At 41.8% G+C, this 72,089-nt stretch overlaps 1 protein-coding gene across 2 annotated transcripts; it reads left to right on the forward strand.

Annotated features, from left to right (window-relative positions):
• Positions 1-20,998: 20,998 nt before the first annotated feature.
• INSIG2 (insulin induced gene 2) lies at positions 20,999-26,294 on the forward strand (the record flags this gene model as incomplete). Of its 2 annotated transcripts, XM_079539281.1 has the most annotated exons (5): positions 20,999-21,242; positions 23,070-23,194; positions 25,178-25,344; positions 25,689-25,788; positions 26,253-26,294. In XM_079539281.1, 5 exons carry the CDS (start codon positions 20,999-21,001, stop codon positions 26,292-26,294), a joined length of 678 nt encoding a protein of 225 aa, XP_079395407.1. The 2 variants fall into 2 exon arrangements, with proteins under 2 accessions (XP_079395407.1, XP_079395408.1); XM_079539282.1 differs by lacking the exon at positions 23,070-23,194 and having other exon boundaries at positions 20,999-21,091.
• Between the last annotated feature and the right edge of the window lie 45,795 nt (positions 26,295-72,089).

Consider the following 72,089-nt stretch of genomic DNA (forward strand, 5'->3'; position numbering starts at 1 on the left):
CTTGTGGAAAACGCCCATAAGGTCTTTAAGACTATAATAAGAATACATATAAAGAAAGCATGAAAGACTAAAGTAGTGCCCCAGGAGGCTGTACTGAAGCAGCCATGGAACAGCCACCACAGAATTGGCTCTATTCAATTTTCAGGAACACAGTTTCAAGCGAGGACCAATTCCCATTGCAAGATGGTCCCATTCAACACCATGGCCCTGTTGCACATGGGATTATGTAGCTGCTCTAGCAGTTGGCACATGTTGCAGTTCATCAGTAGTTACTATTTTATTTTATTCTATTTGCACTCTTCAGATAAAGAAATCCCAGCGTGCAAATAGCTGCCCGTCTGTCTAGAGCGTGTAAGAATTAATGGACTGATTTCAGAGCACATACTGCAGAAGGCTGTGGCACACTCCACTTTGCACTGAAAAAGCAAGCAGCACTAGTTAGAGATGCAGTCCTTGTGCACATCTTTTCTAGCAGAAGCTCAGCACAAGCATTTAACAGCAATCTGGTCTAAAGCCACGTGCATATTAATTAAAGCTAATTTGGCTAATGGCTCCTTAGTAGGAATTGGGTGCAGAATACACTGCTCCCTCACTTCCACCAGCTGCAGACACATGTGATACATCTAGATTTACTCTCAGAAGGAAAACACACCACTTTTGACAGAGTTTAACAGGCAAAAGGAAAATCAGATGCCCAAAATGGGTGTTCATGTCCCAAATCTCTTTAGCACAGTGCCTAACTTGGAGCACCTTCTGCCTACTCTGCTCAGCAAGGAGCAGGACTGCTGTCTCTGACTGGTTCCTTGCACTGATCAGACTCTGCAAACAATGCAATTATTTCAGAGAAGAAAGTAGTGAGCCCAGCTTTTGCTGCTTCCACTTATTACTGGGGAACATCAAGCTGCACAGCCATTTTCCTGCAGCCATCTTTAAAAAAGGCAATGATCTCCATGTGCTGCTAACCTAATGAGGGCTGTGTGTGACAGAGTCATAGGTATATTTTCTCAGTAGCCTAATGAGGAAAGTGACAGACAGTGAAACAGTTCACACTTGAGTAATTTTCTAGTCATCAGCAACTGCAGTGCTTGTGGTAGCAGAAGCCAGAGAAGGGACACAGATATACAATAAATACGCACTGGCTCCATTGGCCAGAATAAGTTATCACTAGGATAGAGGTCTTGGGGCAAAATCCCTTAGGAAATTTAAACAAAAAGAGTCAATTTAAGGCATCTCTAGCAGTGCATTCAATTAAAATTAAATTTTAAAAGTAGGATCAGCTGCTGGGCTGTTAGGCCACCTGCCCAAAGGAGGAAAAAAATTAGAGATGTAACGAACCTTTACTCCTGATGTCTGCAAGCTGCTAACAAATGGCTGCATTGACCCGCTTTGCACAAGCACCCATTCAGCATAAAGCCAGTTCTCCTTCTTTACCTCCTACCCAAGAAAAGTGAAAACTAGCTGCAGATAGCTCATTATCCACCTTCACAGCAACTTTGCATGAAAAATGCTGCCCTTACATTTTTTAACATGCTGCCACCTTCTTCCAGAGAAATCAGTGTTTCTTGAGGGAACATGGCTATAATCTCAGCCTTGGTCCTTCTATTGGTGTAGACCCAAGAGTTGATGCCACAGCTGTGGAAAGCAACTCAATTCTCTAGTGTTCCTGCATCCCATCTCCTCTCAACTCCACCACAGAAGTGGGAAGGAGACACAGACAGGGAAGGTTTTCTACAATGAGAGTGGTGAAGCACTGGCATAGGTTGCCTAGAGAGGTGATGGATGCCCCATTCATACAGACATTCAAGGTCAGGCTGGAGGGGGCTCTGAGTATCTTGACTGAGATGTGGATGTCCCTGTTCACTGCAGTGGGGTTGGACCAGATGCCTTTAGGGATCCCTTTCAACTCAAACGATTCTGTGATTCTATGATAACCAGCATGTGTGTGAGGGACAGTTTCCATTAGTTTCCAAGGAGGAATGCCTTCAAGGTGAGCTGATGATATGCCCTGGAGGGGCAGCTATTAGACACAGCAAAGCTCATGCTGCTTTGCCAGGTATTCAGGCAGCAGTGACCTCCCTGCCTGCTCTACCACAGCTCTGAAGCGTTCCACTAAGCTGCTCTGTAGGAGCTGGATGGTGCCCAAATGCCAGCTCTTGCTGCACCAGTGGCACCTTCAGTACCTTTGCTCAATGCTGCTGACAGGGCAAATATGTGGGCTATGGGGTGGATCACAATTTCTCACGGTGATCACACAGGCAATAGATGAGCCCTTGCACAATTAAACCCTATCCTGCAAAAGCAGCCTGTAAGCCCTGCACAGATCTGGCATTGCAATCTGTTCTCTTGAAGGCAGAGCTCCTGACAGAGCTTTTGCCAGGTGTTCATTAGGGAATTTTGACACTTCTGCCCCTGTTGCAGTCTGATGGGGATGTGAAGGGCTCATTGGAGCCAGCTGCAGCTCAATGGGCTCTCAATGGGCTTAACTTGCAGCTGGGTAAGCCAGTACATGCTAGATATTTCTACTAGACAGAAGGGAACAAGTTGCTCATCTCTCTCTGACCTTCTCTGGGGCTCAGATTCAGTCCCTTTAGAATATTTCAAGGATCCAGAAAAAGAAACTGACTTTTATGGGCATAGCACAAACATGAAACTACTTTGAATAGCTAACTCTCCACGTGGAACTGCTTGTGTGCAATAAAGATGGCAGGGCTTCCCAGTATAAATAATCATTCACTTTTTGAAATCATAAATCATTCACTTCTTGAATTATTTGGGTGTCAGGGGACAAACTGTTAAATCTATATTTAGCATCTAGCTTCAAGTTCTGCCTGATTTTCAGAAGTGCTGCACTTTTCAGCTGGGAAACCTCATACATCAGAACCCTCAAATAAAGTGCTTCATCTTGGATTTATGTGCTTACACTCAAAAAACTCTACCAGCACTTAAGGGTTATCTGCAAAAGAAGACAAAAATTAGTTACAAACTGCACTGAGAGTTTTAAGTATATATATGCATAAGGTGGAAGGTATGACATTTGGAAATGTATTTTTTGCTAATTTTTCAAAAAGGCACTTCTTGTAAAATTCTGCCTGGTTTATGGCAGCTGTGCTGGAAGGCAGCAGCTCTGTGTCCAGCACATGGGGCCACAGGTGAACATGGAATTGGCCAAAAAAGCACCAGTCCAGCTAGCTGGGAAGCATCAATGGGATCTTATACAAAGAAAAAGATTTGAAAAAATATAGTATTTAGATTAACATTCATTGTATCTTGTAACTTACTTGGATTGATCCTATCTGAGAGTTCACACATCCGAGGAAAGAAATGTTAATGCTAAAGATGCAGACCTGTGACACGGTGCGACAGATAACTTCTGCTCCTTCACCAAAATAATGCAGCAGCTGCTTGCAAAAAGGACCCACGTGCTGAATCTGTAAATACGCTCTACCTCTTTTTATGCTGCTGCTGTAATTAATCTAAGAACCTTTAAAATTCCTATCTGATAGTTAGACTTGTTATAGCAACGTATTTAATTCCAGAGCTACATCTTTCAACAGATACTTTTACTTCATTCAAATTACTAATCGTTTAGATTCTCTCTGAAAGTCTTTCCTCCCTTGCTCCCCATGCATGCTTAACCTAATTAACTATAAATGAGAAAAAATGCTATTCACATAAAAAGAAAATGTTAACCTATAAATTATCCAATGCTCCCTCCCGAGGCTGGCAACGCCTCTTGTAGAAAAGCTCAGATGTTGGTGCAGTATTCTTGGCTTGTTCTCCAGTTTCTGCCACCCAAAATCATTTTATGCAACACATTACTTTGCCATTTTGTACATCTGGCAACATTTGCTGATACTAAGTCCTCTCCGGTGTTTTCAAGATTACACGAAGGAGGATTTCCAGGATGATTAATTGGAGAGATAAAATCATTCCTTTACATTTCAAGGAACATTTGCAGAAGACTAATGGTCATTTATGGAAATATGGCCTCTTTATACCCATTAATGTCTTCCAGTGCTCCCTGTAGATCACACAATTAACCACCCATTTGTGTTTCCTTGCTGCTGTCATTCCAAGTCCTCTCGGTCGTCATCAGCACTGAAAAACCTTCTGTTCCTCCCTAGCCAGACCAGAGCCCATTCAGGCCTGTAGGACTGAGCCACCTACACGTCAGATTCCTCGCTCTATAGATTTCTCCTCAATATCCACTTTTTTTTACATAGCTTTTCAAATGCACTCAGCCAAATTTCATCTTGAAAACCTCTTCCAATCCTTTATTTTTAATTCTTTTGTGATTTTATTCATCTTACTTTGTACACATACCTACCAGCCATCTTGGGGTGGGGATTCTGCACACAACAGCGCTGTACTGGGTTGGAAAAACTGACCATACAAAACAGCAGCAACAAATATTAATTGCTTTGTTCCCCATCTTAAAAGGAGGGAGGAATTCAGAACAAGGTCTTAAAGGAAGTCCGAATTTCTTCCATGCTTATGCATTCCATTCAACTACCTCTGTTCTTCTGGGCACAACTTGGTCTCCTTCTTACATCTGTGAAACAAAGCCAAATCCATTTTAGGACGTACATATGTGGTGGACAAAAACGATGCTGCACTTTACAGATCATCTCAGAGAAATGCAAAATGTTTGTGGTTCATCAGTGAGGTGCTCACATAGATTCTGATCCACAGCTTGATCCACCCAGCTCAAATGTCAAAATGTTATTATTATTATTTGCTGTTTTTCAGGGGTAAAGACATCCAGAATAGATACATCCCAGAATATTAAGAAATGAAAAGAAATGTAGAAATGAGGGCAACACAGATAAAAACAAGGAGTAAATCCTATATCAAACACAGTAAATTAAAGAAGAGACAAGCTGCTTATCTGCCCCTTCTGAATTCTCTGAAATTTTCCTCATTTTGATGCTGCTTGGTCACGAGCTGAGAGGAGCTGGGCCTCCAACAGTGAGCAGGCAGCCTCAGACTGCAGTAGGAAATAGAAGCATAATTTACTTGCCATACTTGAGCACAGTAAAAAGAAATGGAGAGAGAAAAACTCAGGAAAAAAAACTATTGGCATTCAGCTTTGGCTTTCTAGATAACGAAATCATTGAGACATGGATTTAGTGAATGTGTGTGTTTTATATGGTTCAGGAAACACTGCTGTTACACAAGTTAGCTGAATTAATTATTAGTCTACAAGTCTTCTAGAATGTCCTTCTTAAAGGTGTACATAAAGTTGATGAGGACATACTGTTATCCAATCTTATTTCAGCATTGCCTAAGGATGATTTACAGAACTTCAGCAGAAAATGCAAAAGCCATCCTACATACTTTCATTCTGACTTACATTAATTGCTCTCGTGGACACTGGCTTCATCGGTGGGTTTGCAGGAATACAGCCACTAAGAATTTTAGTTAATTGGGGCTAATTATTGTTAACAGTCTTTAGAGTCACATTCACAAGGGGTGGCAGGAATGAGGGAGAGGAAATATAACTCAGCCCACTCATACCTCTGTACGCACACCTAAGTGAGCAGGGTTAATGAGAGTACCAGCGAGATGCCCAAGCACACAAGAATAGATTAGTTACGTAAATAGAAGCCATTTTTCATGTTTCACTCTGTAGAGTAGTTTTACCCTGGCCCATTTTAGAAGTGAAATGAATGTGTCACAGAAAAAGCCAGGAGCTTGACCAGGGCTCTGCAGCAATACTGTGCCAACACAGAGCTCAGGAGTAATGCCTTTCCAATCCACATCGAACTTTATCAGAATAAAATCCTGCATGATTGTTTATTGTTATCATTATTGCTGCATAATAGCTACCATCATCTCCGGCACCAGAAATTTTAGACTGAACTGTGTCACAGCTGCACAATTTAATTTGAATTAATCAACCCCTAACCCCTGATTAGCAGAACATGGCAAGAAGGAAATAGCTGAAAATAAGCAAACCTCTGTCAGGAGCAAGAATATTACTTACAAGGCTAACATCTTGCCTGAATTGACAGCAAACAAGCTTCAGTAAGCAGCAATGGAAAAAAGGAGAAAGTCTATTAGCAGACACCTAGGTGAACATTGTTTTTCAACCCTTGAAACCCAAGCTCTTGTTTAAGACTGTAGCTTTTTTTTTTTTGCACCAGAACAACAAAAACAACAAAAAAATAAAATGGAAAGGCAGGACTATTAAGCAATGATAAAGGTTGAGTCATAAGCTAAAGTCATGTTATAGATTTACCTACCAACAAGAAGCCAGCAGGGTTCGGGTTGGAGGTTAATGAAAGACATCCAAAGGTCATCCAGTGATTATGTGCGAGCATGAGTTTAATAGGGCACGGGGACGACAGACACTGACAGAAGATTTATACCAGAGGTGATGACACTGCTAGGAATACTGCTGATAAAAAGAGCCCCAATATCGGACGGAGCAGGATGATGAATGGCACACATGTCTACTCACACTTCTCATTATAAGCTCCTTCACTCATGGTGGCACTTAGCAGCATTTATTTACTGTGCTTTGAAGGTACCGAGCAGAAGCACAGTATATCTAATACTTTAAATGTAGGCTTGCCATATAAAAATGAAACAAGAGATAAGATTAGACCACTGAATAATTGCCCAGCTTTCCTGCAGAGATTATATTCACTAGTGCTAACATTATTTTTTCCCTAATGTTCTAGCGTACGAACAGCTCAAGTGAATTAATTTTCTGAGGCAGAAGGTCAAAGGAAAATAACTGATAAGCGTTGTGCTTGCTATAGAATATCACTTTACAATATTCTTTCTTCCTCATTTGTCAGATAGAGAATAAGAGATAATATAATAAAGGTATATAAACATATTTTTTGTCACGCCATATTTAGTTTTAGTGGTCCCAAGTGCTATTTTTCCTTGTAGATTCTGGTAGGAAGAGGATCAGAGAAGTCAGACAAAAATGTCAAATAAAAAAAAAAAAAAATAGAAGAATAAACTTTAGAACCCAAACCGAGGAAAACTAAGACCTGATGAATAACATGCACTGCACCAAGAAACTCCTTTTCAGACTTATATATTTATCAAACCACTGGAGTGTGAATTCTATGAATAAGTCTTATCATCTTTCAAGCAGCAGGCACAATAAAAATTAGAACTACAGAAAATTGTGGGTATTACAAAAGGTTATTTCTATCAATTCACACCTATCTGTAGATGGGAATGTCACAAAAGAAAGTTCTGCATGTCTTGCCACTTGTAACTTCAAGCAGAGATGGAGCAATACGCCATGACGTCATATTTAACATTTATCTGGACATGCAGCAACATAAATAAATCCCCACTCGACCAAGAGGCGTTGTAAATAGTCTGTAATTTTAGGAGGAGAGATGTAACATTCTGAGCACACGCTACCATCATTCCTCAGGATAGTTCACTTACAGCTACCTTGCGTGTGCTGCTGTTACGACCACTTCCAAGCACAATACATCTGTATTATATCCTTTATCCATCCTGAGATACTTGAATGTCTCTCATGGAATAGGCAAGGGAGGCAGCCAAGAAAATGCACTGTCGTTATTGTTTACAGTTTGTATTGCAAACAGAGGTCATTTGGATAAGCAATGGCTTATTACCACTGCTAAGAGATACACAGCTTGATCCTAGACATGCAGTCATAGCTTTTAGATGTCGTGTTGATGCTTGCACATAGAGAAAAGATGCTGTCTCTCTCTGAGAGCTGCCTCACAGATACAATCTGCTCAAGGTAGAGGCTGATTACAAGGCAGACATCAAGAGTATGAGGGATGAGTTGGCTGGAGCACTGTGTATTTCTACAACAATGTTAAGTCTTCTGCTGTAAAAAACATGAAAACCTTAGCGAACTGCTTGTGGCCAACTCTTCATGGACCAATTTCTGTAATGAATGCCACTGTATCCAACCCAAAGCTTCTCATCACTTTCTGACTCTCTAATTAAGGAATAAAATGTAGGTACTCGGAAAGGGAGCGAGTGCTTTAATTACACTTGAAATTGACTCCTTCTCCATAGAGCATACATCCTCTCACTAATTTATACCATAACCTGAGCCACAAACTGGCCATTTTTAGCCTCGACACTGATTCTCAGTCACCTCTTCCTTCTATGCTCAGTGCAGCAATATATTTTTTCTTAAGGACTCACCCAGTTTTCCAATACTTTTGAAGTGCAGCAAAACGATTGGATGGGGCCCTGGGCAGCGTAGTCTAGCATCAAATGGGGAGGTTGGTGGCCCTGCATGTGGCAGGGGGGTTGGAGATTCATGATCCTTGAGGTTCCTTCCAACCCAGGCCATTCTGTGATTCTGCAATTCACCAAAAACACATTTCATCAACATTTTCTAGCAGCTGGGTTCTAATCTTTGAGATCCTCATACCCACATTCCCCTTTGGAAAGATTATATAATCAGTGTTATCTGATAGGGCTTTTCACTGGGCTGATCACTGAAAAGTAATAGGAATACATCAAAAGAGCCATGCCTCCATTAAAATGCATAGGGATAGGGTACACTCGGATATAGGAAAACCCATGAAGAGGCAAGAGGCAGAATGGCTTCTTTCTCTAAAGCTCTGTAGCCATCAGTGTCACCCTGTCATTCAGCATGTTTTACTGTCCACTTGAGCCAAATGAATACAGTGATCTAATGGCAGCCACAGAGTTTCCCAATAGACAGCACATTTGTTAGTGAGGCAGATGATAAAATGTTCGTAAAGCATCTGAAACATCTCTCTGCCAAATAAGGATGAGATTTCTTATTTATGAAGAGGAAAAATAAAATTTGAGCACTGTATTTATTTAAAAAGCAGCAAAAGGGAAAGGCGGGGCAACTGAAATTCTGCTTAGAGAGCAAATATTAAATGCAGCACTTCTCTGGCATGGCCACAAGAAACCAAGTTTCATCCAAAGATATAAGATGTAAGACCAGTACTGGCTATGAGGTGAGATTACTTCTTCTGAAGCAGCAGAAATGATCGTATGATGAAACATTACTCATTTTGGCCCACATGCTTTTTTCAAGCACATCAAATTAGTACTGAGCTGTCTAATAATACATAGCTAAAATTTAATAACTTGACTAAAACATGACCATTATTCTGTTGCACCAAAAATGGAAATATTGAACTAGGAATCGAGAAACTGTATAAGCAGATTACTCTCAAAAAGACTGATGCATGAAATTCCCCTCTTTTTACACTGTCTTTGGCAGCTGACACACAGCTTTGAATTTATTGGAAAAGGAAGATCTTCACAAGACTCTCAGGAAGAACATTTCAGAAAATGACAGGGAGCAGCTGAGAAGCTGGTGCACTTTTGCATGCTGCTGGTGTTATTTGGAATCCAGCTTCCATCCCGGAGATCCAAATCAAAACTAAATATCAAATAACCTAATCTGATAGAATTAGATCAAATCTCTATAAGAACTGACTACTAATTATATATACGTGCATCTATCTGTGTATCTGTATGGAAAATATTTTAACTTCAACACTTCCAGTGATTTTAATTCGTTTAGCTCTTGAAAAAGCTTTCTTCTGAGAAAAGTCAGAGGAGAAAGTATTGTGACAACATTCATAAATCCACAGCAGGTCTACTAGGTAAGCAGCATGGACACAAGCTCTAATATTTTTCTGCACTTAAAGTACTTGTGTTCACTTTGGGTACATGTGTTTATCTTTATGCAAGTCCTGGCCTGCTCAGAGTACTTCAATTCCTGGGTAATGGAAACACCATCAGAAGCCTGAATCTCATCATCTTTTTTCATAAATGAATCACTGGAGCAAAAAGAAAAGAAAAAAAAATAAAAAAGAGAATAATAAAAACCCACAAGGAGTAATGCAAAAACAAACACAATACTGAGATTTTATTTATGTCTCTCTGTAATGTGAAGGCCAGATTCTTACTGGGGTAAATTTACGAAGGCAGCAGAAATTTGGGTCCAAAATTTGTAGCTTAGGAAAAAAAGCAGTAAGACAAAACTCAGGACATGGTATAAGCCAATTATAGTTCAGTGATCCACATCAGTGATGTAGCTTGATACATATATTTTTCTGAGTTCATATGAAGTCCTACATACTTCAACAGGACCAGCTCTGTACCTGCCTTGTGTGTAAGATTTCTACAAAAATAAATACAAATTAAAAAATCTTCCTCATTAAACCTTCTTAAACGTTTTTCATTAAACCTTTAAGCTAAAACACTGGATCATCCTCACGAAACATTCCACTTTGAGATGTAGAACAGAACATGGCCAGTCCTGTTATCAGCTCCATTTGCTATTACATTCAAATCAAAGTTCAGAAGGTTCATGCCCCAGCTTCTAGTTGCGACATCAAACCATAAACAACACAGCATAATCCCAGCTTTCATCAGAAGAGGACACGTTGGAGCAGAAGCAGATTCCCAGGAAGCCAGGACAGCTCAGCAACTTCTTGCTGACACTAATTGGTGGGTCTCAATAAAGAAAGAATTCTTTTTTTTTTTTTTCCACAAAAGTTATAGCCAAATGGTGAAATAAGAATGAAGGAGGAAAAGGGACTCAATTTTTAAGTCCAGAGAACTCTACAATACAAATTCCAAGTATACTAGTTTGCATTACTACATTCTTCTGCCTTCTTTCTTTCTCCAGTATATGGCTTTCCAGTATTGCCTCTGTGATACTGTGACTCAGAAAAACCCATAGGGCTGAGTCAGACAATTATTAAACTTCTCTTTTTGTAGCTTCAGGGGGACTTACACAGAGTTGCTTGTTAACTACAGCTCCATTTATCCCAGTGTTCCTTACATAATCCTGTTACTGAACACCAGACCTGGTTGTGTGCTAGAAGTGCTCCCAGCTGAGCACAGCACCTTGCTGTGTGCCTGGAGCACAACCTGCCCCTTGCTTCAGGGCCTGGTTATGCTGGTTTGCGGCCAGTACAAGGATTTCTGGATGCTTCAGTGGTAATGTAACTGGGAGGGGCCAAGAGGATGAGCATGGGGTGAGACCTGGGTGTCCTATGGCACAGACCTCTCTCGGCTGGATTCTGATAGCCTGATAGAATTATGGAATTGTTTGACATGGAAGAGGTCCTTAAAGGCCACCTGGTCCAACTCTCCTGCAATGAACAGGGACAACTACAGCTCCATCACTTGCTCAGAGTCCTGTCCAGCTTTATCTTGGGTGTTTCCAGGGACAGGGCATCCATCACATCTTAGGGCAACCTGTGCCAGTATTTTGTAAAAAACTTCCTTATATTCAGTCTAAATCTCCCCATTTTAGTTTGAGACCATTTCCCCTTAACCTATGACAACAGATCCTGCTAGAGTCTGTCCCCTTCCTTCTTACAGCCCCCTTTTAGATACTGAAAGGCCGATCTCAACTCTCCCTGTAGCCTTCTCTTCCCCAGCCTGAACATCCCCAGCTCTCAGCCTGTCCTCATAGTGAGGTGTTCCATCCCTGGGATCATTTCTGTGGCCCTCCTCTGGACATGCTCCAACAGCTCCATGTACCTTCTGTACTGAGGACTCCACCTCTGGACACAGTGCTCCAGGTGAGCTCTCACTGCACAGAGCAGATGGGCAGGATCCTCTCCCTCATCCTGCTGGCCACACTGCTTTCTGGGCTGTGAGGGCACATTCACAGAATCACAGAATGGCCAGGGTTGGAAGGGACCTCAAGGATCATGAATCTCCAACCCCCTGCCATATGCAGGGCCACCAACCTCCCCAGTCAATACCAGACCAGGCTGCCCAGGGCCCCATTCAATCTGGCCTTGAACACCTCTAGGGATGGGGCATCCACAACCTCTCTGGGCAGCCTGTCCCAGCACCTCACCATTTTCATAGTGAAAAACTTCCCCCTAACATCCAACCAAATCTCCCCTCCCTTAATCTAAAACCATTTCCCCTTGTCCTGCTGTTATCTACCCTTTCAAAGAGTTGATTACCCTTCTGTTTGTAGGCTCCCTTTAGGTACTGAAAGGCTGCAATGAGGTCACCCTGCAGCCTTCTTTTTCTCCAGACTGAACAAGATCAGCTCCCTCAGCCTGTCCTCATAGGGGAGGTGCTCCAGTCCCCTGATAATCTTTGTGGCTCTTCTCTGGACCCTCTCCAACAGCTCCCTGTCTTTCTTATACTGGGGGCTCCAGACCTGGACACAGAGCTCCAGATGGGGCCTCACAAGAGCAGGGTAAAGAGGGACAATCACCTCCCTGTCCCTCTTCTGATGGAGTCCAGGATACATTGCTGGCTGATGTCTATCTGCCATTCACCAGTACCCCGAGGTCCTTTTCTGCAGGGCTGTGCTCTGTCCTTTCATCCCCCAGCTAGTATTGCCAGTGCTGGTTGGAAAACGGTGTTTCAGAGCAAGCTCTTGGCTCGCTTATTTTTGCATTTTGCACTCTGTGCTGTCTGAGGGAAAGGTCAAATTTCAGAGGAAGTCAAATTGCCACAAATGGCAATATTTGTTGGAAACAAAAACTTTTGGTATTTGAATTGTCACTGTAGATCTACAGATATCTGTTGGCTAAGAGGAACAGACACTTTCCAAACTGTTCCAAATGTGTCCTTCAGAGCAGTGTCAGTGCCAGCAGTAACTGCTGCCCCATACAGCAATCATACAGCAATCCGAGGCTGGTTGTAACATGAACATTCCTCAGTGCTGACCCAGATAACCTGTGCTGTTAAACAAATTACACAGGATAACATCATTATCTCCTTATTCTGAGGTCTAAAGTTTACATGTCTAAACAAGGTTTGGCATCTTTTCTCTCTGCAACAGGTGATGGAAAGAAGCAGCTTTTCCAGAAGATAATTTTTTTAAACTTAAAATAGACATATCAAATGAGCAGGAGGAGTCACTCAATTTTTCTCTCTATCAGCTGCAGAGGAACTTGCTGCTCTCTCTAGTTTGTAAAGTGTACAGGAGTACACTGGTTCTCGCAATGTATTCATACAGTAAATAGCAAAATAGGGGTGTGTGCTATTGCCCCATCTAGAAAATAGTTAAAATTAGTTGCTGTCACCTTAATGTAGGCATAAATATAAGGTCTGTATCCCTATAAACCAAATGTAAATTGAAATAAGTTCAGTATTATCTGATGCAATCACCACTGCCACTGTTTGCTAATGACAAGTATCACAAGTCATGTGATACTTGGAGTTTTCCAAATGCCATTGCTAGAGTCTATTGCTTTCTTGTGGATCTGACATTCCACAAATGGGATAAGAAAGAGAAAAAGAGAAAGAAAAGAGAAAGGGAAAGGACCTGAATTTCATAGCCATCGAGAAATTGTAAACCACCAAACCAAACATTAAACATATCAGCAGAGAAACCGCTTTCTTTTACCTTCAGTGCCACACACATATAAAATACTTTCAATCTAGTTCACAAAATATTTCAATTTTCTGTGCAGGACTGCTTTCATTCTCAGACATTGCACTTTTCCTGTTTGCATTTCTCATGTTGTTCTTCTTGCCCACTCAGCCATATATTTTTAACTTGATTTGACATGAATTTCCTTCTTGCCCTTTTCCCATATACTAATTCATCTGCACTGACCTTATTTTCACTTTCAGCAAGTGACACACTTCTGACACATGCACACACACCTAGAGCTGGAATCCATATATATTCCTTGCATACCTTCAGTTTCTGCACTGTCTTTGCTACCGACCAGAATTTTTCACTGCAAAAACAACATCCTGATGAAGTTCAGTGTCCCAGTTTTGTTTAGCCTGTCTACTCAATCTAGATGTTGTATGGCACTGTAATAACATGACAGGAAATCTTTAATTTCTAAATCCCCTGGCTGGATGTATTCTAACGTGATGATGGTTACTTTGCATTTTCAATATCTTATTTAAATGCCATAGTCCTACAGCTGTGCGAAGCTCTTTGGCATGTGATGCAATGAGGTTATCTCAGTAAACTTCCAACTGGGCTGGGCTCCATATCGCAGCAACCACGACCATGGTTGGCAGCACGTACTCCCTAGGTATCTATTTTAGCAAGTACTGAATGAGTGGGGAACGTAGATCAGGGTAGAGCCACGCTGGCACAGTGATACAGGAAAACTCATGCTGCACCTTTCAGAAGATAAACAAAGGACTTTAGCCTCTGGCATTGACAGCCCAGCATCTTTTGCAAGAGGCTAAATAAATAAAGCAAACAAAAACATGCCTTTGATATCAGCCCTGGAATTGTGCATCCTGTTGCTAACCCGAGATAAGAGGAAGCCTTTTTCATATGTAAGAATGCACGCGATCTGACAGTTTCACATTACTGCTGTCTCCTTTTTCCTTCCCTCTCTAAAATGCCAACCCTATTGGAAAATCAATCTTATGGAAGTTCTCTGTGTGGTGTGCTCTTGCCAAGACCCCAGACTCGTTCACAGTACACTGCCCCTTTGTGCATAACAAGCCTCCCATATGCTTCAGGACTTGTCAGCCATTGAGTGGTGCCTGTGACCCAGCTGTGTGCTAACGAGGATGGCTACTATGCCTTCTTTTGGAGATAATAAAAGAGACAAGACAGCAGCCTCAGCTGGTGAAATAAAAGGCACTGGTGGAAAATGTGCCCAGTTCTATAATTCTTCATTTCTGAAGGCCTTCCAGAAGCCTTCTGTATGCATGGAGAGCTTCCAAGGAGGCTCTGAAGGAGATCTGTATTTCTGAAGAACATTTTGATAAATAAGAAAATCTGTAATTTATGACTTTATTTTTGCAATAGTAGCTAAAGGGCCCAAGTAACAGCAGTAATCAGTGCCATTGTCTGGAACTCAGAATAAGGAAAGGACAGGTTTTGATGTTATGACACTGCAGTTGTCAGTCATCCTGCACAGCTCACACCCAGGCTTCTTGAAGTGTCTTGTCTAAGGTATGCCAGAAATACGCAGGATTTGTGCTTGCAGAGCTCTACCTATTCTCTGTTTCCCAGCAATTCCCTTTCATTTACTGTCCCACACTCTCAGGTAGGCAGTCTTGTGTTGACTCATGCAACCAGTCCACAAGAGCCCTGACAAAACAAAAGTTTATAGAAGTGGCTCCTAAAGATATGAGAGCAATTCCAATTTTCTACAAATGTGTGGCTGCTCTAGGCTCCTCTGCTTTGTATGAACTTTGCGGTGATTTTCATTGCCAGATTTATCATATCCGCAAAATACTTATTTCCCCAAACTAAATCCAGAATATTCTATACTGTTGTGCTCTGCAGCCAGCACAATGAAACAGCCTTGTGCTGTTTCCAGAAAAAATGCTTTTCCCATGATATTCCATACCAATTCCAGTCGAAGGCAGAGCAAATGACACTTCTCTGCAAGTCATAAGCCTACCTTGTTTGCAAAACTATCTGCTGATGTATCTATTTTGTTAATTTCCTAGTCAGACACTTTCCTTTACTTTCCCCTCACGTTCCTCTCATTTCTGTGCAAACACTGTACCCTCTAGCATTACCAGATGGGTAAAAAGACTAAGCCTTTAGCTAATTTTTAGCTTATATTGGCAATGTCGATAAATTTCTTGGAGTGGCAGTGTTTTACACAATTAATGTTTTTGGTTTTTTTTTTTCCACATTTAATACTTTTCTGCTAATATAGTTAATATTTCTTACATGATCAGCTTACTTTCTATAAGAGCTGTAATTTTATAGGCCTTACTATAGCTAACCTGATCGTATTGACAGACAAATCATCATATGGCTATACATATGTCAAGAGAAGGGAAAAAAAGCCATCATTTGTACTCACCATCCACATATGCCACACTTTTCCTCTCTCTAATGCTCACACTTCATGTCCACCAACTTTCTGCTGTCAGGCTTTCTCACATGGACCTGTAGTTCTGGTCTCCTTTGCTCTGCCTCAAGCAAGTAGCTCAGTAGGAGTTACTGAGAAAAACAAGATTTTGTTTCTGTGCGAAGAAAACCAAAGTTGAACCATCTGAAAGTTCATTCATTGCTCATCTAAACCACAATGGGTTTCTGCTGCTATAAATCTCTTCCTTTCCCATTTTTGTTATGTCTATTACAGATCCTTATGCTCTTCTTCATCTATGTTTTGGTACAGTGTTTCTCAGAACATATCAGCACTGACAAACTACAGTTATCACTACAGATAATGCTGTAGTAAACACAGAAACAAATTTCATCCTATCCAAGCATTAACTCAGGGTTGGAAATGGGAACTGCACTGCACTGCACTGCTGTGAATGAGCCTGGGAATATGGAGAGCTCACCAAAGTGTTTGCAGTGAAACACGAAGGCAAACATTTTCAAGTATATTGTACTAGATATCAGAGGAATGAGAACAGAAAAAGTTCAGAGGGAATAATAATAAACACGATACAGAAATAAATTTAATAATGAAAAAAAAAAAAGCAGCATTATACTCCTATATCTCCCCACATATACAACAAATGATGGTTTTTTGTTGTTATACCTTGTCTGAAGAAAGGTTAAAGCAGATTGTTGCCTGCTTCTGCCTTGCACCTTCCTCCAGAGAGACCACAAATTGGTGATGAAAATGTGGTTTCTGGAGTAATGAGCTGTGTCTCTTTTTGGCTTAATCAATAAAGTTAAGCACATGTGCAACTCTCTGCAGTCAGGTGCTCGAGGCAGCTGGGCTGGGGAGCAGCGTTGGCTGTATTTCATCTTTCACGTTCCTCTCCTGCAGTTTGCCCCGTGCCCATGTCACAGAAAACCCAAGGCCCGCGTCCCTCCGCTTATTTTGGCAACCCATTCCCACAGACACAGCAGCGTTGTGCAGTTTAACCACCGCTGAATTTTGGGTTATTTACTTCTCCCCTTACTCTGCACGCACTTTGCTTTCTACCAGCACGTGTAAAATCTAATTTTACACTTCACGTTTTCGCTAAGGAGAAGCGAAACGGAGGACGAGGGCTGCTTTCCGCGTTCTGTGCATTTTGCCCTGATACGGCAGCAGAGCAGCTGCTGCGCGACTGCGTGGAACCGGCTGCAGCGCAAGACTGACAGCGAGAGGCTGCAGGGAACGCGAGCACCGCGCTGCCCAGCGCCTCAGGGTCCTCCGCCCCGCGGGCCGGCATTCGGAGCGCCCCGGCCCGGCCCGCCCCCGCCGGCGGGAGGCTGCGGAGGCTGCGCGGGGCGGGGACTGGCGCGGGAGGAGAAGATGGCGGAGGCCGAGGTGAGTCCCGGGTCTGCAGCGGCGGTGCCCGCGTCGAGGGGGGCGGCCGGGCCGGCTCACAGCTGAGGCTGGGGCGCGCGGGGCTTGGCGAGGGCGGCCGCTGAGGGAGGGCGCGGCGCGGAGGGGCTCGGGTTGGAGCTGCCGCAGGGAGAGGCCGCCCTGGGAAGAGCCGAGCCCCCAGCCAGGCCTGCTGCCTGCTGCCTGCGGGCTGGGCCTCGTGACGTGCCTCGAGGTGTCAGCGCTGTCCGTGGTGTCCGGGCGGTGGGCTGCCCAGCCCCGTGCCCTGAGCAGTAGGGTTGGTGCTGCCGGGCTCCCTGCCTCTCCTAGGGCATAGGCGGCGGCGGCGGCGGTGGTGTCCCGTTGTTTTGCTACATGCTGCTATACGTCCCTTCTTCCTTGGCTCCTGCTATGCTGAGCTGTTTGTAGTGCATCTTACCGGCGAGAAGCTTTGTTGTGAGCTGACAGAAAGCTCTGGGTGAGCATGCAGAGCACTGGGGAGTATTTGCAGCGCAGATCTTCTTGTTATAAACTAGTTAAGTGACTGAGTGTTTTAAAAAGACAAGGGTGATTTTCTTATTAACTCTGTAAGACAAGATGTTGTGCAGTTGCCCTGCAGACCATACCTGGCTCTCTCAGCTGCTGTGTTTGGTATGCTAAAAAGCTTGGGCTGGGGCCGCATGCCCCCAGAGAGAGTGAAGCAGAGATTTTGTGCACATGCCAGCCTGTAGCTTCCTGCGTGCTTCTGTAGCTTTGAATATTGGTTTTCAAGAGACAAGGGCTCAGAAGTAATGTTGGAATCATAGATGGAGTATTCGATCTGAATGGAAACCCTGTGCAAAACACAGGGCTTGAAAGGAGGCGCACTGGCTCCCAGCCCAGAAGAAGGAGTTGATGTCTTTAGAAATCTTAATTTCCATCAACATTAAAGGAAGCAGCAGTAAATATTTTGATGTGACAGTTTGTGCTTTGCCTGAGAATCATATCCAGCTGTCAGAGGCTGAGAAGAACCCTGACAATGGGTTTGGTCATCAGTTGCTTTTCTCTTCTCCTCGGTTTCTCTGTTTGTGGCATGCCAGAAGCCAGTCAGCAGAGAAAATTTGGAATCTGTAATAAAGTAAATGGAAGCAACATGTGTAGGATGAGAAACCAGGGCAGAAGTCACCACGTCATACTAATTGGAGATCTGGCATTACTTGTTCCAAACGCATTCATTGGCGTTTGCCCACCACAAGTGTTCTTGAGCTGATAGAGTTGTTTGCCTCACAGTAAAAGTCTCACTGGAGTCTACAGTGCATCGAATGGCTTCCTGCTGCAGGGGCTGTACAAAAGGCAGCAATCCATCCTCTGACATAGGGGGGAGAAAAAAAGTAAGATCTGATCAATTTTTGCATAAGTAAAGCATTTTATGCACTGCCACATGGGACAGCTGATGATTCTTAATTAAGTTGGAGACTATTGTACTCAAAGAATTACAAGAAGCAGAGTCTTGTTAGAGGGGGATATCAAGAGATGGTTATAAAATTGGGAAATAATAGCTGCAGGGAAATTATAAATAGATTTCCTCAAAGATTAGGAGTTGAGTGGGTCTTGCTTAATGCTTTGGTTGATGACTTTGCGCAAAGTAGGGCCACAGTATTGGTATTTGCTATGACTTGAAGTTGGGAAATGTTTGCAGGGTCAAAGAGGACGGATATCCTGCAGGAAAAATGGAATGACGTTGAGTGTCAGAGTAATGTGTGTGGGATAAAATTTAATGTGCAAGGTTTGGAGGCTGGTACTAACAAACAGGAGGCTGCCAACAGGAGAACAGAAAGAATTGGGGGTAGTGATGGATCACAGGATGTGAGCTTCTACTTAATGGGAGTGAAAAAAAGCAAAGGTGGTCTGTGTGCTGCAGCAGGACTTGTTTAAGCAGACACAAAAGTGGGAACTTCCTTGTACAAGGCCAAGAGATCCACATTTGGAATTGTATATATCAACTCTGTTCATACAGTATAGACAAAGGAATGTTCAGACTTAGGAAGTGCCAAGAGCTGTTGGGATAATGAAGAAAGTGGAGAGTCAGTTTAGTGTGTTTTCCTAGAAAGAATCAAGATAAGGATGTCTCTGATATCATGTGTTTATAAGACTTCCCCTGAATATTTTGTATATTCCTGCCATCAACTGTGGGCAAAGTCCCTGAGGTGGGGTAAGTTCTCAGCTGAAGGTGTGATTTGTTTGCCATTCCCTGCTTTCTTTCCTGGAGGCTAAATGTATTATCTCGGCTCTGCCGCCATGCCATCCGGAGGAGGGGAAAGCAAAACCTAGAGCACCTCCTTTTTGCTGGAAGGAAGCGTGCTGCAGATGCCAGTCCTGCTGCAGACGTCTCAATGCTTGGCATGAGTCAGGCTGCTGACTCAGAACCAGGCACCTGGTTGCCCTCTTCCCCCTCTGCCTCACCAGGATGTGTTTGTGACTACAATACCATTCAGAAGCAGCCAAGCAGAAGAGATCTTGTGTTTTTTGACAGGACTGCTGCCTCCCCAAACCGTCACTGGGAAGTTGCATGCGATTTGAACACTTTTTCTCTTTTGCTTTGCTTCTTGGAAGGAATAGTGCTGGAGGATGCTGCAGCATGGCCTCAAATCTTTGTTGGAGCTTTCTGTCTTAACCGGCACAGATGTATTTCCCTTGCCTTTTGGCATCAGGTCAGTAAAAGTGCAGGGCAGCCTCTGCACTATCCTTATGGGTCAGCTGGCATGGAAGGGAAGGCTGCAGCTCCTGTTTTCCACTCCTCTGCCATCCACATGGCCATAAGTAAGAGTTAACAGGAGCCGCCACCAGTTGGCAGCTCCAGATTTAAAAACATTGTCAGGGCTTTTTTTTGTTTGTTTGTTTTTTTTTTTAGGTTCCAGGTGGCTAAGCTGTCTATCAGAATTGTTGTTATACATGAGTGTGGCACTGAATCCATGTATAACAAGACTCTTGATTGACAGCATTTTTTTTTTTTTAAAGAGGGGTTGGGATGGGAGCTCTGCCGCTCTCATGGTGCCTGCAGTTGCTCATATAGAAAGCTATCCTAGGCATGGGCAGGTGGAGCTCCTTCTTCCCTTTGCTCTCGGATTCTTTTGTGCCTGTTTACAATTCGGGTATGTAATCATGTACAATACTTTTTAGAAAACATGTGTTGTTTTGGTTTAGTCTGAGGTTACTTCTCCAGTGAGCCAAGTTTCTTGCTCTGTGTGTGGAGTTTCACAAATTGATGCACTGCAGGATTGCTGAAATTTTGACTCCATCCTGAAAAATATCTCAGATCTTACATTCCAATGTAAGAGAGTTTTCTGGCTTCTCTTCAAGAATAGAGATCTGTGAACCCCTGTGGCTGTATCAAAGCTGAGGGTTGTGTTATGTGCTTCTGGATTACATAATCTCCAGTTGTTGTGTAAAGGAGAGAAGCAAAACAAAATTTATTGTTGCTATGAGGCAAGCCTATCTCCCATCTGATATCAATTTTGTTTCTCTTATCACTGTGGTTTTGCTTATCCCATCCCACACTGTTTCTTAGTGGACAGTTGTTTGTAAAAACTTGTTTTCTTCATAAGGTGTTTTTTCTGCTCTCAAAAAACTAATTGCCTTCTTCAGAAAATTCGGTAAAGTATCTGAATTTGTTTAGGAGAAATATATATATATATATATATATATATATATATATATATATATATATATATCTTTATGCTCCTTCTGTCTGTATTTTTCACCCATGTTTTATTATTTTTCAGGGTTTGGGTATCTCCTAATTGAAATCCCAACAACAAGTGAATCTTCCTCAGTGAGCCTGTTGGATGTGTCTGAGAACATAAGAAGTCATGGCGGAAAATGACACCAAGCCAACATTACCAAAAAAGAGTGGTCCATACATTTCATCTGTAACCAGTCATGGGATGAATTTGGTAATTCGTGGTATAGTGCTGTTTTTTATTGGCGTATTTCTCGCATTAGTGTTAAACTTGCTTCAGATCCAGAGGAACGTTACTCTCTTCCCCCCTGATGTGATCACAAGCATCTTCTCCTCAGCTTGGTGGGTTCCACCTTGCTGTGGCACAGCATCGGGTAAGTTCAGTTGTGTACGTATGCCTGGCATGGGGATGAAAGGTTGCATAGGGAGTTATGGTTAGGAAAGACCTCCAGGTGAAAGATGTGGTAGTTAAAAATGTGTCTGCCAGCAACATTTCCATTGCTATCCCAGCCACCTTGAATATTCACAGATAGGCATACATATGTGTCATAAAATTCTTGCTCTATTAACTTGCTACACTGTAATATCATTAGCAGAACATAAACCTTTATTTTTCTGCTAGGTTAGAGTACAGTTTTATTAGATTTTAGTTAAAATGTGCAAGTTTATTATTTTTCTACTCATCTAATTGTTCTCCTTTTGATAGCTTGTTGAAACATTACAACTGAAATAGCATAGAGGAAATTGATTTGAAAGGAAATCCTCCAAATAGCCCTCTGAATCCATCAGTCCAGACAAACATGTCTGGTAAAGTACTGATGTTTGATGGATGGGCAATTCAAAAGGCTTCTCATGTGTTGGTGGTTTTGATGGCAAGACTGGATATTGTTTGTAAAATGCAGTCACCTGCTTGGTATTTGCACTACTTGCTTTTAAACCACCTGATTTAAAGATGGAACTTAATTGATTTTTTTTTTCACAGCTGAAGTGACTCCTGATAAACTTTGATTTGTTTCTTTCATTATCAGACTTTTTTTTTCCCCATTTTCTTTCCTCATCCCCTCTGCTACTGTACATGTAGGCAATCTCTATGGTAAATGCTGATAATTCGTATGCTTTGTTACCATTTTGACTTGTACAGCCTTCCTGAAACTGACACGAACGTTCCCTTGCAGCGTGGCTTATTTTTATGAACAAAATGAAGTTACTTTGCATATTTACAGTCACTGACAATGGAGACTGCTTTCAGAGATAGTTTTTCATTCTTCCCTGTTACTAGTCATCAGTTTGGCCTGATATCTTTGGCAAGAAAATTGCTTACAAAGGATTTGTTTTCCTCTCTGGCTTTACTCATGGTTTACTTTCCTGAATGCTGGAGATCAGGTTTCTCTCTGGCAAAATAAAGAGCATTTGCCATAACACACTTGTAAAAGCATGCCAAATGGAGGGTATTACAATCCATACCAATTCCTCAGTCTCTGCCTCCCTCCTGCAGCACCAGTTTGACATGAAGCAACGGTGTTAGTTCTCAGCTGTGTTGGTCTTTTTAGCTGCAACTGCAATACAGAATAAATTCAGGAGTAAATGTTCAAAGAGCAGTTCCCTGGGCTTGGATGTCCTGTGTGCTGTCTGTATTCAACAGCTACTGTAGGATAATGGCTTTCTCTCTTACTTGAGTCTTCATAGTAGCATTGAAGAAAAGCAAAACATTACCCAAAAACCGCTTGTTTAAAAAAAAAAAAAAAAAAAAAAAAAAAAGACACAAAATATTGACATTATAGACCACATTCCTCTCTTACTGTGGTGTGTTTGCTTTGCAGTTACTTTAACGTGTACATTTGATATGGGGGTTTTCAAAAGTACTAGCCTGCAAGCTATTGCTGCTCTTTTGGAATTCCATTGAGAGAGCATGGATTCTGATAGGGAGCAGAGCTCTTCAGACCTCTCCAGTTGGCTCAGTCTTACAGTCTCTTGCTGCCGTGTCTGAAGATGCTGCTGAACAGTTCTACAGGGCTTGTTAAAACCATGACACTGTTTAAATTACTGTTTTTCAGTGATTTTTTTGCCATGTGTGTTTTGTATTGTGTGCTTAAAAGGTTTGTTTTGGTTACAGTAATCGTCAAAATCAAGCTAGTCTTTGTTTTAGTTCAGTATTGCCAGTGCTTTAATTTTTGGGCCTTTCTTCTTTTGTGTTTCCACAGCTGTGATTGGGTTATTGTACCCATGCATGGACAGACATCTGGGGGAGCCACATAAATTTAAGAGAGAATGGTCCAGTGTAATGCGGTGTGTAGCAGTCTTTGTGGGAATAAATCATGCCAGCGCTGTATCCTGTATGCCAATGAAACTGGCGATAAAAAATAGGCTTCCAGTAAAGCAAAAGTTTAGATCATCACTCATCGTGAGTTGTTAGAAATGTAATGTGCAGTGTGTTTGCAAAGGAAATGCTGAGTATGTCTTAGTGTTAAACTGTCATAGGGCTATTGGAGATGGTAAGTCTCATCTGTTTGGGTTCAGAAAAATCTTTCCGTTAGTATTTCTCAACACTGGGCTTTGTCTTTTAGTCTTTCTTTTCTCTGAAAAATTAAGTGCAGGGAAATGCGTGATACATGTTACAGAAAAATGCTTTAATTTTAAGGTTTGGTTTTTTTTGGTTTTTTTTTTTGTTTTTAACACTGTAGTTAAAAGTTGAAGCCCAGTCTTGAGGTTACCAGTGAAACACATGCACTCTGTAAAGAGTGGGGAAGAGTTAGAGCTGGGTGACACCAGGGCTGCACACTGTGTTTTTCAGGTGTTGTTACCTCATTCCACAAATGTGACCTAGATGCTGATAGTTACCTTTCCTGTGGTATAAACTGATTTGAAAGAACATCTATGTTCTTTGGAACTCATTCCTTTCACTGTCAGCTCCAATGCAGCAGAAATGTGTGGCAGGAGTGCTAAGAGGCTTCTGATTGTGTGCTGCTGAATTTCCAGGAAAAAAGCACAGGTTGGTGAATGATGTGAGAGCTGACAGAGCTTTTACTGAGGTGGCCCTTGGATATTTTTGTTGTTGTTGCTAGGTTGGCTTGTGGGAGCAAAAGCAATCCTGCATGGCCAGACAAGCTGGAGCTGTCAAGGTTGAGTCATTTGTGGTGTCTCTTACAAACCTTGTTTGTTTTCTTTCTGTCAAAGATTTGGTAATGTAGTCCTATAGTTCTCATCAACTGTACCTGCTCTGTGAGCAAACACAACTTTGTTGCCTTGAAGAAATGCAAGAGAACTGACAGTGTTTCTTCGCGTGGCTCAAGTTATTTGCAGCAAACCTTGCAGTTTTCTAACAGCTGTTGCACATATTCCAGAATAACATTAGTGTACTGTGTTTCCTCCTTGATGGCTCTCCCAGAAAGCTGTCTTTTTGGTTTATTACTAGCTCTCTACATTACCATATTTGGTGTGGTTTTTGTTCATTTGACATTTTTTCTGATGCTATTGATTTTTATCCCGTAATTAATTAATTTTACTTATTAGTTGAACTTCTTTCTAATTTCCTGTAGCTCTCTCCAGGCCTTTGTGAGAAAGTAGGACAGCGATTTTCATGTTTTCATCCCACAGATTTGCTTTCAGGCTTTTGAAACTCAACAGCTGCCTTTTCAATAATCTCTTTTGGAAACAAATAGTGAGAATTAGTTGGTATTTCCAAAACGTTTTGAAGAAGGTGAAACAGTACAAATAGCCTGAGTCATTATTGTAGGTTTCATAAAAACTGATTTTCACCGTTGAGTACTTTCAGAGTAATATTATCTATTTACATTTCATTTTTAAGAAAGCACTTAACATTTTGCTGAATGCAAACAACCATGTCATTTAAACACAGTAGAAAAAAGAGTGACAAATATCTTTTTTTTTTTTCCCTCCAGTAAATCTCTGCCATTTAAAGGAGTCTAATGACAGAATTAAGATTTCATGCATAGTGTAATAAAGGACCAGATAAGAGTGGAAAGTCCTTATTCTGAATAGTGATGCGTAGTAATGTGCATTTTTTTGTGCATCTAAAACAGTGTTATTTGGTAGGTATATAGTCTTGGCTCTTTTACAGCACTATGACCCTAAAAACATGAAGAAGTGTCTTCACTTGTTAGTTTCCTGATATGCTGGCAACGTTTACAAGGCTTATTTCCTTCTACATTATAGATGTGTGATAACAGATAAAGCTAGTGCTGTATTTTTTATGGTGAGAAAAACTATTACGTTAAAGTATGATGAACAGAACAAAGTACTTTACATTTGCATTTGTTATTTCCAAACTTTTCCTTAACAATTAACACAGAAAGTGGATTTTGCCAACAATATCCAGTTGTCTCTCACCTTAGCAGCCCTGTCAGTTGGGCTGTGGTGGACATTTGATAGATCACGAAGTGGCTTTGGTCTTGGAGTAGGAATTGCTTTCCTGGCCACGTTGGTGTCACAGCTTCTGGTCTACAATGGAGTTTATCAGTAAGTATTTATTTCTTTGAGGCTATCTAAGAAGCCATAATATAAAGTCAGAATAACTGAAGGGGCTGAATTTGATATGAATTGTAAAATAGTCAGAAGTTAATTTGGGGAGTAAAATAAATTTGTGAAAGCTCGGTATTAAGATCTTCAGTTGGGAGTTGCTTACTTCAGTGAAATTGCTTCTTTTATCAACAATGTTAATTACTTTAAGCAATTAAGTTTCCATAATAGTGGCATTTTGAGTTGAGTGTCCATAGCTTAAGTCTGTAGATTCGTTTCCTGTGATTGAAAAACTCTCCTTTATGTGTGACACAAGTTTGAGCTAAAAAGCTGTTCTTTTCCAGATACACATCTCCAGATTTCCTTTACGTTCGTTCCTGGTTGCCATGTATATTTTTTGCTGGTGGAATAACAATGGGCAATATTGGCAGGCAGCTGGCAATGGTAAGTGGAGGAAGGACTGACTGCCTTCTAGTGATGCTGCTAATCTACGTGTCACTGCTTCCTTTGTATGTAATGTACCAATCAGTTATTTGAACTGGGGATGTGGGATGAGGTAGAAACTGGTAATTGTTGCTTTTTGATTTGGTTAGTGAGCCATCAGTGCTTCAGATAGGAACATGGCTCATCACTTTGCTCTGTATGCTGGTGTGCATGCTTTATTTCAGAAGCTAAATGAGAGCACCAGCTTTTAGGGGAGAAGTCAAGCCGCTCTTAAGTCTGCACTATTTCTGCTGCTCACAGGGACAGAAATAACAGCCAGCATTGTTTGCACAGAACTTAGGGAGACCAAGCTTAAGTGGGTAAGGTAGTAAGCTGAGCTATTTCAAAATTATTATTGTAGAAAGTTCCCCTTTTTTTTACTAGGTATGTACATAATTATTGTTTTGCCGATTTCTGTGTTTCAGTATGAATGCAAAGTCATTGCAGAGAAGTCTCACGAGGACTGAGGAGGAACAGCATGCACCTTTAAAACAGGAAAATACCTGACAAATGACTGTTGGAGGAGCATAAGGAACACTTGACTACGAAATTGCCAAAATGCAATTTTTTTTTCTCTTCAGTGGTATATTTTACTGCAATCTGTGATTGCTGCTTCTATAGAAACTTTAATGTCTGAATTTTGATTACTGTGAAGTTACAATAGTATGCAATACATTTGATAATGTTGGTTCAATTATAGGATTCTTTTTTCCAGATCTAAACCGAGTTTACCATAACTTCTTGTCTGTCCATAATGTTGCAGTGCCAAACTGAACCTTTGCACTATGTTTATGTAGCTGCAACTTCTGCTTCACTTTATGTTGAAAGTTTTTAGGAATTTGTTCTTAATAGCTCAGTGAAAAATGTGGGATTCAGACTTAGGAATGAAGATCTTCTCTTTACGTGATGATAGCTAGAAATGCATTTAAGAAATTCATGGTTTGCAAGTGGGCCTTGATGCAATAAGTAACTGATTTCTGCCTATTAACACACTGTCATTCACATCACAGATGAGGAGGCTTAGTATGAGTTGTGTGGGTTATTGATGTATCATTTTGTTTGTGTTCTGTGTCCAGTGTCATATATCCAGAGCACAGAAAGGGAGACTGGGCCTGGAAACGATATACATGCTTGGATATGGATTTGTGTTGGACCATCATCAGATGTGGACATACTCTCTGAAAGTATTTTTTGTGTTGAGTAACAGGATGCAATTCAGTTTGTTTTTACTCTATAGGGTGGTGAGGTGCAGGAACAGGCTGCCCAGAGAAGATGTGGATGCCCTGTCTCTAAAGGAGTTCAAGTCCGTGTTGGATAGGGCCTGGCAGCTTGAGCTGGGGAGCAACCAACCCATGGCAGGGGGTTGGGACATGTTAGGGTTTTTTTATTATGAAACTTCATTCTGCTGAACTAAATCAGCCACTACCATATAGTGTCAGAAAGACATCCGTTACCAATGCTATTTCTGTTAGTTATTGTCTTTTCCCCATTCTGTTTGCAGGGGAGACAAAGGCTGTGTTTTAGGTACTGAAGTAGCCCTTACTGCTGTAACAGTGGTCCAGGCACTCAAATACATTTGTTCTCATAGCAACATTGTGAAGTAGAGAGGTACTGTTGTCCTTATTTTACAGGTGGCTGTGCACAGAAAGTCTGACAGGACAAAGCTGAAACAGGCCACGTGCTAAATCTGTTCTCTTCTTGAGAAGGACTTTAGTGTGATCCGTGGTCTTGGGCATACATGGAATTTCTTCATGTTGGCTTTGCAGCTCCCTTTTAAGATTCTGAGATAAAAGCAACAGTGCAAGAAGGCAGAAAGGAGACTGAAAAAGGATTCTGCCAGCCTATGCCAGTAGTGAATTTGGTGTGAAAAGTCTGCTTTGTTTTCCTCCTATTTCTGTGTTAATGTTTTAATGTGTTGGTTGGTTGTTTGTCTTGAAGTATATTTTTAAAATCTTCTATGAAAGGTTTATAAGAAATGTTACAGTCACCTAAGGAGACTGGAGTTGGTCCAAAGAACAAATAGATGTTTAGACAAGTTTTTATTAATGTGTATATGCATTGTACACAAAGCTTGAAATAGGAAACTCTTTTTCAGTCTTACACACTTACTCTAAGCCTGAAAAGCATGCATTGGAGTGCTTCTGAAAACATTGGCCATGAGAAGGAAAATTTATTGTTTGGAAAAGTGTGAAAACAGTAATCAACTTGGTTCTTGGAGCTTGATTCTGCAGCTCTACTCTTCCATTAGCTTATTAAGGTTCCATCACAATTCTGCACCAAAAAGCACTCTTACATTTGGTAACAGCTCAAGGAAGCACTTGTAGATGCCCTTGATTTTAAACTGTCATAGAACATGTTGCTGCAGGTTCCTGACTAGAGATTTGCTTTTAATCAGACCATGTGATAATAAAAATCATTTAATGAATAACACAGAGAAGCCTTTTGAGCATGAAGTGAGTTTCCTTAGGCAGGCTCTGGTATACCACTAAGAATAAAAACTTGTCCTTTCTGTGCAGTATTTGGCCTGATCTGCCTTCTTCACTTAAACAAATGGTTTCAGCTTGGTAGGCAGCATGGTGAGTCCTCTTGGATTATCAAGGTACAAGTGGCATAATAATGCAGATGTTGGTTCTTATCCGAACTGGATTAAAACATGGTACCTCAGTCAGTGTGCTGACTTGGTGAACAGTTCCCTTTCATCCTGATCAGTAAGTGCGTACAGCTGGAGAGGAGTTGTTTGTGTTAGTCACTTGATGATAGAGCTGCTTTTACTGCCAGTCTAAATATTTACACAGGAGCTTTGTGTATGTTAAAATGTGTGCAGTATGTGAGAAGTGGTTATTGTGCATTTATGGCACCCACTTTACAGCACTTTGCACTCAGATTATCTAAATATGATCAGACTGTGCTGTCAGCTACCTTTTAAATTTCGTTTTGGAAATTTTGAGCATGTCTTGCGAAGGCAGCAGTCATCCAAAATCTCTTTGGGTGGAGTCCTTTATTACATGTGTTTTGTTTTTTATTGTTATTTGACTAAAGTTGCTACAAGATTTGAGATCTTGGATGTGTATTTTATTTTTTTTTTTCAAACTGCATTGTAACTTTATGGCTGACGTGTTCAAACCCTGAAAAAGGTCCAAGATGAGAATGCAGACACGGCCTTAACTGTAGTGGTGTGAACATGCTACTACTGTATAGCATGTAATTATAGACCGTCTTTAAAATGTTCAATAGAGAATAAATAAGGTATATTTTAGATACAACTTTATAAGCACTGTAACCTCTTCACTAATTAAGCGTTGTAAGCTCTATGCTGTTTAAGCTGGCAAATTGCTGTTAAAAGCAACATGTGCATTAAATACGATAACCTTGTTTGATAGATTTCTTCTTTTGTTTTTAAATGCTATTGATAGAAAGCAACTCTGTTTGTTTTAAATCTTGCAATAATTTTAATTGCTTATCTGGCATATTGGTTCCTCCAAACACCTGGCTGGAAGAACTATAAAAGGAATGGCTGATCAAAGTGGCAGTGATTTGATTGTAATTAGCATGCTGAACTGCCTTGGAAAATTTGGCCTTTTGAATCCACATTGGGAGTATTGCAGCTGGGGGAAAATAAACCAGATCACTTCAGCTGCAATACAGAAGAGATTCAGATTTAAATAGTCCTTAAGAATATGGGAAAGAAAACAAACCACCGCAGGTGGCAGGGAATCTTATAATAATGTATTTGTAATGTTCTGGTCTGGACATGAATGGAACGTGAAGTATTTGTCTGTTGGTCTGTCTCAAGCAAGTTGTTGCTTCCAAACACAGAGAGGTCTGGAAATGTATGATGAAAAAACCTGAAGGCAGAGTGAGACAGCAGGTGAGCTTCATTGGTATTTTGGGTGTATGGTTGCTCCAGTTGCAGTGGAGCTTAATGTTGGAAAGAAGGTGGAGGCAAATGGAAAAGAGCTCTGTTTGTGTTGGATGGGGTAAGCTGTGACCCGAAAACCTAACTGCTGTCAAAAGGCAGTCATGGGCATGCCAAGTGTCTGACTTTACAGGCGAAGATAAAAATGACTGTGATTTTAGACAGTCGTAGCACAGTTCATTCAGATATATGCTGGCAAAGCTGCTTTGCTGGCCCTCCATAGCTTCTCTGGGAGAGCAGTGCCCTGGGCAGTGGAAAGTGTGTGTCCTGCCTCTGCTGCCTGTGGCTACAAGTGGAAAGTTGCCCAATCGAGAGCGTATTTCATCCAGATCTTTTGAAAGGCATTTTGTGCTTGCTTTTGTAGCACTGCTGATGTGAGTAGCTGGGAGTGTAAACAAAGTTTCCTCCACAGCTTCCATGCTTCACTTCTGCCATCTGGCTGGGACCTGATGTGGGAGCTGTAGCATCCCAGCCTTCTTCTCTCCCAGTGTGTGAGGTGGGGATGTGATTTTACCAGCAGCATCACCCTGAGTGTTTTGCGTATGCTTTTTGCATTTGGGGACGAATTAATGTAATGTATGTAAGTGATGTTAAGTAAGAAATACAGTGCTTATAGAGTTACCTGCACAGCTGGCAGAAGGAACGTGTGTCTCGCGGTGGGAATAGCTATCGAATGCAGTTAGCTTTGATGCCAGTACTAAATGCAAAGCATAAGTAATTTTGCAGCTTAATGTTCAGTGCTAAGCAGTAAATGAAAGGTCAGTCCAGCACGTTAAGTGTTGTGGAATAGTAAACACCACCTTAATTGCTTCATACAGTCAGTGTGGAGATGTAGTGTCTGTTGTTATACTTTGAGCAACATGGTCCCTAATCAGGACAAGGCTCCTTGTCCTGATTACCTTCTCCACTCAAATGACAAAGCCTCAAATTAAAGGATAAACTGAGACTGCATGTTACTGGGAGTTTGTGCTTTGAGTGCTTAAAGTCACTCCATGGAAGAAGTAGAGGTCATTTCTTGTTCTGACTGGAGCTGAAATCCAGGTTGAAGGGCAATTTTGCATTTTATTGAGGTTTTCCTTTCTAGCTCTTTCTGAAGTGCCAAAGCAGTTCCTGTTGCACTGTCACACAATTTTAGTTTGCCTGTAGAATATAGCAGACAGAAGAAAAAAGATAATGGGAAAGGGCTGCTGCTACGCTTTCCTGCAGGTGGATTGGGAGCTGGACATACAGCACACCATGTGCAACAGCATAGGACTCCTGCCCTCCAGCATCCCCAGATTCATGTTCATAGGCTAAGGTTCTGCACTGGCAGCGGTTCTGCCTTTGCTTTTGCACTGAAAACGTGTGTACGAGTGGCTAATGCAGGAATACTTGCACACGTTGCCCAGCACTTTGTATTGTAAGGTATGTGGATATGGCCATAGGGTGCTGCAACAACTTACTGGCTATAAGTTATGCAAAGGATAGATCCAACACTTGCCATACTGTTACAAGAAAGAAAAAGTAAGTGATTGGTTCAATTTTTCATGCTGGATTTCTAAGCGAGAGAGGAAGAAGAGCTTCACAGATGCAGTGCTGATTGCCGACTAGCTTGGACCTTAACCTGCTGCCAAGACATCCCTCTGCTGGCCAGTGGGCCACGTTTGGGCCTATCTGCTTTATCCTAACCCAGCTGTGCTGGGTTTTGGCTCGATGTCTGAGGAACCATCCTAGTCCCCAGCGTGACCTGGCTGTACCAGAGGGGAACGTGTAGGAAATGGCTGTAGTGAGGTTAGTGAGGTCTCACTGGGATTAGCACAGTCTTGGATTTTATGAGAAACCAGCAGTCTGCTCCAGTCACTCAGGGTGGTGGTGACTTTGTTAGAGCTGAGGGAATGGGGCTGCACTGTGCATAGGAAGGAGTGAAGGTCCCTGTGAGGGCATTAAGGGCGTGCATCAACTAACTACAGGTTCTCACGCAAAGCAAAGTTGCCCTGCCTACAGACTTGTTTCTCGTCTGGAGCAGTGAGTCCTACACTGGCGTGCCAAAGAAGAGAAGAACGCTATTCCTTCTCCTCCTCCTCCTTGCTCTCCCTTTGCACTAATACTTTGGAGCCTGAGTTAAGGACACTTAATCCTATTCTTGGAACCAGGACTATTTATAGGCTGGGTCAGCACTGAAAGACTCCACTGTTTTCTCCTAAAAACAAATGCTTGTTCTGTGCTGCACGTCAAGTGCAATCACTGCTGAATGGGCTGACACGCAAAGCCAAGTTCTCAACTGAGCTGGCACAGCTCCACTGCTTGCGGTGGGTGTATGGCACGCCGTGCTGGTCAGGAATTCAACCCACTGTGTTTGAAAGGGGTGAAATTGTTTTGAGCTCCTTTCTGTAGCATGCCACAGGTCCGAGAAAGCATTGTGCATCCAGTGCGAGCCCTCAGCAGATTCCGCCTGTCCCTCTTCTCTTTCACTGCTGATGGGAAGTGTCATTTCCTTTGATTTGCAGTGTGTGCCTTTTCTGTGGTATCTCAGCTCTTTGGGGGACAGACGGATTTAACAAGAATCAGATCTGCCTGATGGGATTAATAATGATGCAAATGCCAAATGTTGGCCACCGGTGAGCTGGTTGTCACGAGGGCTTGCCATAGTCCTGCATGTTGTGTCCAGTCTCACTTGTAGGAAATCCAACTGATGATTTAAACTGATTAAACTGGAGAGAGTGAAATAATTCTGCTTCCTGTGGTTTCAGGCCCCTCTTACCAACCAATTCTCTCAAATGAGTGTAACAAGCAAAATTGAAGCTGGAGAGGTGACTTAAAGAAGATAAATGGGGAGCTCCTAAAGAGTGATGCTTCGAGAGCATGAATCGATATAGTGATGTATCCTTGGCAATGATAAGTACTAGAAGAAATGATAGAAACGTAGTGTTACATAAGTAATAGATGTAGAAGCGTGGTAGAATGAGAAGTACATAGCATTCCTGGAAAGATAGCACAGGGCAGAGGGAAGAGGGTCGCTTAATAAGCTGGCTGGAAGCAAAGAAAGCTCCATTTCAGTGCCAGATCAAAACGCTCAGCACAGAGACTCAGAGATAGGTGGAGTGAAATTGGTGATAGGCTGCTACACAGCAGAGTATTAGGGATATGAGCTGGGAACAGGACCACGCACGCACATCGCCCTAGTGGCCGAGCACTGGCACAGAGTGCCCAGGGAGATGGTGGAGTCACCGTCCCTGGAAGTATTCAAGAATTGTGGAGATGTGCCACTGAGGAACATGATCAGTGGGCAGTACTGGTGGTAGGTGGACAGTTGGACTTGATGATCTTAGAGATCTTTTCCAACCATGATGACTCTATGGTTCTATGATCCCCATCAGTTCAGGGGAGCCACCAGAGCCTCACACGGAGCTGAGAAATAATTGTACAGTTTTGCTTTACTGTTAACCAAGTGTTGAGAAAAGCAGTTTCTTCTCAACACCGCCTTCTCAGAACACTGGGCACTGCTTGTTTTTGACATTTTCAGCTACTGTTAAATAATAGTCTTGCTTCTGTCACAGCTAATGTTGACTTGAAGGCAGTTGTGCATTTTTCAACTCAAATGCTAAGCAGACAGACTTGGGTTTTGACAAATATTTTCCTGGCTCGCCCAAGGCAAGTAAAAATGAGCTTCTAGTTAATCGTTTGTTTTAAAATTCAAATTGGTGAAATAGGCAATTAAAAAATGACAATTTTCATCAGAATTTGCAAATTAAACGTCTCTTTGCAGTCAGAGCGGGTTCAAGAAACTGCAACAGATAATTGCTATTTGAAATCAGTGAAGTATCCAGCATTTTAGGGCCGTGAGGACTGTGGCTGTTCTGCCTTAGTAAGCCTTGATTGATTTGGTAAATAAGCATTTCAACTTCTCTCTTTAAAATAAATAAGCAGTTTTATTGCTTTATTGCTTACCCGGTACAGGAGGTGAGCTGGCTCTCAAGCAGTAACCCTGTGATATCACGCGCCCGAGTGCCATCTGTCACAGAGAATTTTGTCCCTTTATGCACGATGGCTTCTTATGGCATTAGGTCCATTGTAGGTTAATTGATTAGCAGCGACCCTCCTTTCAGTTGTTGCTGCCTTTCTTTGCTGAAGGGCCATATCTCTCATCTCCATTTCCTTTTCTCTCTCCTACATTAGCATACTAATCACACCGAACTCCCACTGCTAAAAAACTCTATCCGTTTTATATGGGGGAGGGGGAGGAATAAACTGGCATTTCCTGAGAGATTCGCAGCTGCTGCTCTATGGCAGCAAGATAGGACGGAAAGAAAAGAAGCAATGGCAGAGGTGAGCAGCGCTGGCTGAGACTGCAGCCACATCGATATTAAACACGTTTAAGAAGCTCTATTAAAATAAATATCGAAGACACATCTGCTTCTCCTCAGATTTTGCCACAGTTCCCTACGTTTGTTTTCTCTCCAGCTGTTAACACCTGTCTTTCTGTCAGTGCTAATAACGCTGCTTTAAGTGGGCTATGGAGCTGACAATAACATGAAAGAATTCTCCGTTTTTGATACGTGAAACTCCTTTTTCAACAATAAGAAGTGAATAAAGATGTATCCTTGTGCTGATCCTTCAGAGCACTGTATTTTTTTTTATTTTTTTTTATTTTTTTTATTTTTTTTTTTAGATCGAACTACAGAGCTATGCTTGCACTGCACAGCAGAGCTGGAGCTAGATGAGGCATCCTGCAGTGGGCAGCTCCTGCTCACCTTTGTAATTCTCATTTTGTTGCTGACATATTCAGAAGGGTGTGTGTGCGTGGTACTCCTCGCTCCATGTGATGCTTGTTATCTAACCTCATCAAAAGCATGTGCTGTGCATTGATTGCTACCAGAGAACACATATCCAGTGGTGATGTCTTCTTTACATATCTCTTATAAATGAGCACAATATTCACAGGGCTGCCTGAAGAAAGCGAGCGTTTTATGTCTTTGCTGCAGTCATTCCAATACAAGGATGATAAGTAGATCTCAGCTATCTTGGCACGGAAGGTAATGGGGCAGATCTTCAACCAGAGCAAACTGAGACCATGTACTGTGCTTGTTTACCTAATGCAGAAGAAAAAATCTACTTATTCCTTTTGGCCTACAGACACACAGCCTGATACTTGGTGAAAAACACTGATGAGCCACACCAGAAACATCTGAGATAAAGACGAAACAATGATGTAAAGGTGTCTGTTAACAGCAGATTGATACTCTTTGCCCATTATGGGCTTAGTTCTCTATCTGGGGTTCTGCGAAAATAGGCTCAAGGCTGTTGAGCTCGTACTTCTCCATAGCTTCCCTGTGAAGTAGCCTATGGGTGAGGGAGCTGTGGGAATGCAAGCTTTCATCTGTAGGAGAGACAAGCTTCTTGGAGTGTGTCCACAGGAGGACCGCAGAAATGATCCCAGGCGTGGAACACCTCCCTGTGAGAACAGGCTGGAAGCTGGGGCTGTTCAGCCCAGAGAAGAGAAGGTTCTGGGGAGACCTGAGAGCAGCCTTTCAGTATCTAAAGAGGGGCTGTGAAAAAGGGACAGTTTCTTTAGCAGGGTCTGTTATGATAGGATAAGGGGAAAGGGTTTCAAACTAAAAAGGGGAGACTGAGATTGGATATAAGGAGGAAGTTTTTTGCAATAAGGATAGTGAGGCGCTGGAACAGGTTGCCCTGAGAGATGGTGGATGTCTCCTCCCTGGAGACACTCAAGGTGAGGCTGAACTGGGCTCTGAGCACTTGATTGAGCTGTAGGTGTCCCTGTTCATTGCAGGGAGGCTGGACTAGATGACCTTCAAGGGTCCTTTCCAGTTCAAACAATTTTATGATAACTCTTGTCCTCCCTGTGAGTCTATGGGAAAATGTGGGAGAACCTTGTCAACACAGGCTGTCTTCAATGCCTGGATGACCAAGCTGGCTCTGAATTGTTTTACCAAGAAACTGCTGGATGGCTGACATGACAAATAGGCTTCCAGCCTTATTTCCAAATCCAATTTATCTTTGGTAAGTACGGGTTTGGCAGCTATTTCCAACCAACAATAAATTTCTATTCTCCTTTTAAAGATCTTAAGTAGCTTGTGGCTACTTCCATTAATTAATGGAAAGAGTTGATGTTCAAAAATCCTACCTTGCATCAAAATTTGTAGCAAGTGGAACAAAAATTATCAAATCATAAATAGTTCAGTTTTCCCAGTCTTTACAGCCCTCAAATTCAGAAGTTAAGATCTGTGCCAGGTGTCTGAGGGGCAGAAGTATGAATCGTGTCCTGCTCATCTCCATTCCATGGGCTGGAACTTCAGGAACATTGGCCAAATGACCAAATCTAGAGGTCCCAGAAGCTTTCCCAGGAATGATGCCATTCCATGAGAGAGGAAAGGTAACGCTGAGTGGTTGCAGAGTGCCTTCAGCTCCCCATCCTTGTGCAATGCTGCTCATTCAGACTTCACAGAAGGATGAAGGATTTGACCCATTGTGATGGGTGGTGCATGAGGGATTTCCCAAAGCACACCATGCTGGTTTCCATCTTCTGCCATGTGTGCCATGGGGGACATGGGAAGCTCATTGTCCCCAGCAGGAGGAGATTTAGGCCAAGGCTTGACACTTTGAAAAAACCCCACCCAAATCCTCAGAAATAATAGAAGATTGAACCCAACTGTAGCTCTGAAAAAGAAGATATGTGAGACGTGCCAAAATTCACTCTCAGCCCCAAGTCAGCTCTCCCGTACTTTATGTGCTCTTGGTGCTGATAGGCATCCACACTGTACCAGAGCTCATGGTAACTCAGAAACCCAAATGCTGTGTTGATTATAGCCACGATGTTCAGGGAGCAGAACGTATCCCTCTCTTAGCAGATGGCTGCAGCCCACAGTGTCCTATAACCACAACATAAAATATGACTGCTTTTTCATGTTGTGTGTGGGAAAACATGCTAAATTGTAGCTAGGTCTTGTAGGATCAGGAAAGTTTCTTTGGTAGGAGATAATTTGTAGGGCTTGGCTTTGGGATTCTATTTCTGTTTCTTCTTTTTTTCTTCTTTCTTCTTTTGCTACTACCAAGTAGATCTGTCTTCAATCTGCAAGTACAATAGTTCTCTGAACACAACGCTGTCAGAAAGGTAGCCTGAAAAAGACCATACTTTCCTAACAGTGACCAGGAGTTTTAAAAGTCTTATAAGCCTACTTGGGCTGATTGATCTGGCATCACTTTAGAGGCCTTTGCCCTGGGAAAGTCTTCGTTTTGGCTGCTATTTGGATGGGAGACCATAGGAAGGCAGCTGGCCTCGTGTGACACGGGCAGAACATTGTTCTGCTGCCTCAGGGCGGTTCTCAGCCATGATAAATGATGCTGTAAAAAGGGTGCACAGAAAAGAGCAACCTTCCTCCTGCAGACAAATTGCTGCCTTGTTTCTGCAGGCTGTATGGCTGTGATTTCCCCCCCCCCCCCGACTAATCTGTATTGGGTGTAACATTACATAATAAGTGATTAAAGATCAGTGACGACCGAGAAGGTAAGTGATCCAAATGTTTTATCTGATAGACGTGTACACACCATTTATCTCACTTTTCTCACAGACAAAATTAAACTGGATTCCTTAGCTGCTAGTTGAGGGCAAATGAAGATCTGATGAACAGGGTGCCCAGGGAGGTGATGGAATCACTGTCCCTGTAGGTTTTCAAGTGAAGGGGAGATGTCTCACTGAGAGATGTGGTTAGTGGGCATAGTGGGAATGGGTTGATGGTTGGACTAGATGGTCTTTGAGGTCTTCCCAACCTTACTAAATCTATCATTCCAAAGGTTGATCTTTCTACCTTGGATTCTCCTAGAGATGTTCAATGGTCAGGATGCTGGAGAGGAAATCAGCCCCTTGCTCTCATCACATCCCAGCCTGCATGGTCACTTTTGTGGAGCACAGCTGGGCTGTTCTAGAGATGGTCCCTTCTCGTGAAGGAGGAATTTCTCATGCTTCACAGAGAAATTATTGGCTAAAATATTTTACCATTCTAAATGTCAATGAGAAAATTTCTATTTCTTTATGTCATGGCATCACCTATCATTTACATCCAAATCATTGTTCTGTTAGGCTTCCGCTGTTATGAATATGTGAGTCATAATTAATGTGCCAGTGTAAATGATAGACCTTAGCAACTGTATGAAACAAGGAAAACAGCAGGAGAATTGCCTGGCTGAGAGAAAGTCAAACCAGCAAGAGACTCCAGTATAAGCTGATCAATCAGCTTTCATCTGTTCATGGGCAACAGTGAGGATACTCCTGCCTGACCTTCATCCTTGCCCTTTCCAAGTAGTGCTCAGCTATTCCTTGAGCTGTTTGGGAAAGTGTACATCTACACAAAATCAATTTAATTTAACATCAGCATCTCAGCCTGGAGAGTTTCTCCGTGGTGGGACGTTCCCAAGTTAGGCTACACACCCTGGAGTTTCCTCCTCTCCACACAGAATCATACAATCATTTGAGTTGGAAGGGACCCTTAAAGACCACCTGGTCCAACCCCTCTGTAATGAACAGGGACACCTACAGCTCCATCAGGTGCTCAGAGCCCCATCCAGCCTGACCTCGGGTGTCTCCATGGACAGGACATCCACCACCTCCCTGGGCAACATGTGCCACTGCCTCACCACCCTTATCATAAAAAAAAAATTTCTTATATCCAGTCTAAATCTCCTCTTTTTTAGTTTGAGACCATTTCCCCTTATCCTACCACAACAGACTCTGCTAAAGAGTCTGTCCCCTTCTTTCTTACAGCCCCCCTCTAGACACTAAAACATGGAAAGCAAACAGGACAGGGCATTTAATATCCATGCCATAACGAAAACATTAAATGTGCATTCAAGCTACAGATATTGAATAGGATCTGAAGCACTCACCAAGTCTGAGGGTATTTGCATCAGTTCGAGCATTCAAAACTTCTCAAAGAATTAATGCCTGAAGTTTTTTAGACTTCCCCAGCATGTAGTAGAAGAGGATGTGCAGTAAACACTTTTTCTAGCCTTTGTAATATGTCCCCTCACCGAAATGTCCCATTCACACTGTCATATTTTGACTGCAATGCCAGTGAGCAGACAGCCTAGGGTGCTCAGCTGCCATGTTTTCACTCTGCTAAAATTTCATCCCTCTTTGGATGAAATATGAAGTGTTAAAAATTACCATTTCCCTTCTTCCAGTTGCATTCCTGAGGGAAACTGGATGTCGGCCAAAAACAGCTGATGGCAAAGGTCCCATGGAAGAGTGCTGCAGAGGCAGCGGGAGCACAGTGTGCTGGGGAGGGCTGGGGCAAGCGTGGGCCATGGGGAGAGGGGCAGCTGCAGCACCGTTTCCTCTTCTCTCATCACCTGCTCTTTATGGTTCATGTTTTCCTCTCTGTCATCCCGAGTCAAATCACGGGGCAGGAGAGCATGGGCTTTTGCAGTGAAGGAGCCAACAGCTGCCAAGTTCAAGACTCAGCACCAGAACGGCAGAGAAGAGCAGGAGAGAGTGAGAGGCATTCACACCCACATACACATTGCCAAACAGTGCCTTGCTGGGAGGGCTTCTGTGAGGGGAAATGCAGTATCGGGGAGGAAAGGCTCTATGGTCTTTGTTGCAAAATCATAGAGTCAGAGTTGTTTGAACTGGAAGGGACTCTTGAAGGTCATCTACTCCATCTCCCCCACCATCCTCAGGAGAAGATAACACGCCCCGATGTTCCAACATGTGGCTATCTCCCTAATCAGAACAGGGCGGCACCGAGCCAGATGTAATTACCTTCCTTTGGTACCATGCAGAACAGCATGTAATGTGACTACCAAGACATTGCTAGGGATGTGCCAGGAAAAGGCTGAACACACATTTGGTTGAAACTTCATCTAAATATTTTAAGCTTAAGAATCACATTGCCATGGTTTATTTCTCACTGGTTTTTTAATAGAGCTATCTCTCTCTATGATCTGGCTTCCAGTTCTCTCCTGAAGCCACTCTGAGCACCAGGTTCTGCTTGAAGCAGGGCTGAAATGCCACGGAATCCCTCCTGCAGCAGGTACAGCACTCCTTTCAGCAGCAGGGCCAGAAAAGCTCCTCCTTTTTCCTCAGGGAGTGTTTCCACTGTACCATTCCAAAAATCTCTGCTCCGGCTCTATTTACCTCTACCTTTCCTCAAATATGTAATACATCACATGCTGTCAGGGCTTCATGTTCACAAAACGGGCAGTTTTCTTTGTTTTTCCTGGCAGAAATGTCTACAGGGCCTGATGAATAGGAACAAAGCCTTCATGCCAGAGCACTGGGAGGTTTGCAATGTACCAAACTTCTGAGTACTTTGAAACATTCAAAAACATTATGTGGGCAATGCATGGGTTTTGTGACAACTCTGCACAGCCTCACCTGGTGAGGTTCTGGAGGTTCAAACGGCTTCTTCAGACCCTATGTTGGAAAAAAAAAATAAAAAAGGGAGATTTAAACCACTTTTATCTCATTGATGCAGTGCGTTTTTTGAGCTTTAATCATTTCAAGATAAGAGTAAATCTAGGTTTTATTATAGCTTGTTATATTAACAATGCAATTTTAAACAAGTTTATTTCTCTAAAAAAAATGTGTGTAATTTAAATTCCGCTAGAACAACCTATTCCTATCCACCCCAATTTAGTCTGCTGTCAAATGCAATGGAATCCAGCTCATTTCTAAAGCCAGAAAGTCAGGGTTTTGGGTTTTTTTCATCATTAATACTTTTCAGTTTATTTTTAGTCCAAATATGTACAGCTTCATCTGTAACATGGAGTTACCTGGCATCTCTCTATCTCAGCTTTAAAGAGAGTTTAAAGGGCCCTCTACTGTCACTATTTCCCTCCCCATACCAGACAGTAGATAACTATAGCTTACCATTCATGTGACTAATTCATATAGACTGCACTCACTACAAAACATATGAAGGAAATTCTTTGGAAAGTCATTCTTGACTAATATAGGAAAAGAGAAAAATGAACAACAGTCTTGCACTCTTCCCATAGCTACATCTCCCATGTTGGTTGTCCATAAGCACTGTCCAGCATGACTGCGTTTAATGAAACCCTTTCATTTCACAGTGTTTGATGAGGAAAAAAAAAAAAAAAGAAAAAAGGAAGGCAGATTAAAGCCTCTACTCCCCTTTTTAAGAGAAGTATGAAAATTTGTGGCATGTTAGTTCATGGCATATGTTTCCTATAATATCATCACTGAGAAGTACATAGTAAGTGAAGGGGAAATCATTTATTGCCTGTAGAAAACTGACCTGGAGCTCTTTCCATATTTCCTTCAGTAATTCCACATGAAAACATTATGCATGAAGCATAAAGCCTAGCTTACAACCACACACTTAACTTTCATCGCTTGCAGGCTTGGGGGACTGCTGACATACTGAAGGTTGGTTTTGAGGGTTTGTGGTATCACTGTTTACAATGTTTGAGGGACAAATCTAGAATCAAAGAATCATTAAGGTTGGATAAGATTCTAAGATCACCAAGTACAACCATCAGCCCACCCCCACAATGTCAACTGACCATGTACCACCATGCTGCACCTCCACAGTTCTGGAATATGAATCTGAAATTCAGGGATGGTGACTCCACCACCTCCCTGGGCAGCTGTGCCACTGCATCACCACTCTTTCTGAGAAGAAATTCTTCCTAATATTCAACCTGAACCTCTCCTGGTACAACTTGAGGCTGGGAGAAGAGGCCAACCCCTGTCTCACCTCAACCTATAGAAATCTATATGTATATAATGAGAAATCTATATCTCATGAGGGGCCACAACTTCAGCAGTCTAAAACTATCTCCCACGAGCATGGTAAAGGCAAAGTCCCCAGGAAAATGCTCTGTGAGCTGCAGATACTGCATGCAGAGGGTGAGTTGTGCAGATTATTTGGAATGAACTTTAATAGAGTTGAGAGCAGTTTCACCCTGTGTGTGACATCTAACAATTAGGGTACCCGGTACGCTTGTATGAATCATTAACTTCCAAACCTGCTAGTTCAGCCTCTGACACAGAGCTATGCATCACTGCTGGCTGGTGCTCACCTCAACAGAGGCAGTAGAGCTGTTCAGATAAAAGTTGTAATTCATTTCACCTGGGTGAGCATGCGCTTTAATCCAGCTGAAATGGCTCCAGCTCTGAAGATTAAAGAACATTAAGTGAACTAACAGCTAGGTAACTTTTAGGCAGGTTTCCTTCCTTAGGATTTTTCAATGCTCAGATGTGAAAATAGTCATGTTAAGGTTAGTCTATGCATATCTGAACTGTAAAACTTTAATATTTTCGTGTCAATAATGATTTTCCTAAAGTTAACTTTCCCCATACTTTGACTTATCTGTTTCAGTTGTGGCGGTGTGCATTTCCGTTGAAGTTTTATTACATTATGTTGGCAGCACATTATGTTTCTTTACACATGGATTTGATTGAGAAATGAAGCTGGAATAAGAATGAGGGAGCAGCAGCATCTGCTGGGAGACTCAGCTATTGCCAGTGTCAATCAATCTGATTGATTAAATATGGTGGCACACACTATATTAAAACAAAATGCTCTCTCTGAAGAGAACCATTATGCCAATATAATACACCACTTTCCTAAAGAACATCACAGAAGAGGTGGTCTGTTTATGAAATACAGTGCTTGTAAATAACTGGAAGGAACCAAGGAGTTCTAATTACATTTGGCTGCCGGCGGACACCGCTCTTCTATTGTTCTCACATATGGTGGCTGCTATTGTTGCACTGGTGGGATAAGCAGCACGGGTGGAAGTTTAATTATTCTGTGGGATCACAAAAAGGTTTTATGCAGACAGCAGGGGATACTAGGAAACAGGTTCTGGATGGGAAAGTGCCCATGGACTGGCACCATCAGGCCCGTCCTAAGAGACATTCAAGATCAGGCTGCACCAGGCTCTGAGCACTATGATTGAGATGTAGGTTTCCCTGTTCATCGCAGGGGAGTTGGATGGCCTTTAAGGGTGTCTTCCAACTCAAATAATTCTATAATTCTATGTATGAAAGACTGGCCAAAGCCTGGATACTCTGCATAGCCAGGCAGATCCCTGTGGGGATGCCAAGCCCTCAGTGGTATGAAACCTGCAGATACAAGGCACAGGTTCTTAGCTGTTGCCTTCTGTGTCACTGAAAAAAACATGGGTGTGCATAAACTGTATCCCCAAGCATTGATTGTAGCAAGGAACCTGTTCAATGGCACTGTCCCGGCTCTCCCTTGGGGAAAACCAACAGAAACAATGAGATATTATTTGGAAAGTGCTTATGGGCATTTAGGGATGGGGAACTTAGGAGACAATAAATCCTTGCAGTGTTTCCTACCCACCTAAAATCATAGCTTCTGCTGGGGGTCTTAAGGATTTAAGAATAGCTTTGCTTTGTCTTCAGCACAGCCGAGGTTTTACCCACTTCCGTTTACATTCTATACAATAAGATGAATTATGAAAATGTCAATATTTTACTCACCTTCCTACAAATGTAGACATTCCCAATTTAACATGGCTTTCCACTTGTCACCTTCACCCTCAGTAAATGTATCAGAATAACATTTGCCTCACTTTTTTTTTTCTTCCAAAGTTTCTATCAGCAAGCTAGGGAGGAAATTAAGAAGACTTTCCCAGTATTTATATGCCAAAAACTGTCACCCACCATCCACATGCTTTTACCTCTGTGATTCTAAAGCTGCTTGCATATCCCATTTGTCCATAGCTCAGTAAAAATCTGGATGATTTGCATCCCGAACCAAAATAAAACTGAGCAGACACGACTCTCACAATATGAACATTCGTGACACAGAGGAGAGTTGCGTCCTGCTTTGTATGAGCAAATTGATGGGAGATCAGCCCAATGTTTGGTTTGGTTGGACATGACATTGCAGAAGCAGAATAACAGTACTTCTGCCCTCAGGGCTTCTACTGCTGGCTGTTGTCCAGGCATAGAATTCAAGTAGAAAGAAGCTTAATATGTGAACTGTAGAGATGGAGCAATAGTCTACATGAGCAGAGCAACAAACTACACAGTTTGCTAGCTGGCTTCCTGGTTTCCTCTTCTGTTTTCATGATGAAGATACTCTTCATCTCATCTTTAGTTCTTCTGATCAAAGATGAGGATCTCAGGCAGGGAGCAGGACGAGTGACTGCAGAGGGAAAGGAGATGAGCAGGGAGAGGAATATTGGATAGGGATAGAACAAATTTGGACAAAGGACATCCAGTTTCCAGAGGTGAAAATGTGAAAGAATAGGGTATATATTCATAGAATGGCTTAGGTTGGAAGGGGCCTCAAAGCCCACCCAGTCCCATCCCATGCCGTGGGCTGGTTGCCACCCACCAGCTCAGGCTGCCCAGGGCCCCATCCAATCCGGCCTTGAGCACCTTCAGGGATGGGGCACCCACAGCTCTCTGAGCAGTTTGTTCCACACATGGCAGGAATGATTAATTCGCTTCATTTTGTTGTTGAGTTTTCTCAGGGTAACACTTCTGGATTGCCTTCTTCCACTTCCCACCCATTCTTCTCCTGCTTATTGCACTAGGCAGATGCAGGTCAGCAGCCCTGTGCCCTCACAGCTCCTCCGAGCCCTGTGGCATCTCCCCAAGCACCACTATACCCTTTGGCATCTAATTCTGGAAGCACTGGGGCAGGTGCTTAGAATTGCAAACAAGCCCAGCAGAGAATCTCAGCACAGTTACAGCAACAGCATCAGAATGGCACAGGGGCAATGGCTTAGACAGTGTCTGTGCTGAATTTTTAATTGTGGGTTTGGAACTATTTTTAAGATCCTGCTGTTATTTCTCCAGACAGATCTTTTCTGAGCAGCCTAAGTAGAAAATAATAATGAGGAAAAAAATCTCGCTAGGCAACCTCTTCAGCGTGCAGATGGTTTCTGCAGTGACACTTCTGCTGAAGCTAATCTTTCAGGATTGAGATATTTTCAGAAACATCCACTTGCAGTTTACTTTTTCCTTTACTCCCAAAGACACAGCTTTGTATACAAATCCCTTCTCTAGCCCTACCTGCTTGTCTGATGGTTTGAGGCTCGCTAACAGCCCTTTGCATGAATAGAAGTGTGTGTTGTACTTAGTGGTCTCAGAACTGTAGCCCACAGTAGTGTTTGTGCTGAAACTTGTCTCCATGGCTCACACTCACCAGCACCCACAGTAATCTACAAGCACAGAGCTCTCATCTTTCATATAGCAGAGTGATCTCCCCGCTGACGTTCTCCCCACATGAATCCCTGATGTTATTCAGAGCTCACAGGGCTTTGGAAGTTTGCTCTCCCATGTTTTTCATCTAAGTTTGTCTCCTTTTCTGCCCATCCATCTTCCATACTTCTCACCTCTGTGGGAACTTCTCATTTAGACTCCTTGCTGCCTGGGGCTGAGGGTCTTCCTAGTTTCATGGAATCATAGAATCACTAAGCTTGGAAAAGGCCTCCAATATCATCCAGTCCAACCCCTACCAACACCCACCATGCTGACTGACCATATCCCTCAGTGCCATATCTCCATGGTTCTTGAACACCTCCATGGACCTCCAAAGATTCCATCACCTCCCTGGGCAGCCCGTTCCAATGCATTACCACTCTCTCAGATAAGTTTTTCCTAATACCCAACCTGAACTCCCTTACTTTGGAGCAACTTAAGGCCATTACCTCTCATCTTAGTTTGTTGTGTTTGCACTGAGTCACACTTTCCAAGTGGAAAAAAATAATGAAAGAGGATCTCTGGGTTTACGGTTACTGGGCAAAGAAAGGGAAGCAAGGCGGGCTGGGGGAAAATCCTAGGATTTGTTATGTAAGAGAATTGGCACTTCAGGTTTTAGCATTTTGAATTCAAACAAATGCATGGATACTACTTCTCTGCCTATTTCCTGACAGTGCAAGAGCTGATCACTTCAAATTAATTCCTTGCTGAAATGCTGTTCTATGCAAAAAGTGGGGAGCTGTATGCCTACTGCAGCTTCCCTTGCAGTGAGCCCCAGAAGAGCTGAGGCAGAAGAAATCACTGCAGCCAAAATAGGTTCATACACTGCTAAACATGCAACAATACTGAAGAAACACAGGGCAAAATAGAAAATCTCCAAAAAACTTGGAAATGGTAAATTTTGCTGAAGAAGTAAAAATATGTGGTAAAAACACATGGTGAATGCCCAATTCCTGGAGACACTCAAAATCAGACTGGATGGGGCTCTGAGCACCTTGATGGAGTTGAAGGTATCCCTGCTCATTGAAGGAGGGTTGGACCAGATGGTCTTCAATGGCCTCTTCCAACTGAAATGATTCTATGGTTCTATAGAAATAGTTTCATTGCATGAGGTATAGATTTTCAAGCCTTTTCTTTAAATCTTCATTAATCTACTGTTTTTTTTCCAGTATGCATTTGTAATGACAAATATTAACTAAAAATGCTCTGTAATAACAACCGAAGTGTGCCACTGTACTTCAGTGTATGTTTCCACACAGCTACAAATGCTGATGAAGAAAGGACTTGCTAGGGGAAATGTATTGTGTAATGTCTCCATGAGATTTTAAAACCTTGTAAGGTAGTCAAGGTGAATTAACCTATGTTAAAACGCAACCAAAATGCAATGGTTCAGCTTTTGCATGGGACAAAGCACAGACCTATGTTTACTGAAGTAACATCTCCAGAGATCACTTGAGACGCTGCATGAAACCCACGGGACTTCAGGAGTTTGCATAGCATTATTGGGATAAAACCCACTGTAAGGTGCAAACATTTATAAGACTCTTCAGCAGTTATGCAAGCGATCGCCATCACATCAGAGTGCTTTTGCTAGACACAATAGAAATTAATTTCTCCCTTTGCTCCTTAGGACTCAGAATGTGTTTCTAGATGAGGAAAATGCCCTTGAACAATGCGCGGGAAGGGATGACCAGCTGCAGCCCTGTGCTGCAGTTAGTTATATTCTGGAATCCTAAGCAGCTGTTTGCCTATGTCTATATTCATTAGGCAGGGATTTAAAGAAAAAAGTGCACCATTCATTATTCTTACCGCAGCACACGGCTCCACGACAAGCCCTATCGAATAATGCAAACCAAGTGAACAAACAACCAACATAATTTACTGTCAACTTCAGTAAAAACATGGAAAAAAATTCCTGCAGTCCAAAATACTGTGGGTGGTTTTAACAATGTTGTCCACAGTGCATGAAATGCAATATTTTGGGGGTAGTAATTGCCGTTATTTAAACCTCAGAAAGCCGCAGATTTATATTTGTTCAGTTTCCCTTTAAGCTGGATAATAAATCTGTACAGCTTCTTCTGGACTTTTTTATTAGAAAGACTTCTGAGAGGATAATATTTGCCTACACCGTTCTGTTCTTTGGCTTCTTAAAAATCACTGGAAAGATTTTAACGACCAAGTGGTGCTATATGGAGAAAATTGTGTCTTTAGCTGTGCTGTACTGTAATTACTGGAGATAGCATCACTGATACATATGCAGAAACCAGCACTCAATTTTGACTCAGAAGATAATACACCAACTGTGTATTAAGTTTAATGTAGATTAATGTGAGTTGCTTTCCTTTGCATGTATGTACACAGGTACAAATAATTAAGATTAATTCCACTGGATGTAATGGCCTTCACTGTGCACAGTGCCATAACATTCTTCTTTAATAGCTGTTAATTGGATGTATTTGCTTTGATGGTGAAATCCTGATTAGTCTTGTTACCCCTACAACCTCTTCCCCCTCCCTTTGACCATTTTTGTGCTTAGGAAAAGATTTATAATAAGGGAATCATGGCTATGCAGTTTATTAGCAAAAAATCAATTCTTACAGAGGCTCAGCTAAACAGGGGCACATTGCATAGTGTTTGAAGAGTAGAGATGATCATAGAATCATAGAATCATTAAGGCTGGAAAAGACCACAAAGGTCATACAGTCCAGCTGTCCACCAGTACTGTCCACTGACCACATCCCTCAGTGCCACATCTCCACGTTTCTTGAGCATCTCCCGGGACAGTGACTCCACCACCTCCCTGGGCAGCCTGTGCCACTGCATCACCACTCTTTCTGGGAAGAAATTGTTCCTAATTTCCAACCTGAACCTCCCCTGGTAGAACTTGAGGCCATCACCTCTCATCCTATCACTGCTACCTGTGAACTGAGGCTGAGCAATCCCATTCCCTCAGCCTCTCCCTGTAGGATTTGTTCTCCATACCCTTCACAGCTTCATTGCCCTTCTTTGGACACGCAAATGGTGCTCATTTCCATCTGCTCTTTTTGCCACATAGCATTTTCACAGGTAATACTTAACAGCAATTCTAAGAAGCCCCATTGTGAAGCCCAGCTACACCATCATCTGATTGAATGAAGTGGGCACTGAAGGAGCAGATCCTTTATGAGGTTAATTAGCTAAGGAACTTTAATATGAAATTCTTATCCTTCCCCCCAAAAGAAAAAGACTGCATAATAATGGCAATTAAAAGAAAAGTTAAAAAAAAAAAAAGAGAGACCATTTCTGTGTAATCATTAAAAATGTGTTCGGCAATTACACATTTATTGTCCGTATATAAAATGAACAATTCAGAGGGCGAACATCAGCTAAAGCAATTAAGAAAGGTGTTTATTTTACCAAGGCTTCTCCATTTCAATTTCAGGAGTGAAAATCTATCAGTGAGCTTGCAGTGGTTTTATTCCTGTTTTTAATTACAGCCTGTTTCCAAAACTGCCTACACCTGTCCTAGGCACTGCTGCATTTGCATGTGCTTCTGCCTTGAACCCCTCCAGTACAGGGAGGGTTAAAACCAATATTTGTAGATAAAGAGGTAAACATATTTACATTCAGTTTTTCACACTTTATGCATATGTCATGCAGTGAATAGTTTTAGAGGTATGTTTGTACTATCTCTCCAGAATTTTTACAGTCTGCAGGACACAAAATCTCTATAAAGTGACTTACTGAAATAGAAGCAGATTGGTAAAACCGTTTCTCTCTTATGAACTGTGAAGAATGATCCTCTAAATGAAATCAGGAAGGAACTGGACAGAATCTTGTTTAATGGTGTGACAAAATGAATCACAACTATTCCAAGCATCCATCACTGCTAAAAGGGGACCACAAATGATCTGTGAACTACTATATATTGATTACTCATGTACTACAAGTGTCGGATTTAATGTTCACACACCATGGAAAGGCGGCAGGGACAGATGGTGCCTTAACTCTTCTTTGATAGATTTTAATGGTGAAATATTGATTTCTATCTGGCCAAGGCCTGTTGTTAGGGGCCAAAGTCATTTGTTGGGTATAGCCGGACACCCAGTCTGCTTGGGGTCATCAATCATTTTTGGCAAGGCAGGTGAAATTCTGAGGAGAAGCACCTTGCTTCCCAAACCGCCTCACGACGAGGCTGTGCGCATGCACACCCCCTCCTCTGCTATGTGGGCAGACAGAAGCCTCCATGAAATTGTGCTTGTAAAGAATTATTAATGATAAGACATGTTTACTGAGGAGAGTCACAGCGAATCACAGCTGACATGAAATAGTCTGGGAGCCTCAGAGAGAAAATGAGCTTCTCGCTAAAAGGGACTATATTTTATTTAAACATCCGTCTAGGGCTGAGAACTCAGGTAATCTGTTGTGTTACAAGCCACTGGCTGTTCTTGCCATCCAGAGAGATAACAGTGAGGAGCTAATAGGAACACATCAATCACAATCAGGCTGCAATTCCACCGGTGTCTCCTCTTCCCGGCTCCTTTTTAAGCTCCTTAATAACGATGATAACATAGTTCTGGGCTTTGCGAGAGGGCTGCTTCCCTTTGAGGGTCATATTCATAAAGCGGGCGGCTTGCGGAGTCAGCATCTCCCCGCGATGGAGAGGGCGGTGGGAGGGGAGGGGCGGGGGGGCAGGCGGGCCGGGTCCCCCCGCCATAAATCCGCAGACGCTCGTCTTTCCCTCATCGGCCTTCCCAGGAGAGGATTGCTGCTCGGAAGCGGGAAAGGGCAGCCGCTGCCCAGCTGTACCCCAGATGTGGGAAGCCGGTTGAGGCTGATTTTTCGTTTAGATTATCTTGCTTACCTAATGATTTTTGCTTCACTGCTCAGCTCGATTGTGTTCACTAGGACGGCAGGCTATTAAAATGTCAAGGCGCATTGAATTGTTGTTATCAAGGAAAGAGACCTTTCCAATCAGCCCACGTTCCCCGGGTTGCATAAAGGCGAGGAAGAGATCAGAGGAGGAGGAGGAAGAGCTCCTTGGTGCTGGGTGTGTGCACGGACGTAGGCAGATGCGTACCTGTGCCTGCTGGAGCGCGCTGCAATAATTAAAATGCCACCTTCTACAGCAGGCATTAGACATTGCTCTCGTTCGCATCATACGGGGGAGATGAAACTTCTCCCCATTGTGCTTTCCGCCGCAATCCTCGCAAAGAAAATACGGGGAGGAGGAAAGTTGTGTGGCTGAATCACTGGCTCTGCATACTAAGGAGCTGCTGGGCAGGGCTGAAGGAGAAAAACAAAGGCAAATGCCTTCCTCATGTCTGCACCTGCCTTAAGGCTTGATAAGAAAATAAGTTCACTGACCTACTGGGAAAAACACTGGAGATTGTCCGGTATCACAATATTGAACAATTGGTGACAGGATGATACAAACCCAGCACATTTGGAGACACGAAATCCCATACCTCCCGTCACCACCACCACCTTGCTCATATAATTGCAGAGCAGTTTATTATACAGAAGCACATCAGATATTGCTGTGGATTGATTTTTTTCTTTCTTCTCTTGTAAACTATACAGTACATCATATCGGTGGGGAAAAATACATATATTCCTTGGATTTACTTCTTTGTTTAAATCATTTCACAAATATTTTGCTTTTCCCCTGTCACTTCTTTTTCATTTTTATTTAAAAAAGATGGCTTTGTTTTTGCCTGTATATAGTTTTGTAGAATAATGACATCTATCCCGTCCCCCATGCATCAAGCATCATTGATTGGCCACAACATCATTGTCACTACTGGGTGTTCATCTTCACACTTGCTGCTGGCAGGTCCCTCATCTGCTCACCCTCTCTGTCTCACACATGCCCCATCCCTGGGCCACACGCTGGCTCCCAGCAGGCGTGCCTGCGGTCTCTTTTCCCCTAATGCACATTTTCCTCTGCCTCTCCCTCCCACTGACCTTGGCTTCATGTGAGGCCAATGGCACACAGCACAGCACAGCACTCGGCTTTGTCTGTGTTAAGCAGCCAGAAGAAAACTGACCCTTCCCTCTGTTTCCATACTGTCCACACCAATTCATGGAATTTTCACAAGGTGTGGCTCCCCAGCATGCTCATGCACAGGTTCGTGTGGAAACCTGTGTGGGAACCTGTGTGGGACATCACTGACCATCAAGTCCAGCTCCTGGCTCCACACAGAACCAAAAATCAAACCCTATGTCTGAGAGTGCTGTACAATCATTCCTTCAACTCCAGCAGCTCTGTGCCCACCGCCCTATGGGGCAGAACCTTTACTTAACGTCACCTAACCCTCACCTGGCATCTCCAGGGACATCTCCAAATAAGCTGCGCCAAGCTCCTTGCTGTCCGGTCCATGCCCTCAAAGTGGACTTCAGAGGCTTTGCAAAATGATTGATTTTCAAAAAGATCTAAATTTAAGTGCCAAAATCTGATTTCAGACTTAATTCTGCATCTGGACCTTTGTGTAAGGAGAGAAGGTCCAGTAGTGGCTTCAAATGGTTGAAATGTAAGTTCAGTGGGAAATGGTTCTTGAGCTCTGCCAAATCCCCTGCATTAAGAATAAGTCAAGGCTGATATATCTATCAATTACTGCAGCATGAGATACTCCAAACAGATGTAATTATCCCCCAAGCAAGTCATAGAAAGCTTATAAGTCACAGAAAGCTCAACTGAAGTTAATTCAGTTAAAATAACACTTAAGAAAAAGACACTGGAAAGTTCCCCCGTTCCTCTTGCAATGTAATGCAGTAACCTTATAATTATGATTAAAACTTTATTTCTTTGGCTTCAGAAGTCATGCTTTTCCCCTCCTGTACCCTGAGGGGTTGAGGACAAAGATTTTTGGGATGCTGAAACGAGATAGCTGTGTCCCATTGGAAGGCAGATCCATGTGCTAGTGAAGCATCTGTGCAGGGAATGGGAGCAGAGCAGGATGCTCGTAATGGAGCACCTTGAAGAAACTAAGCTAGCTCTCAAAGCAGAATAATTGGTGTAGCAGGAGGCTGTGCCCATGGTAATCGTTTTTACTGAGATGAAGCTTATTAACATGTGCACTGGTGCATCTGCATTGCCTCTGGGACTCCAGCCCTGCATGGTTCCCCACCGTGCTGCACAGAGGTTTTACCTTCCTCTGACCTTGCTCCAGCTCCTTTGTCCTGCTCTGTGCTCTCAGTTACCTCTCATCTCACAGGCTTACACCCTGTATTTTTAAATCCAGCCCAACCTTTTCATGTTTCTCCTAAGGTAAATATCTCAGATATGTTGGAAATATAGTCTGTCTCATTATTACAGTGCATTGGGTTTGTGGAAAGTTTGTTGTGCATTGCACACTTTGAATAATGCCCATCTTTAAGCTAAGATTTTAAGCCATTAGAAATGATCATAAAGCCTTACTCTGCGCTTGGTTGGATGTATGGAGGGGTATATGGTAACTGTTGAGTTATAGCCTGAACCACTGATTGAGCACCTGGGGAAAGGACCTGGTCAGCCCTGGGAGCACAGGTGAAGGCAATTCAGCTCTGTGACCAGAAGGGGTGGAGCCTGGCTGCACCTCTCTTACCCCATTTAAGGGCTGCCTGACTCTGAGGAAGGTTCTCTGGTTAGAAATCCCTAACTCGTGGAGTTTTCCATCTGAGCCTGGATCTTCAGAGGTGGGTGAGCACTTTGCTTTTGTAACACATTTCTGTCACACCAGCCTTTTTGTTGTTCTGCTGCATTGATCTTTCTGATTGTTCGGGGGAAAGGTGCATGTGTTTATACTGTAAGATCACATAGACTCAATCCCCGTTTGAGAGAGAAAAAAGGAAAACTCAGTACTGGTTGCGTCCAGACTATACTTAGTATTCTTCAGAGGAATAAAAGTGTAACTTCTTGAGACTTACGTGAAACAAGTCAGGAGGCAACCAAGATCTCTCTGCACTTGTTCTTTGGTGTGCACTGGAAGCCAAATCCCAACCTCTTCCTTCTGATTTACTGTAATAACACAGCTGAGGCAGAACACAGATTGGTCAGGGTGTTTTACCTCTGATCATCACTCATGAAGACTATAACAAAGTCTAAGTAAGGTACAAGACAAGCAGGGCTCATTGCACACAGAGTCCTACCCCAAGATATTAAATGTCCCAGAGACATTTACCTTTGAACAGAGGGTTTGCAGGGGGGAGGAAAAAAGGAAAGTGATGCATATCTGCCAGACTGCAAGCAACCCAACTGGGGCAGCAGCAAACATCAGCAGGTTTTGATGCTGGGGCCAATCCCATGTGGAAGTCCCAGGTATCCTATGCCTAGCAGTATAACAGTAGCTGGAGGTTCTCTGAGGCCTCATTTGACTGAGTTCTGCATTAGAACTCACCACCTGGTAATGCTGTGGGTGCATTTTGGACAGTTTTAAAATGTTATTTGGAGACCCAGCCTCCATCCCTGCTGCACTGCAAGCCATGTCTCAGCATAGCCCCATGAGTTTTTCACTCACAGTCATCACATGAGAATTAGTGGATTTTGCTGGCTCATTTGTTTTGTGAAATCCGGCTGTTTTGCACTGAATGCAGTACGTCTCCAGCATATGTGATTCAAATCAAAGCAATCATCCTACACAGTGTAAATCAATGAGATGAAATGTAGCCATTGACAGCACTTACAGTTTTGTCCATTACTATGAAATCCTCTTTCTTTAAATAGAGGTGCTTTTATGAGTCCATTGAAGCATAGCTGACAAAGCCTTCAGTCCTGGCTATTGCCGAAATAGCACAACACATAACAATTATAAAAGATACACGTGGTGCATATATTTATACAGATTAGAATAAGCACTTTGTTAAATTGCTGTAGTGCATTTGTCCCTTTTCCAGAGTTCTTAGGAACCTTGGATATTTGCTCTTCCCATGAGTAAAATAAACACGTACCTGTGGGCTTACCAAAACTCTCAGCCTCTCCACGTGCTGACAGAGCAAAAAGTGTACTTCTACAGCTATGTTAAAAAAAATGAAGGTAGTGTAATTATTCCTTATGCTAATATAATAAGCTAGTAAATGTTTCTACACTTCCTGTAGGTCTAATTACATTTCAGTAATGTGAATAATCCCTGGAGCTGCTGCTGTTAAATATTTTTGGAGCAGGAGCAGGGGAGTTTATTTGTACACACCAGAGGAACGTGGATTTGAAAAACAGCATAGTAAAGCTCTAAAGCAGCAGGGCTGCTTCTGACATCTGAGTAACTTCAGGCAAAGCAGGAATTCCTAATCAGTATCATGTAACAATTTAGAAAGGCAGCCTTGACTACCTACTGACTTCTGAAAGAGGCGTATGGTTTCAGGCCAGGTGCTGACACAGGCACAGCCATGCCATTCCTTGCTGCTGCATCTCTTCTTCATGCTCTTCTCTCTTGGTGATAGCAATGCATACAGTATTATGCAACTGAAGTTGCTGCACAGCCTCTTGTATTTAATAAAATATAAATGCTGTTCACTCAATGTGCCAGTCAACCTTGCAGTGCTGGTCCAGGTGGAGCCACTCTGAACAGATCAATCTGGCTTCATTAGCCACATCTGTGAGCATGGACTGGTGTGTCCTGCTTGAGCTGTTTGCTCTGAATTGGCTCTGCACCATGGCTGTGTTGCTGCAGAACAGGTAGTTGGGGCTGGGGTTAGGAGTACCAGTAGCAGTGTAATAAAGCTGTTTGCTGCTGCAGGGAGGTAATGAGTGATGTTCTATCAATTAAGGGCCAGTAGAGAAGGTGGGTGTGACAGAAATGAACTAAGGGTGTGAAAAAAGGGAAATCCATAGCTGGGAAAGAGAGAAAAGAGAAGACTGTTCTTTTTTCTCTGCCCCCAAATGTGACATTTAAAGGGAAAAGTATAGGTGAACATTTTAGGGAGTTAGAGCACTGGGGACAAATTGTATAGGAGGTATGGGGAACTAGGAATACTTAACTTCCAGTTATTTATTTTATCCACTGCAAGTTTCAGTTTTACTTTCAATGTGTTTATCGAAGATGGTCAGTCGGAGGTAAGGTCAGACAGCTCTGTCTTAAGCTAGCCTGTGCTGCTCATAGCTTTTTATTGAAATCTCTGTGTCCTGAGTTTCCCATGCAGTGCCAGACTCCTCCCACACCTTCAGCTCTTCTAACCTGAAACTTATGGTAGACTGTTTCTCTTCTTTCTGGGAGAAGAACTAAAGCTTCCTTCTTGAAGAGCTGGAATGCAAGCACTCTGCTTAAAGTGCTTTCCCACAAGGGTTAATGTTTCTATTGTGAGAAGTAGGAATAATAATACTAATAACTAACTTCTCAATTAAAGCGAAGCTCTCCAGGGCACTTGCTAGTTGACCACTCAATAACCCATACCAGGGATACTGGAGGGATGTGGCAAGAGCAGGCTGTCTCTGCAGTCTGTTCCATGCAGGATCAGACTGAAATGTTAGGAAATAAGTTACAGACATTTGCACAGACAGCCAAAAAAACTGTGAAATAGCTTTCTGAGCTGAGCTCAAGACCTCTCTTGTGGAAGCTGCCAATGAATGCATGCCTGAGATGACATATTTTTTTCTGTCTACACACCCCCTTTCTCCTTGTGATCCCTTTCTATCAGGAAGAAGAGTTTAAGGAGGAGAAAGGGACCTGAGCCAAAAGTCTGCTAATTCTGGAAACAGCTTGGGTCTGAGGTTTTGACTTAATTTATCTTTACCTGATGATGTGAGTGAACTACAACCCTCTTGACTTCTGCAGTGCTATCCAAGGCTAAAATTGGGATATACCTGATCCACAAAGGAGCCATTGTACAGCATGTTGGCATTTGATCATATTGGAGAATGAAAGCCATATTTGAGTGAGGCCTACAAGTGCCTCACTACTGCACTGTAAACAACTGGATATTACAGTAATGGACAAGGCTTTGAGTGCTATGAACAGCTTCACATTCACTTTATTGATTTGCAATGTGCACTGTGATGGTTTGCTGTAATAAATATAAATGCCATAGTGTAGAAATGTCAGAACAACTTATTAAAAATGTGTCTCTTCCCTGTTTGTGCAGTATGGCATGTGTTTCTGCACAGCTGCAGGACTGTGGCTAGGGGGGAATGAGGCTGTGGCTCAAAATTCTGAATTGCAAGAATATAAATTCAGTGCATAAACAAAATGTGTACTGGGCAGCCTTTCCTTTTGCACTGTGCTTCTGTATAACAGAATTGAGTTCTGTGTCTCAGAACACATTTCATATTACAGAAGTGAATATACTTTTCTCTTGTCTCAGGAAGGCTGAGTTGGTACCAGGTCTCAGCTCACATACCAGAGGCAGTTCTTTGGCCATTTAAAAAAGCAGTAAATGCCAACATTTTTCTTAACACTACAATAGCTTTATCTCAGCAGGCAAATCTTTCAGCCTTTGGTAATACTGTAGGAGAAACAAGGCACTATTGTAGGAGACTACACATATGCTGGGGATGTGTATGCAGTCACATGTGTGTATCCCCTGCTCCCATGTATAGAATAACTGCCTTTGACCAGATTAACAGTTCCATACACCACCTGTACTCTGAGCTGTTTTGCACAAGACTTCTGTGTGGATGCTGAGTCTTAAATGTGGGTTTTGTTCTGGAGTTGATCATCTGGCCCTCAGCAGCTCCAAGTCCCTGGGTAAGCTGGTTGATGACATAAAGTAGGGAAATGTGTGATTTATTATGGACCCCTGGTCCCATCACTGCTAACAGAGGTCATTGCCTTGTGCACTATTGCTCCTGACTGCTGAAAATAATTCTTTAAGTATTTGATTGTCATCATCCTGTGTGCTACCTGGAGCAGGACAAAGTTGTTTTCTCATTTACTGCCTGGTGTGATATCTCCACCTTTCCCTTATAAATGTATTCCCTGCAGCACAAGAAAAGGATTTTTACAGAAAAACTGGAGGGAGAATTGCATTATTTCAGATGATTCAACTTCAGACCATTAACAGAGGGGCTTACTTCTTATTTCCTTTTTTTTTTTTTTTTTTTTTGTTTCAGAAGAGATTAGGTCAGTGTAGTATCAAGATCCAGATCTCAAATGGTACTAACCTCTCATATAGATGTCTGTCTTGTTGATTTTGGTGAAATACACATAAAATTAACTGTCTGATGAGGCACAAAGCTCTTTAGGATTATTGGGACATACAGAGATGCTCAGAGTGCAAAGCCTTGATATATAGTGTTGGCTATTCAGCATATTAAGCATGAGCTTTTCTTACTGACTTTTCTGCAGAAACCATTGGTGCCTGGAGAAAGCTGTCGGCAGTCTGTACCAGAGGCTCTATGCAGTGTTAAAGAGTTTCAATAAGAAACTGAAATACTGTTTTAGTCAATGGAGCCAGCATAAATCTGGGGAGGAGAGAATCAAACCTGAAAACTGACTTAGAGACTGTACTGCTATACTTGCTCAGAAGGGGCACAGCTGCAGAATGTGTGCTTGTTCAGAGATTTCCAGTCAACAAGAGGTTTTCTTAGATACAGTTTCAGAGTTGGTATATTTCTTCTAGCAGGATAAATTTAACATGTCTGGTTTTTTTTTTCTAATAAGTAATTAAAAATATATATTTCAGTGACAGAGTGAGAATTTACTGATGGAAAACTGCTCCCAAGTCTGTTAGTGGAGGAAAATGAGAGTGGAATTGGGGAGGAAAAAAAAAAAGGCACTGATTGCTATATAGGAGGGATAATACACTATTTATTATAAATGAATGAATGTGAGTTTATGAATTAGCATGGAGTGTAAAGGTGGTTGAAAAGCTGAGAGTAGTGGTGGTTGGAAATCCATTGCTGGAAACTCCATTCTGTTTCCACAATCATGAACAAAAACATCTCCCTTACTCCAAGAATGCATGCTCTGTACAAATGCTCAGATAGATGCTTCTATGGTAGCCATCAACCTCAGCAGCCTGCAGATGACAATTGAATTAAAGCCTGTGATACATCAGTCAAAGGAGCATTGCTGTGCTCGTTATGCAGATAGAAAAAAAAAAACAGAGCTTGTGGCAAGACCAAATCCATAAGCCTTGATTCCTGGTAATTGTATTTATAAGAAAAGTCCTTTTGAGTTAAATGACAGAAGAAATCTCTGGAATTTTATAGAAATCTGTAGATATAACCACAGAAACTGCCAGGACCACTTCTTTGTGTTGCTGAACAACAAAGAGAATCTTGTTCAGGGAACCCTATGGGTTTAGAGATTCCTCTGATGTTCTGGATGTGGATGCCTCTGAAAATGGGAGACTCTTGAACAGGATAATGAAGGTGCAATGCAGAATCCCTGAAGTCCTACCTTTGGGGAGGCATTTCTGGAGAGGAGAGGAGACCCTGCTCCTAACGTTATCTGATGGATAGTCCCTGAGGCACCACTGCCATCTGGTGAAAGCTAGAACAGCCCATGGGGATGTGTTAGAGAGCCATAAACTGACAGACTTACAACTAGACAAAGCTCAGCAGAAAACAAGCACACTGTGGCCCATAGAATTTTATTGAAAGTTCTTCTTCCATTTTTTTTTTTCTAAGTCTGCTTTAGATTTCTACAGCAAATCCATAATCCTTTATGCAGTTTTGTACTAGCTTGCAACAGTAACTTACAAGTATTATTATTAAACTCTGAGGACCATCTCCGTGAGCAAATAACAGTGCCATTCGCTCTGACTTGAAAAGGTTTCTGCAGGTTTGCCATTTTTGTCTGAGCAAACCCATTTTGTGAGGTGTGTGAGAAGGAAGTGTCCTGCTGATGTGGTATAAATGCCCTGTTGAGGAGCAGTCAGTAGTGATTACTCCTGCAACATCAAGCATCCTTCATGGTCAGGTTTGTCAGGTAAGAAGGTGCTTGTGTTCAGCATGCAAGGGGCTGTTGTCTGTTTGAGCTGGTTTAGATATCCTTGCTTAAAGCGGAGTCTGAAGGAGGCAACATTTTCTCCCAAGAGCCCGTGGGTGTTTTTCTGTTATAGCCCTGATATCACACATGGAATTGAGGAAGCTAGCAGACACTGTCTCTCCAGGGGGTTGATCTAATTTGACCTGTAGGCTGAAATGAGCAGAGTGTAAAACCGCTGACCAAATAGACTTTGGATCAAGTGCCAACCTCCCGTTATCAGAGTTCAGTGCAAGTGATGTGAGGATGAACAAAATCTCTCTTGCAGAATTTGTACTCCCAGTTTAAATGTCACAGTCTGCTGGGGTGATGGATATACACTATCATTTGCTTTCTCCTTCCATGCTTACTTTTAGAATCAAAGATGTACTTATGGTCCTATACACCTTTGGAATTTATAATGCAAGGTCTTATGATTTTTTAACTTAAATTTTAAGTATCATATTTATAAATAGTATCAACTGCTGTTTTGCCAATGAGAAATTGGCAAAAAATTGGTATTAAAATCAATATTGCATATTAAATCCTGGGGTCTTTTGTGAGTAGATAGTATTAAGACATATATATAATTTCTTGATGATCTCAGTAGCAGCCCAAAGTCTTTAGTGAGGATTGAGTCAACTTTTGGTCAGTCATTAGCCAAGCTTTTAATGACCCTGTAGCTGCTAGGTTAACTTCACTGCAGTGTAAACCCACTAACTTCAATGGATTTAAATAGCCATCTCTTTAAGGGAAGTGGAAAATGCAGAGGTTTAAAAAACTAATAGGTTTTTCAGCAGCAACCAAAACAAAGGAAATGAGGAGATTTCTATTTTGGATAATCAATTTTGCATCCTAAAGAACATTCTGGGTAAAGTACTGGAAGCTATGCCAGAACCTAGCTAGAAGCCTGAATGCAGTGTGTCATTATGATTAATTATGTGTAATGAGTGTTTTATGAACCTAAGAAAGAAAAGCATTTATTTTTCTGGTATTATGGTGGTAGTGTCTTGTTTTGTTTTAAAGCTGGGAGCGTGAAGCCAAACAGATGATGGAAACCCCCTTATTAGCTCTTTTGTTTTGCTCTAGGCTGTAATGAGGCTTACAGGGCCAAGTCTCCATCACACAGTGGCTTTGTGAGTGCAAAGGAGAAGTATTCAGTTCTGAAGCTCTGGGATTTTACTTTTTTTTCTTTTATGTTTAATTCATTTGCTGTGGCAGAAACCCTGTAGAGCCACCCAGGACACAAACAAAACATGAGGCAGGAGTAGTCCATCTCTTGTAGGCCTTCAGACCAGTCTGTCCCTGAGACTCAGGAGAAAAGCTCAAGGTGATTAACACTTGGTGATGTCTTGACCAAGGAGACAGGGCTGGGGACAAAGGACCAGCACCTATGATCCCACCTGGATCTGGCACCTCGAAGGCTCTCAGTACCCATGGCCTCACAGTGGCAGCCCAGTACTGCCATCTATCTGTGGTTCCCTTGCCTTCCAGAAAGGGATGTGGCTTACAGCAGGGACATGTGTGGCTTTGTCCACAGAGAGGTTCCTGTGGGAAATGTGCAAAAATCCTTTGGTCCATCCATATGCTTTATAGGACTGGGGATGGTAGGACAGGGGGAGTGCTTCTGGTGCTGTTGGAGCACGAGGTTTTAAAGAGGGGTTAAAAAATTGGTGGGGAAAGGGGGTGGACATAAAACAAGAACCGAGAACCCAAGTGAACCCAAACAAAACAAGAACAGATGAGTAAAAGGGTGAGGGAGTGAGAACCTTGCTCTCTGGCGTTTCCCTCGCGCACCAGGAGGTGGTGCAAAGCCCCTGCTCATCCCACAGACAGGAGACAAATTTCATTTTTTTTCCAGGGACTGCTCTCCAGCTTGTACTACCCAGGAAAAGCACTGATGGTTTAACCCTCTCAGCATGCCCCTATACCTCTAGTATTTTGGTGCATATCTCTGAGGCTGGCAGCATTAACTGTGGAAAGAGGAAAATGCAGAGAAACTTCATACCGCTAAATGCTATTATCTTGCTGCAATAATGGTAATTAAAAGGTACTGCCAAATGACTTTGAAAGTGTTATACTTACAGAGCAAACAGTTCTCGCTTTGCAGAGTGCAGGAAAAAGAAATTATGATCGGATTGTTTTCTTCTTGCTGTTTTTTTTCATTGTGTACAGCTGGTTTGTTTTTCTTTTTCAAACTTGTGTGCACTAATACTAAAAATAAATCAATCTGTAGGATAAAGCCATTGTTTCCACATGAGAAATTAAAAGCTATGTCGTAAAAGTGTGTTCTCAGTTATCTGTTAGTTAAAATGGAACTATCAAATCCCTCCCGTTTCTCCTTACAGTAAATTAGTAATAGTTTGTGAACTCATTATATGGTCTTTGGTGGTAATTTAACAAAACAGCTAATTTGATGGTGGTACAAAACTGTATAAAGCATTTTTAAAGGCTTTTTGCTGAATTGCTGTAACTTTACTGACATGAGTGCGTTCATTTCAGGTTAACTGAAGTTTTTGTGTTTAAAATCTCAGTGCACATTTACCAAGCTGCCATATGGAAACTTGTATTAATGTAAGAAAAACCCTGGGCACAATTTCTGCTTATGCCGGAAATAAAAAGCTCCAGCTTATTGTTGCTTGCATTATAGTTCTGTTTTTGCTTGTCATTCTTTTTTTTTTTTTTTTTTTTTTCTAAGAAAGAAGAAGGGTTTGTAAAAGAGGCATTTTCTCCAGCTTCTCAATTGGCAATGATTAGCAATGCCTATTGTGAAAGGAGGAAATTTCAGCTAAAAGTGAAATAAATCATCTTACAGTTTATTTTTTGACCCCTTTAATTTTTCTCCTCTCCTGGATAACAAATATATTTTTATGCAAATTTTACCTATGATCCAGCTTTAAGAGCTTGCATTGTCAGGTACAATCAGCCTTCATCAGGCAATATGTATATATATACTACAGTAAGCGTATCTCAGTTCAATGTTATCTTTTTTAAAGCATCTGTGAAATTAAGTTGAAAATGTTGAAAGAAATTATAAGATTGCCTGTGTGCTAACTTTCTTGCTTTTTAAAATTCTGAGAAAGGATGGGTAATTTTCTTTTTAAACCCTACCTCAACAGTGAAAGATTCACGCTTTTGTCTTTTCTGTTGGAGATGGAAATCCCTTTGGAAGTGAGTGGTTATGAAGGAATAATGTTGGAGAGCTGTAAATGTAAATATTTAAATATAATACAAAACACTCAGAAGCATATTCTAGATTTTGAATCTGAAAGCTTTTAGGATGCTGGATCAGAAACTGTTGGTTAAAAATCATTGTAACCCCACTGGCTTCTATCAGCTGGCATCTGTGCCATTATTTGAATGTTATTTTAAGCGCAAGCGCTTTCCTACAGACCATAAAAAGTTCAGCTTTGCTTATTCAAGAAAATTAACATTCTGAACTGTGAGTTAGATATTAAAAAAGTCATTTCAGAATATAGCCGGATTTTCTGTTCTTGCTAATTTAACATTCCCTTGTTATCTTTACAGACTGTCATTTTTTGAGCATGCTGACACAAAACTTATATACCATCGTTAAGGGTCACAGTTTATTGGATTTTATCTCCCTGCTCGAGCAAACATTTATTTAGTGACACTCTTAAATACCAAGTTGTATTAAAAGTGTCAGAACTGCTGCTTGAAAGTTTGAGTAAAAACTTCGTTTCTTTAAAGGCAACTTCAGAAAAGAATGAAAATAGGAAAGTTTTTTATTTGCTTTCTTTGCATCGCCATGAGAAAGCTATTTGGCTCCTGAGATTTCTTCAAGATTAATGAGTGATAGAAAAAGTTATAATTAAGTTTGGCACAAACATGCATGAAATACAGATTCATAGCTCAGGCACTGTAAATACAGGTGAATGTCTATCACTCCTAGACAATCATTTTATGTGACAGTTCTTGATAGCAACAATTGAATGTACAATATTCTGAACATCGCAGTGACTTTATCTGGATTTTCATGGTGGTAACCTAATGGGAAGCTTTCTATTTTATACCTGTTCTTCTGATCTTTTTTTTTCTTGTTTAGCTGCCTCCTCCCTACCCCCTGCCCCAAAAAAAAGAAGTGAAGGAAAGTATATTTTGTACTTTCTTGTAACCGATGTTGAAAGTCTGTCACAGATACCAAGGGAAGCTAAAGCAACTAGAAACAGGATTACGGCTAGCAGGATATGGATAGCAGTATGGCACCATGTGGCAGAATTTATCAAATTCATTCCTTTTTTATGCAGAGCAAATAGGAGCCGTAGACAGTTCCCTCTTGTAGTCCTTGCCGCGCTAGTCCCTTGTTCATTTACACCATGAGCTAAATCCAGCTTCACCCACTGCTTTTACACCCGTAAACCCATTGGTAAGAGCATGGCCAGCAGGATTTGATCCTCTGCTTATTTCTTTCTTTTGCAGATGCGCTTTTGCTAGGAATGCTGTTTGCATTTCAATCAACCAAAACAACAGGACAGATAAATTAATGCCTGACTTGGCTCTTCACATCTGAGACTGAAATGTTATATTACTCTTCCGAGAGTTTAAGTTTGCAGGGTGACACTTACCAGGTGTAAGGTGCTGTAAGGTTAAGAAGCATCAAACCTATAATAAGAGTCTGACTTCCTCTTCATTTTGTCTCCTTTTGTGTTACATACTAGGGCAAGGAAGGTCTGCCAATCACTATCATTTCTTTTTCTTGTTCTATAAAGACTGGGTCGTCACAGCAACAGGCCTGTGACAGGCTGGTATCCATTTAGAGCTCCAGGGGGGTCCTAATAGGATTGAACCAAAAGATCAAGTGAATAGCTTCCTATTTTAGATTTGTAATAACTCTGAACTGCTTGCATATACATGGACCTTGCGGTGTTATGAGGAGACTTTTTACCAGAGAAAATCTGTCTATTTCTATCAGCACTGTACTTTGGAAAGGATACCCCTTAGCCTACTCCATCTTTATAAAAAGGAAAAAGAAAACAAAATTAAGCCTACTGCTCTTTCTCTTGCACACACCAAGTTGGAAGGTGTCATTTCCTTTCATTAATTCATTTTACCAGATCAAAGTAAATAGTCTGTTTATGGAGAACAAAGAAGCCCCTTTTTGGTATTCTGCTGAAGTCGCTATCAGATTCAGAAGTTTGCTCATCTTTCCGAAATCTGGCAAGGCTACATGCTGCCGAGATTACAGCCAAACGACTCATGCAAAATGGGCAAATAAATTCCATGCAAAACAAACTCTAGCAGAGTAAGAATGAGGAGGGGACATTTTGTTGATCTGGGAGGCTCTCCAGAGGTTAGGTCTCTGATTCGGCTTGCAGAGGGGGCTTCAGCAAACCCACAACACTTGGCAGGCAGAAAAAGAACAGAATTAAGTTGAAATTATTTGCAGTGGAAATTATGGAATCTCTTAGAAAATAGGTGATGCTTCATAGATTTCATTCACAGCCATTTACTTGTCAGTACTATTTGTTAAGAACAGCACTTTATGTAGAACTTCTTGTTGGGTAAGATCCCAGGTGTAAACTTGTCAAGATCTAGCTCTAGGACTTATAAAACATATATTTTTAAAAGGCTAAATACTGGTAGCTTTTTTTTTTTTTTTTTTTCTTAAAGCAGGGCTTCTGAAGCATCTCATTCAGAGAGGAGAAGCAGATGAGGTTGCCATGTGAGCTGGACTGTCCAAAGGTTTTGGAGTTTTTTCTCAAGGCTAGCTCCAGCACACCTTTTGGAGGCAGTTGACTGCTATCTTAGTTGAAGACCACTGAAGCTGCCTTGCGAGGATGCTTAGTATAGACATATGTCAACTGTAGTAACACTATGACAAGTTATCATACTTATCTTGGTGAGGTCTTTTGAATACTATCCTTGTATTCATTTTTTTGGCTGCTTAGATCATAATCAAAGTCAGGTGCTGCAACCAGCCTGAGACTGTCTCTCTGTCATCTTACACTTGATCTTCTCTACCCTTCCTACCAAATATTTTGGTTGTGTACAGAGCTTGCCTTCATCTTAATACCAGTATTGGAAGCAGAAGGGTCTTCGACAATTCATTTTCAAGTAGCTTATTATTTCTGTACTAAAAGTGTAAGACTCACACATGCAAGAAATATTCATAAGCCTGTGACTGGATAAGTAAATTCTTGTATTTTTCATATAGGATTGTGGTATGCACATATGTTCCTGATGCTTTTATCAATGCACATTTTAAAAAGGGTTTTGCATAGATCAGGGACTTAAAGGTACTCATTTAATTAGAATTAGGGGCATCCCTCTGGGAGGAAGGATTATGCAGGTAAAATACTAGGACTGTGATCCATCAGCCTATAGGGACAATGGCGAAACTGCAGTTCATTCGTTTGGGCCCTGTGTGTGGAGCTAAGATACATAACAATGAGCACCAAGATGAAGGGAGTGCCAGGGCAGGGACTATGTAGCAAAACCTAGGAGCATTTGAAACGGGCTTTGAATAGGTTTTCCTAGGCATGTTTTCCTAAATCCAAATTTCTCAAACTTCACTTTTGATTTTAGTCAAGTCAAATAAGAAGCATACTGATCAGATTTCTATAAAGTACTTTGCAAGGATTTCTGGTGGGTTTTATTCAGATTTCCTACTGCCTACAAAGTGAGACATTCTGAAAGTTTGGAATGAATTTTGAAGTTATATGCATATTTCTATAGGAATTTTAGTTTTCTTTTTGATGGAAATCTTTGGCATATTCTTTGAGATTCAAAAAAAGTGAGTTTTTTCTTTTCTGTAACTTGGCTTTGATAGACCTGTGTTATGAAGACATTCATTCTGGCTGAGCAAGTATTAAAGATTCTTTCAACAGAACAGAAAGAATGTCTTTATTTACAAGTAAAACCTGAAATTTTGATGAAATTATGATGGAGGTTTTGAAGTTGAATTCCAGTTGTGAAGAAAGCAGAAATGCTCTATGAATAAGAGGATGAAATCAAGTTCCTATCTCCTACTCTGTTGCTAATCATGTTGAAAGTCCCCTAAATTTTTTAAGAATAAAGACCTGTATGTGTGATATAACAAAACTGTAGGCCTTTAAAAGATTATTCAGCCCATTTTTGTGGGCTTCCATCCGACAGTGCTGAGGCCTCACGAAGCTTGTGAGTGCTAACCAAAACCTAGGTGTAGGCTTGGGGATGGATTCTTCTATCACTGTGAGCAGAAGAAACAATTTACAGGGCTATTAGGATAAATTTGTAATGTTTTATTTTTAAGTGTGTGAGCTAGGCGGTGCTTTGTGTGTGTTTGTAGATGAAGAATTTATTCAGACAAAAGTGTGGGTGTCCCTTCAGACTGTCTCCAAGTGCTGCAATCTTGACTCCGGTTAGTAACAGATTCTTTCCATGGGGAAGAAAACTTTTATTTAAGCATGGTATCTGATACATGCTCTCTTTTGTCCTGATCTAGACTAAGCTGTCCAGGTCAGGAGTGGTCACCTTTGCTATTATTCTGTAAACTGTCTGCAAGAGAGAATTACTTTTTGTTTTATGTTGTGCAGCACCTGGCTCCTGGCATGATGCTAGTACAAATAATGATAACATACAGCAGCTGGCATAGCAGCATCCTCTGTTCTCCACACATGGCACTGCCATAAATGTGATAGTGCAATACCTCCAGTCACCGCAGAGAATTACCTCTTACTGGAAGCTAAATGGATGTGGATGCTTTTGATGATAAATCTGCCTGCCTTGGTCTGTGCTTTTCTTTATGCAATTAGCTGGAGTGAAGGATGAGATTTTTTTATTTTTTTTTCTAACAAACTATCTGCTTTTTGACTGCAAGCACAAGTAGATTCTTCCCCAGGCTTTGTCTGACAGTGGCACGATGGAGAGCTGAGCTGCCACCAGTGTGATGGATCACTTGGAGCTTCCTGACCCAGCTCTGGCTGTGGCACTTTGCCTTAGCCCAGCTTGGAGCAGATGCTCTACATTCACCACACATCTTATTTCTCCTCAGTGAGGCCAGAAGATGCTGGTTTGCAGCTACACCACAGCCCTGCCATGCCCAGCCTGGCATTGGCACCATGCACCTGGCTGAGGGCCTTGGCCTAGCTGCCATTTTGAGGCCACCCTGGCAGGGCCTCAACATCTCCTGGTTCCCTCATCTCTGAGAAAAGAAGGTGGTGGGATCTTACACCCTGATTTTTTATTTTTTTTTTCCTTAGAGAAAGTGAATTTCTTAGAAAGTGAATTTTCTTAGAGAGGCTGTGAATTGTACATAACTTCTCTGCACCGAATTCCAACCATGAATTTTTTCAGAGCGCCTCATGAGAAAGTAACAATGCGAGGCCCTCAAAGTGGGCAGTCAGAGCTTTAGAGCAGACAAGCTTGTCTGCTGAAAGTCAGAAGGTCAGCATCTTGGCTGACTGTGCACTAAGTTTCCACATAGACAAGTCCTCCGTGTGAAAGAATGATGATGATTGGGGCATAAATCTTATAAATGAGTAAAATGATAGTTGTCTTGGCAATGGCAGATCTGATAAAGCATATTCCACCTGTTGTGGAAAGGCAGCAGATGGCCACAGCAATCTGTCAAAAATATGGGGATTTGAGGTCTAGCCTGAGAAGATTATTTCTCACTGTGTCTCCTCAGATCTGCGTACAGGTAAGTCCATTTGTGTGATGAAGGGGTTCTTGTTTGGTTGTGCTCTGAGTCTGAGGAGTGGTGGGCTTGGCTGAACCTTTCCACCTTAGATTTGTGTAATTTTCCTTTTGATTAGACAAAATATACTGAACAACTCACGAGTTAATATGAGATGGGAGCATTTGTATGGCAGATCAGAGAATGTCTGTTTCCACAACCATACTGAAAGAGTCTAATTAAGCTTCCGTGTAAACCACGTTTAGACTGTGAATAAGTTTTACCAGGCAAGACTGTTGCTGCTGAGAGTCTGAAAAAGGAGTTTTAATGGAATAAGGAAAATGTCTCTTAAATCAACATAGGAAAGAGAGTCTGTCAGTTTTATTACTCATTATCTTCTATTTAAAGAGCCATTTGAGAGTATTCCAGGTACCTCTTAAAATTTTGGGGATCTGTTGATAAAAATATGCTTGATATTTATGTTTGTGACCCTTAGGATACTTTCATATTAATCTTTCTCAAAAGAGAGTGCTTCTGCAAAGGGTTATGTGCATGGTGAGGCTACATGCAGGCTTTAACCCAGGCCCCAGGTGCAAACATTCAGGCTGAAGCTTGAACTCCTTTGTCTCATTGTGCTTTCTCAGGGGGCTGCTGTAAAGCATAATTCATTGATTTTAGAGGGGTTTTGAATGGACCGTAGGTATATCTCCACATCTACTGCTTTTAATTTAGGTTTCCTAAAAGATCTTGTTCTCAGAGGACTAATTCTCATTCTCTGACCAAGTTTTCAGTGCCCTTAATGGATGAAAACATTGCTAGCTGTAACACTTCAGTGGCATGTAGATACATGGAAAGCATTGCTCTCACACTTCTTTACTTTCTCTTCCAAGGAATAAAAGGAAGATTTTGATAATGGAATTGGTGGTACTTCCCCTTTTGTAATTGGCTGTGAAAGAAGCTGCTATTGCACCAAGTCCCTCCATCTGTGAGCCCATTGAGCTGGTGAGTGCATCTCTATGACACAAATCCCTGAGTATGTGCAGTTTAACATGGGAGGCAACTAATTCTCTCTCCTGCTTTGATGCAGAGTCTCAGTGCCAGAGTGGATGTGCCCCTTTCTTTACTAGTTGCCACAACTTAGACCACAGGGATCTTTGATACATCTGTGTGAATTACTCCAAAAAGAAATAGGTTTTATGGGAGGCTATGTCATTTATGTATAGACTATAATTTAAATGAAACAAACAACATGAGTAAGGACCATTTTTGGCTGCAGTTTAAAGCCACCTGGAGCCATTTCCATGAAATCAGCTTCTGCATTTTTAAACAGCATTAGGGCAAGGACAGTCTTCTGTCATTACTACTTAGTCTTAACCCTCCAAGGGTCACTCAGTGGTACTACTAGGTTTTTGGCATGCCTTTAAAAATGGAGTAAAAATGTTCTTATATGGTGATAGTGTAATGAAACACAACCATCCACTGGGCAGTGGGACTCTGGAAGCAGAGATATGTGGGGATTTTATAGTGTTTGTGAAGGATACTTTATGTTCTGTAACATATGGTATTGTTGTTACTCTTTGATTTGTAGTTTTGGGCAGACACATTCTCATAACCTTTGTGCGCCTTCGGCTTTGGAGGTCCTAAGGCTGCTATTGTTCAGTCAGTTTCCAAGCTCAAGAAGAATGTTTTCTTCATAAAGAATATGTTAAATATTACCAGAATTTCAGCATCAGTTTTATATTTCAGGCATATGATTTGGCATGTTCTATGGATGATGAAACATAGCTTTTAAGTTATGATTTAATTTAGATTTTTTAAATTAAAATAGCAGCTGTTTCTCTACATGTGAAATGTGAGTCCACTGTAACTTCACTTACGTAAGTGCTGTTTTCAAGGTATAATACATTGTATAACCCGAGAGCAGAATAAGGCTGGATTTAGTATAAGTACATGTCTAGTTGCTTCCTATCACTGGATAAATGCAAGGCTCAGCTAAGCTTGACAAATCATTGTCAAGGGCTTGGATAAAGTTTATTTTTCTCTGTTTAGTTTTCATTCTTTTGCCAGACATACCTATTCTCTCTTTGCTGAGCTGAGTCTGAAGATTGGTAATGTGGTTTATGGGAATTACAGTGATGTAACAAGTTTCAGTAAAGGGTAAACTGGATGATGGTAGAGGAGAATGCACAACTTTTGGATTACATGCTGGACAACAACTATATTGGCAGAGAAGTTCCTGTGCAGAGAGAGAATGAAAGATAATGTATTATTTAAGCTTTGTTTCAAGAATGTAAGAAGTCAGTGTGTGATGTTGTGAAGAGGGTAAAATTCCCCTTGTGTTTAGATGTGTTGCTGATGCCATGGCAAATCATAAACAATATAGCTGAAAGATGCTATATGGAGTTCTAAAAGATGAATTTCTTCAGTGGAGCCTGGATTTTTTCGAAGGCTTAAAACGCTGCTGCCTTTGCACAGTATTTTGCATTTGATTTTTTTTCCTAGGAGTGTCTATAGTTTGTTCCCCCCTCCCTTTTTTTGTGTGCTTTCACGAACTTCTAGAAGAAATTGATTGTTTTTTCTGGGTAATGCACGGAGATGAATGCAGCCAGGTTATCCAAATGTGCTTACAGCTATATGTTGTTATAGGCAGGGAGGTCACTTCTTTGGGAACAGAGTAATAAGAAATAACTTTGGATAGAGTCTTGTGTTTTCCTTAGTGTAGACTAAGGAAAAAACAGCTCTAACTCCAATAAATGTTGCTCTCAATCACTGTCTTTTTTTTTTTTTTTTACTTACTGCTGTGTAGTTAGAGGCAGTTGTAATGTAGACAGGATCCAGCACTTCAGGAGATCTGCACAGGGAGGGACAGTAGGTCCATTTTTCATGCATCTATCTGCTCTCAGAATTTCACTCGTGTCTCTTCTTGGGGCGTCCTAGGAAGCAGTGCTAAAATGAATGTCCTTGACATTTCCTGCACTTCATTCTAAGTATTGCACATCATTTATATACAGTCTCACAATGGAATAATTTTTTAAAGGTACTGTAGGTAGCCGAAATATGTGGAACTACTTACATGAGGACAAATTTTAGTGTAAATCTTAATGCTGTGTGCTTTTTAGTCATTTTTTTAAATGAAATTCTTTCCATGTGCTGCAGTCCATGGGTAAAGCTGGGCAAATAAGTTCTTTGTATCCCCGCCTCCTGCAAAATCAAAAATCAAAAGGTTAAGGGGATGAGGAAAATTCAGGGTAATCCACAGTGACTTCCTGCAATTTAAAAAAAAAAAAGTCTTTCATGTGATTGACTAAAATAATTATTTGAGGTCAACTGCTGTAACAAAATAAGCAATTTTTTTTTGCGTTTTTTACTGTTAGAATTTCTTTAAACTATTCCTTTAAAGAGTAGCTTATTTCATGAGATGTACCAATGATTTGATATGAGTGGTTGAAATGTTTCACTCAAAATATTTCAGTAAAATGTCCAGGCATGCTTTCTTCATTCCATTTTGCTATTTCAAATTATTTGATGAATTTGACCTGAATTTTCAGATATTTCTACTTGTTGTCCCAGCATGACATCTCCTGGCAAAGATATTTGTCTGAAAAATGCTACCCCATTGCACTGGACGTGCCCTGTGTGCCTGCAAGGCACTGGGAGAGAATGGATGTTGAAAGAAGAGACCGATCACTCTTCACATAAGGAACCTCTACCAAGAAATTCTGCTAGGAGAAGTAGAATTGTTAATGCAAAGTCTTTCACTGGGCAAAGTTTGGTACGGAATGAAAGTGATAAATCAGCGACTTAAATCAAAACTCGAGGTCCATAAATTCCTTTTTCAGCAGTAGGTTAAACTGTCAGGTTTAACAAAAGCTTACAACGCTCGCCTGCTCTCTGGTTCTGATGCTGCAAGTGCTATTGCTACCAGGTGTCACGCTCATGCTGAGCCCTGCCATGCTGAGGAAACTGCTTGGGGCTACCTAGGACCTGACTTAGCTTAGCAATGCATCCAACGTGTTATTTGTACAGAGGTTTCCAGTGCTGCCTTGATAATAAACTCTAAGCCTGGCAGGTTTTCCACAATCATGTGTGATAAACTCGCTAAAAAAGGCTCATTCTGCAACTACCGTTCTGATGTTGTTTTCTGAATGATCTGACAAAGAAGTCACCTAATCGTAAATTTCTTGGTATTTTATTTGGTTTTGATTTAAAACCAGCTCGCTGAAATGTTTGTTGGTGAAATGTGTTTTTGCTTGCCAGGAGAATTCTTTGAATTGCTTTATTTCTTCAAGTGATCTCTCGGCATCACTTGTACCACACCAGCTTTCTGCTGTGTTATCCTTGTTACAAATCTCTTGCCGTACCCTACACAAATCCTTCCTTTTGGGTTTTGTAGTACAGTCGAATTAAATTTGGACCATAAGAGTTTTTTGGGATAGAAGCAGCTTTGTCATGCTGATGAGCCAGCAGCCCCTTGGAAAGATAGAAGAGGTCATAGGATTGCAGGGAATGTGAACTTCCTCAGAGTGTGTCTATGTGAAGTTGAGAAAGATCTAAAATGGACTGCTTTGGAGAAAGCAGAAAATGCTGGAGAGGAACTGGCTGCAACTGGACAAAAGAGACCCAAGTTTTATGGGATGCTCAGTCTCTTGAAAAGGAACATTAAGT

Source organism: Tetrao urogallus, assembly GCF_951394365.1.
Source record: "Tetrao urogallus genome assembly, chromosome: 8".
Classification (NCBI taxonomy): domain Eukaryota; kingdom Metazoa; phylum Chordata; class Aves; order Galliformes; family Phasianidae; genus Tetrao; species Tetrao urogallus.